Source organism: Schistocerca piceifrons, chromosome 1 (assembly GCF_021461385.2).
Source record: "Schistocerca piceifrons isolate TAMUIC-IGC-003096 chromosome 1, iqSchPice1.1, whole genome shotgun sequence".
NCBI classification, from domain to species: Eukaryota; Metazoa; Arthropoda; class Insecta; order Orthoptera; family Acrididae; genus Schistocerca; species Schistocerca piceifrons.
This window is the reverse complement of record NC_060138.1, coordinates 1,068,844,738-1,068,916,826: the sequence shown is the minus strand read 5'-3', so window position 1 is coordinate 1,068,916,826 and position 72,089 is coordinate 1,068,844,738. Positions and strand designations below refer to the sequence as shown.

The window sequence follows — 72,089 nt, the reverse complement described above, 5'->3', positions numbered from 1 at the left end:
TCGCGTCTTCTGCTGTGCACCCCACTTGGCCAAACAGTCGAACGCGTCCAGTCGAGGGGAACGAAATAGAGAGAGAGAGAGAGAGGGAGGGAGGGGGTGCGGTTCATTCCGCCGCTAGCTTACGTCACTTCAGGCGAATCACCGTGCGGTTCCGTACCAGTCGAGTGCTGTCGAATTTTAATTCACACTATCTGATCAAAAGTATCCGCACATCCCTATGTAATACGGAATTGACCACCAGATGTCACGAGAGGCGGATCAATCAGTTTAAAAGGAGGTGGGGAGTTGGTATTGTCAGCAAACAAGCTGTAACACCAGAATATGTTGATCAAGATCGCTCAGTGATGTCGAGCGTGCACCAGTCATTGGATGTTACCTGAATTACAAATCAATCATGAACTTCACAACCCTTCTAAAGCTGCCCAAATCGACGGTTAGTCATGTGATTGTGAAGTGGAAACGTGTAGGGAAAGCCCAACCAAACCAACATCAAGCACACCTCACAGGGATCGTCGAGCATTGTGGAGGGTGGTTGTAAATAAATAAATAAAAAAATAAAAAAGACAAGAAATCAGCGGAAGGAGTCATTCGTGAGTTGCGAAGTGCCACCAGCAGTCCAGTTAGGACAATGACTGTGCGTATAGAATTAAATAAGATGTAATTCAGTGGTAGCTCCTCATAAGCCACGTGTTTGTATAGTCAACGCCACTGGGCAGTGAATGATTGGAAACGAGTGACTTGGAGTGACAAATACGATGTGGCAAGTACCAGTACGAAAGAGGTGGTTTTGGGTTATCTTGGTGTTTCCCATCGTTAAGGTACGGTCTCTTTAATACGGTAAGAAAACGCTAAACGCGGAAGGATCTGAACACATTTTACAGTACTGTGTACTGCTTACAGTGCCAACGGCCTTGCCGCAGTGGTAACACGGTTCCCATCAGATCACCAAAGTTAAACCCTGTCGGGCTGGGCTAGCACTTGGATGGGTGACCATCCGGTCTGCCTAGCGCTGTTGGCAAGCGGGGTCCACTCAGCCCTTGTGAGGCAAACCGAGGAGCTACTTGATTGAGAAGTAGCGGCTCCGGTCTCGGAAACTGACATACGGCCGGGAGAGCGGTGTGCTGACCAGACGCCCCTCCATATTTGCATCCAGTGACGCCTGTGGGCTGATGATGACATTGCGGCCGGTCGGTACCGTTGGGCCTTCATGGCCTGTTCGGGAGGAGTTTTTAGTTTTTTGGTACTGCTTACAGTACAGGTACAGTTCCCAGACTACCGTTGTTTTAATCAATATGATACTGCACCTCCTCACTAAGCAGCATTGGCGAGACAATGGTTTGTGAATAATAACGTTCCTGGAATGGACTCGCCTGCCCAGAGTCCCGATCTCAACCGATTGGAACACCTTTGGGATGAGTTAGGAAGTCGATTTGGCTCCAGACCCCGGCGTCCAACATCACTGCTCTCTCTGGTTTCTGCTCTAGAGGAAGAATGGGCTTCCATTCCTTTAGACATCCAAACAGGTAAATGGAAGTGTCCCCAGCGCAGTTGAAGTCGTCATAAAGGCAAAGAGTTGACACATCTCTTACTAATTTCCACTAACAGGTGGCTCGTTATTTTGATCAGATAGTATATGTTTCCTCATTAACAGGCTGAATTTGCGCTGCTGTGACATAATAATCTAATGTTGTAGAGCAGCCTAGATTTGCCCTCAAATCGACGGCACACAAAACTTGCCGATAATTGTAATTTGACACAGAAGGCAGAGCTGAATGGGAGGATACTGTTTTTAAAAAAGGCGTTGGAAGATGAACGTCACAAAAAATGAAACGAAGGTAACGAAATGCAGTCGAATTAAATCCAGCAATTCTGAGGCAACTAGAGCAGGTAAAATAGTAGATGTATTTTGGTATTTGGGAAGTAAAATCACTTATAATAAGAGTAGAGGTGATAAAGCTAGTGCAACAGCAAGGAAAGCGTTGGAGATAAATTTGGTAACGTCTGCTCGAATTTTAATTATTAGGAAGTCTTTTCTGTAGGTTTCTGTTTACAATATGGCCTTATACTGAAGCGAAACGTGGACGATATTCGGTTAAGACAAGGAGAGAACAGAAGTTTTTTGAAATATGATGCTAGAGATGACCCCATTAACCAGGTTCAAATGAATGCAGCTAGCAATAACTGTACTAAGATGAAGAGGCTTGCACAGGACAGAGTAGCTCGTTCAAACCAATCTTTAGACTGAAGACTATCATCACAACAACAGTATTAGTCCAACTCTATATATTTGTGAGGTTCGTTTTTGTAATCACCAGGTTATCGAGTGGTCTTCGGATGCCGGAGTTTTTCGTTTTTAGCCATCAATGATTGCTTTACTAAAATTCTATTCCTCACCTGTTGTCACTTGGTCGTGATCTTTTCATGTGAACGTATCCACACATCCTCTACAAGGATAAACCAAGCAAAGACGAAAAGCATAAAAGCATAGTAGTAGCATAGAATACAATATCTTTTGTAACATTGAAAATCCGGATCATTACAATACTGGAATAAGTGAGAGAATCTCCTCTCTAGAAAGTAAGATTGCTTAGCATGGTAGAGTGAAGGAAGGTAGCATTCTCCAATGAGAGATTCCTGCTGGTGTCAGTTATAAATATGTCTTGGTATGTATTCACGTCTGGAGCAATGCATGGGGATGGAACGTGGGCGAACGGGAATCCGAATAATAAATTAGAAACATTTGTAATATGGTACTATGGAGGAATGTTACAAACGAAGTGGGTCGATGAAGTATGAAACGAACTATAATAACAAAAAATAGGTGGGAAAGGTGTCTATTGAAGACGCTTAGTGAAAGCAGGACAGATTAACGGGGAATCTGCAACGTCGTCCATAGAGAGTTAACTTTGTGCTGGAAGGCCATCAGAGGAAATAAATAGTGGGGAGCAGACAAGGCTAGAATATGATAAACAGATTATAGAGGATGTTATGAGTAGCGTTTACGTATTAGTCGGCCACAAGCCAACCATTGATCATTTTACTCTCGATTGCTTCTTCCATTATCCCATCTCTGCACCAGTGTTCAGTTTCAAATCCTTTCACATATTCTTAAGCTTTCAGCTTAATCTTTCATGAAGACTTTTTGGTTATTTGTTTTAGGGTAGTTCAACTACTGGAAGAAACGTTTCTTCTGCAATTTTTTGCTTCATTGTATTCCAGATTCGCTTTGTAGATTCAGCTCACAGTGATACGGTGAGAGTCAGAGAACAGTATGTGTCTCACGCTTTTAAAACTGCATCTGCTTTAAAAACAGACTTTGGTTTATTATAACGCAGAGTTTTTAAAACCTGTTGTCCTGTGAAGCTCTGTTCAAAATTGAATTTGTTCTGAATGAGCCATTCAGTTACATCCTTTTTGCGTGTTGCAGTAGTGGAGACTATTTGTCTGAGCAGCATGATACGGTGCGTTATCAAGAAGGACTATACTAGCATCTGAGATATTGGGAATCAACCTCTCATTTCTCTTCTAAAAATCTGTAATAATTATCCCAATTTATATCATCGTGATAATCTACGTATCGAATTACGTATCGTAATTGTGGTCCCCCTACGAAACCCATTGCTCCTCCAGCCTGGACAACAACGGCTCTTTGGGTTGCACTGCTATTTGTCTCTATACCCATAACTTCTTCACGCTACGGTACTGTATAATGAGCAACCATCCACGTTTCGTCCTTGGATACAACTGATTCACTTGGCTCCTTTTTATTATTTCTGATTGCTCTCAAGTATTGCACATCCTTTCCAACAATACTGGAAAGTCCTGTTTGAATGGTTCTCTTGTTTTTACTTTATTTTTTAAAGAAATCCCATCTCTCTCAAAATTTTAATTTTCCGGAAAATCCCCTCCTCCACTGAAAATTTATATTTCATCGAATAAGTGCTTTATTGAAGTCACCTAGAGAAACTATGTTTTTATAATGCCTTTGTTTTCTAGAAGTTTTCAGTTTTACATCGATTTATTTCTCTTTATTAAAGTCTTTCACAACTATTTTACTATTCTTTCTTCCTTACCGTTTTTGCCGGTCACAAGATTGTTTCCTGCTATATCTCCCTCTGTTTTCCACCCTCAGGGGTGTTCATGGTTATGGCCAACACCGAACTGCACTGTTGACGATATTTCACGAGAACACACCGAACAACTTGATAGTTTATACACAGCTGGCCTGAAAGCACTGAAAGTGCGATGCTTTTTTCTTAGTCATCACTGTACTTGTTTATTGTAATGTCATCTCGTGTTTCCAATAACGGCAACGGGAGGCCAAGTGCAATAATATCGTGGTTGGGTAGTAGAGACGAAAAGATTAGAACAAGATGGGAGGATGTGAAAGATAGTATCAACCCAGTTGAATGGCTAACGATAGGAGGAGAAAAAACGTCTTCTGGCCCCAAGACACTTGTCATTGTACAGAAATGAATGCTGCAACTAAGAAACCCGAAGAAGAAGCGGCTGGTTGTGTTCATAATGTAGTGGCTTAGAACGTTATTAAAAAATAAAGACACACGTAAAAATGAAATGAAATGAAATGTTAGAAATAACAGGCGAGGAAAGAAGTCTATGACAGGTCTGTAGATTTATCTGATAGTGGATGTGTGGAATAATGGTATTCAGGCCACTGTAGTAAGTAGTCGGTTCTTTTAAACTGATGACTATTAGGACGAGAACACCAGAGTGCAAATGTCCCTGTCTCCCTCTGCCTCTTCTTTCAGTATGTCAGAATTTCCTTTGGTGGTAGTCGTCGTCGTCGTGATCTCTATATATTATCAATAGACACTCGTAAAGTTAGAATATCGTAAAACTTCGTAAGTTAAAATTTTAGTGATGATGTTAATTTTGGACTCTGAAGAGTGTATTGAGACCAATTCGATTTGGCTTGCGGTTATTAATTAGTGATACTTCAGACAAAGGATATTAATTATACTTTGCGATGCCTGTTACTACTGAGCATCAAAGTTCATTAATGTATCACACCCAGATAATTTTTCTAATGAAATTTTTAGGAAATTGTACACAATCAATTGCGCAAACATCGCCACTAACAGCACTGAGTTTCTCATGACCAGAGACAACTACCACACGAACACTATTATTTATGTTGGCTTCTTGGCTCTGAGCACTATGGGACTTAACATCTATGGTCATCAGTCCCCTAGAACTTAGAACTACTTAAACCTAACTAACCTAAGGACATCACACAACACCCAGCCATCACGAGGCAGAGAAAATCCCTGACCCCGCCGGGAATCGAACCCGGGAACCCGGGCGTGGGAAGCGAGAACGCTACCGCACGACCACGAGATGCGGGCTATTATTTATGTTACTCCTAATTTTTGGTACCTGTATTTAATTAGTAACATGAGTTTATGTAGTCTCAGACGGAAGCGAAGACCCTGTTGAGGTATAATTTGACCATATTTCTTCGGTAAATAGGTTGTTCCGTAATAAAACTGCTCATAAATAAGTGAGTGCGTGTTTTCCTTGGGCTTTGGTGAGTGAATACTAATGTTGGCTGTAATTAGTTGGGAAAAGAACTCATTGGCTGGAACGGACCGAGTTATATCTCGCCCTTTAGGCTACTGTATGTACAACACTTTTACCATTTCCCTGGTGGAAAAGCCGAAAATAAGGGTGTAAGTGTTGTAGATTTATATTCATGCCATGTATTCCAACCACTGGCACGAAAGAGAATGTCCTGTAACTTTCCGCCGGCCGCGGTAGTGTAGCGGTTAGGGCGCTCAGTCCGGAACCGCGCGACTGCTACGGTCGCAGGTTCGAATCCTGCCTCGGGCATGGATGTGTGTGATGTCCTTAGGTTAGTTAGGTTTAAGTAGTTCTAAGTTCTAGGGGACTGATGACCACAGATGTTAAGTCCCATAGTGCTCAGAGCCATTTGAACCATTTGTAACTTTCTTCAAATGTTCAAATGTGTATGAATTCCTAAGGTCATCGGTCCTTAGACTTACACACTACTTAAAGTAAGTTATGCTAAGAACAACACACACACCCCCATGCCCGAGGGAGGACTCAAACCTCCCGCAGGGGGGTGGGGGGGTGGGGAGTGGGGGGGAGGGACGCAGTCCGTGACAGGACGCCTCAAAACACGCGGCCACTCCGCGCGGCTTGTAACTTTCTTAATGACTAACAGGGTAAAAGTTCAAAGTTGAACATTTGCAGATAATTTTCAGTATTAAATTTGTGTAAATGAAAATATATGGTTCCTGAGACCTTTTCAAGTCTCAAACATCTGTGGTGTATATATGCAGACTGTAGCAAAATATCTGCACCAAGGCAAGAATTCGAACCTGGTTCTGCCGTTCACTAGGCAGATACGCTAACCATCACGTCACCTTGGAGCAGTGGCTTTGCACACCTGCACATATCACGCCAGCACGCGTACCCCCTCAGTCCAAAATCCCGTTCACTCCTCAGCTCGTTTGGTATTCCTCATAAACTCGAACAGCATTGCAGAGCCTCTTCAACTGTAGGTTTGAGTACCTCAGCATCGAACAAAATGGGCCATACTGTCTGAAACTCGGGCATAGGTGCTTTAATCAAATGAAACTATTTGGTTCCCTAGACGTTTTCTAGTCCCAGTGCTGCTCGAGTTTAGGGAGAATACCAAGTGGGCTGATGTGTGAATGGGAATTTGGATCGAGGAGGCAAGTGTGCTAACATAGACACTGCAGTTGTGCGGAGACATTTACCAGAGAGGCGTAGCAGTTACGTCGGCCTAGTGAACAGTAGACCTGGCTCCGAATCCCGGCCTTGGTAAAAAATTTCCCTTCGTCTCTTCAGTCTGCATATATACATACTAAATTTGTGTAACCGATCGGGGTTTTATTTTATTTTTATTTTTTTTTTTTGTCTCTCTCTTCGGCGTTGCTTTCACACTTCAGCTTCAATTCTCCCTGGCAATCCAAACTTACCATGCGAAACAAGAACTCTACGTTCACAGTGCTGTAAATGAGAGCTATCAGTCAGATTCTGCATGTAACTGTCTACTGTCCGAAGAACTGAATGTTAACGACTGGAAGGGGGAAAGTTAGGGTTTACCGTCCCGTCGATGGAGAGGTTATTACCGACAAAGTAAAACTTGCTTTGGGGAAGCATGGGGAAGGAAACGGACTGTGTCTTTTCAGTTGAACTGTCCCAGCATTTCCCTCAAGTACTTTAGTGAAATTATGGAAAACGTCTCGAATAACACTCCAGTGTCCTACCAATCCGCCATCCCGATCGGTAAGAACTGGAAGAGAACTAGCATTTTTCTTCACTTAGCATATGGGTGCTTCGCGGCAATAAAACAAAATCCGGCAAGAAGCTGTTTTGCTTGAAGTGGTTTTAAAAAATGCACTTGTTTCTTGGGGAGATCTCAAAACTTAGTGTCGCCTTTCACCTACAGTGGAGAGTGATCGCGTCAGTTAAACAAGGAAAGTTGGGCTAGATGTACCGTTTTGAAACCTATACCTTTTCTGTAATGAATACCTTACTATAATAACAGGGGAAGTTGGGAAAGTAATATTAGTACCAGTTAGTCCCAAGTTCCATTGGATGATGGGCTACAAAACGCAAGCGTATGTGTAACCGATGTGGAACGCTAAATTATTCATACAGTCCATTAACGTAATTAAAACACTGCTATAAAAAAGAAGAAAGAAACCATTAGAGAAATTAATGTAAATATGTGGGAGTTCGTATATTTATTTCACGTTGCCTATGTATTACAGCAATGAGGTCGCAGGGAAGGACGTAACTACTGCCTGTGCTATCGGTATATAGAAGCTCAGCGAAGATTCTTTGATGAAGTTCCGCACTGTCTACTGGTAAACAGGTTGACTGACTGGATCGACGAAGTACAAAACAAAACTCTGTGCTTGTTCATTTCAGGGAGACATAGTCAGAAAAGAAAGTAGTGTCGAATGTACATCGGAAATGCGATGGAACTGCTTCAGTACAGGAGAAAGAGCAAATTTTCTTGTCTTGTTAGATGATACCGTTGTATACATGAAGGAAAAAATGAACTCTGTGCTTGTTCACTGCAGGGAGGCATAGTAAGAAAGAAAGCAGTGCCCAATGTACATCAGAAATGAGAAAGGACTAATATTCTTGACTTACTAAACGTACATGAAGGTTGAAGGTTGCATTGTTAGAACGTAGTTGAGAGACGCCAGATAATGTGGTGGTTGACGCTCATCACAACCAAATGCAGTGTAATCCACTTAAACTAACGTTTATTCTGGTCACTAGAATTATTTATCGCACTCAGTGGAAGCAACTAGCCACAGTGTATTTCAAGGGTGAAGAGTTACTCGTCCATGAATATTACTCGTTTGTAGTATATCCCAGTTTGAATAACAGAGAGAGAGAGAGAGCGAGAGAGAGAGAGAGAGAGAGTGAGAGAGCGAAAGAGAGAGAGAGAGAGAGAGAGAGAGAAGGGGGAAAAGGGTGTTTATTTTCTAGCAGAACTAAAGAATTCAGAAGAAAAGTTAACAGCATAAAAACATTTCGAGAGAAACCACTAAAAGGAAGATCCATGCATAGCGTTTCCGAGGAGAAGACAAAGAAGGGAAAGAGTGAAGAGCTTCTAGGAATAGGGGGACAGAAAGGCCAAGTAGCCTTAGGTTCTACGCTGCCAATAGTTGGCCAGATTCGGAAGAAGAGAAAGAAACAGCATTTACAAAAATGGTTCAAATGGCTCTGAGCACTATGGGACTTAACATCTGTGGTCATCAGTCCCCTAGAACTTAGAACTACTTAAACCTAACTAACCTAAGGACATCACACACATCTATGCCCGAGGCAGGATTCGAACCTGCGACCGTAGCGGTCACGCGGTTCCAGATGCATCAGTACAAGCAGTTATTGTCATCAGGTGTACTGACACGTGTATTGACGTGGATTGAACAACGGAGTCTACTCCCCACAAAGTTTCACTCTTAAGTACAGCAAAAACTGGGTAGATTTCCAGTAAAATCATTCCTACCTTCTCCATGTAGTCGTTAGTTGAAAAAGAGACATTTGAGTTTTATTTTGATGGAAGAAATAGCATCGGACTTTGCAGTTTTTGATAAGCGTCACCCCCGAATGAACCATTGAAGACAAGTATCGACCAAGCAGGTAACCGTAAATCAGTGTCAACAGCGGCGCTTGTAGCGCAGTAGGCCACGGAAATGCGCAGCGCTGTGCGATGCGGCGCGGCCAAGCTGGACTGAGTGTGTGTGTGTGTGTGTGTGTGTGTGTGTGTGTGCGTGTGCGCGTGCGCGCGAACAGAGCACAGTCCGCTGATGGCGGGCCAGAGGGGGGATTTGCTGCGAAAAGAAAAAAATCCCCTGGATTTTAAGCCTTAATCCGGCCAGAGCTTTGCTATATGCGGGCCCCACTCCCCCGCCTGGAAATCCTAAGCCGATCCCCCTCTAATCCTGCCGCCCCTACCCGCTCACCCCTCCCCCTCTCCCCCCCCCCACATTTCACCCATCGGATTTCCTCTGGCACACTAATCCTCAGTTTCCCCTAATTCCCTTCGCTCAGCTTAATCCTGCTTTAGATCCGCGCGCCAGATTATATCATCTGGACAGAAAACATTGGGCTCGCCGCGCCGGTCGCTTCACCTGGCTGTGCGCAACGCTAGCCGTCGATCGCGAGAATTTCGCGAGGCCTGCCATCTGCGATTCTGCGCGCCAAGTAGATTACAGATTACCTGTCAGATCGGCCGGCGGCTCATACATTTTGTATCACACTTCCGCGCTGTCCGCCACTGTGTTAAACCCCCGTGTTTTTCCTTTTTTTTCCGCACCGAACTTCTGCCGAACTGTTCGTGGTAGCGCTGTTGGACACGCAAAGTTATATAGATTTGCCGGCCGCCCTGGACTCATATTCGCTCTCCTTAATCGTTCCTCGTGTCAGTGGAAAAGCAATACTTTGTTTTCACCGTTTACGACATAGTTGCACAATCGTATTTATTGACAAATATCAGTCTCGGATCTCCCTTCGGTACTAGGATTTTGTTCTGTAGCTTAATGTCACGTCTATAAATGCTTCGTACTAGTGAAAAACCCATGCTACACTATGGCTACAATTCTACGTCAGATTGTACGTCTCTCTTTAACTACCGCTGCCTGGAGGTTCTGCAACCTCTGCTACAGAACTATGCATAGTAAAGTACTGCGACGTTCAAACCAAGATTCTGGAAGACGACTTCTTCTCTTTTACTTTTATAGGTGCAACCCTTCGTTAAGTTGTCCACCTCGTCGTTGTGCTGGTTAATTCAGGTGCCTTGTGTTTTATCTGTTAGTAACTCCATCTCTCAGATTAAACAATTTCAAAATGGTTCAAATCGATCTGAGCACTATGCGACTTAACTTCTGAGGTCATCAGTCGCCTAGAACTTAGAACTAATTAAATCTAACTAAGGACATCACACACATCCATGCCCGAGGCAGGATTCGAACCTGCGACCGTAGCGGTCGCTCGGTTCCAGATGTAGCGCCTAGAACCGCACGGCCACTCCGGGCGGCAAACAATTTCAGCTAACAACGAAAAGCGAAAGTATCATTCTTACTGTTTCGTACAGCGTCATAGCAAGTTCTTGGAGTGCTGGATGAAGATTTTTCTCAGAGGTACTGGCTCATCTCGTTTTAACTGATAGTTTTATACCCCTTTAATACGACTTCCTTGAATTCTAAATTATAGCTGCTAATAAATTTTACCTTCGCACACTATGTCTGTGTCTGTCCTAAACGTATTCCAACTATTTATTTACTTAATTTTACTCGCCATTTGTCCATTTATTCTACCGAGCACTGGAAAATTGCATAATAACTTTAACACAGTTTGATGCATCATCCGTAATATTTCCACAACGGATGCAACGTTAATTTGATTTGAAGAGTACTGCTGCCGACAACCGTTCAGTAAACATGGCCGGCCGGTGTGGCCGTGCGGTTCTAGGCGCTTCAGTCTGGAACCGCGTGACCGGTACGGTCGCAGGTTCGAATCCTGCCTCGGGCATGGATGTGTGTGATGTCCTTAGGTTAGTTAGGTTTAAGTAATTCTTATTTCTAGGGGACTGATGACCACAGATGTTAAGTCCCATAGTACTCAGAGCAATTTGAACCAATTTTGAAGTAAACATGCTGACACACATTTACGATAACTAGACACGCAGTACACTAACTGAATGTTGACTTTCCCCGGCTTATATTATTGATGAGAAGCTCTCTGGAATCCAGCCGGGTGGCTGAGTTTGCCTCTATGACGCTTTCTATCACTATCTCAAAAACAGGCTATGTGAATATCTGTTCATCTGTTAAGATACGGCGACATTTGGAAGCGGTTTGTACGCAACTTCTTCATACTCACCATCTTCATCGCCAAAAGATGTGACACTCTTCAAAACGTCGTGGTATCTTAACGCCCTCTCCTGGCTAGATATCCGCTATAAAAATTGTCTTCCGTTTCTAAATTTATAGGATGCATATCGAAATGCACTCTATCGGACTGTACTTCTCATAGCATAGTTTGTTACGTTTTCCTCTCGCTCCATTCCAGTATAGAGAGTACGAGGCGTTACTCTCTTAATTTCTGCTTCACGGTCTCAAAAGGAATAGTAAATTGAGGAAGAAGAAACTTCGTAAATTTTATTTTGAAATTTTCTAAAGAGTATTTCGTCAGCTATTAGATACCCACAGTCAAACGTTTGCCAGTTTATTTCGCATTTTCAAGAGAATCAGGCATATCTGTAATCATTCGCGCTGGCCTTTCCCTTTATCAAATAAATTTCTTCTGTTAATTCAACTTGAGCAGTATTCAGGTGCAGGCATCACAAATGCTTATAAAACTGTAGTTTTCCAGAATCCTAACAATAAACGGATACTTGTGATTTTCTTTAACTACAAATGAGCCTGTGAGATTGTTTCACACCGTATCAGCAATCTGCTATGTTCCAAGTATTTTATGATAAGTGAGTCACTAATGTATCTTGCAAGAAAAATTTACCTTACGACGCAGTGTGGCAGATTTCATTGCTTACCGTAACTCCGCAGGTAATGCTAGGTAGGACAAAGAAACCTTTCAGATTTTAGTTCGAGTTTCCTGTCAGTTACGTGTCGTTAAACACATCAGAAAAAAAATTAACGAACAATCGACCAGCTCCATTTCTTTCACATTGCATGCTATACAGGCGGCATGTTTTTGTCGTGAAATTAGAGAAGCCAATTATTTGAAAATGAAAGCCCTTGAATTATTCTTGCACGATCGCTGTGGTTATCAATAAAGAAAATAAATTATGTAATCCTTCCAGAGTTTTCTGGTCTGGTTGCAGGTATTTCTGCGAAATAATTTTAGTTTATGAAAGATACGTCTGTTAATGTTTAAGAAGTTTCATGCTAGAGTCTCCTGTTGGGAAAACTTTTGTTCTTTTATCCATAGCAGGAAACAATTATTAGGAAGTAGAAGGCAAGTAACTATGGCGTCACGTAGTTGCAGTACACGTAATATACGAATGATAGACCAACGTAGAGAATGGCAATTCTGGCTTCATTATAGTTCTCAGTGGCCACCATCTTTTTCATCCCCGGTGCTGTCAAACCAAGACTGGAGATTACTTGCACCAAACGAATAAAGCTCTCCAGTGGTACCGATGTTAGAGCCACTGCTTCTGCTTTTAGGGATTTCGCTGAAACGTCTTACATCATGCATGGCTTAGGGCTACTTTATTTTGACAGGGACTTAGGTAAATTTGGTATAAAATTGAACTTCATGTGGTAACTCTGTTGTTTATAGTCAAGACCACTCGACGTATTACTTTATGTTCCACTGATTTAATAATGGGGATTTCCTCACATCCTTGTTGAATGTAATCCGTCTACTTGTAGCTTACTATATTAACAGTGCTATTATCTTTGTTAAAGGCGACATCGGAACTGAGTCGTATTATACCAACGGCAATCGCATGAAAAGTTGACTGATTACACAGGCTGTGTAACTGTGTAATCTGCAAGTAGAACGCAATCTGGAGAAACGGTTTGTGGAAGATGTTTTTAGACAAAAATGGTTCCAATGGTTCTAAGCACTATGGGACTTAACATCTGAGGTCATCAGTCCCCTAGGCTTAGAACTACTTAAACCTAACTAACCTAAGGACATCACACACATCCATGCCCGAGGCAGGACTCGAACCTGCGACCGTAGCGGTCACGTGGCTCCAGACTGAAGGGCCTAGAACGGCTCGGCCACATCGGCCAGCGTTTTCAGACATTTAAATTTTTTTGATGACAAAAAGCAACATCCAAAAATCAGACAATGAACGGAGATATCAAGCACTCATCAAAGTGAAGAATTTAGCGTTTAATGTAAAGAAGAAATAAAAGAAAATACTGGCAGGTGAAATTTATTGGAATAAGGTACTAAGCTTCAAAGATCACCGTGGCAGTTTTATTTACGAACACCTCGAAGTGATCATTTCATTTTTACTAGCTGTTCCATCTTCGAATACTGAGGTAGAAAGATTGTTCAGTGTTCTCAAAATTGTGAAAATAGACAAAAGAGATAGACTTCACAACTCTATCCTTAACGGGTAACTTTTCACAAAAATGGGAATTCTAGGGAAAAAAATTCTCAGTTGTGCCATGTAAGTGCAGTGAAAATATGTAAAAGTACTGCTTCAGCTTCTGATCCCGTTCCTGTGGTATGTTATACGTATTTCATGTTATTAAAGACGTGAGGTAATATGTTGTTCTTTACTTTAACTATATACCCTAACTATAGAGAATTTTAAGATTTTTCAGGGTATTTTATGGATGATCCCGAAATAATCTAGGATAAAACAAAAATCGTACGTGGGAACTTTGGTTGGAACTATGAGAGTTTCGCGTTAATCACATTGGTGGAAAGGAATTGCCTAAAATTTGTTTCCGAATTCAACCTGTTCCATATTTGTAAGACAGCTACGTACAGATTTCGTTACTTTCCCTGTAGCACCAGATGCAGTCATCTACGACGTTAAACAATCATTCATGTAATATAAAAATGGAAGTGTTTCATAAAAGGCATACGGAATATATTATACAATGGTAGCCCATGTCTGCAGTTTTGGTAGTTCCTAAGTAGTACGGGTTCCGCGGTTAATACTTTCAAAACTGCTTCCAAAATAAGTTAGTGTTGTCTCATGGGCAGGCAACCTCGAAATGGCAAATTAGTTTCACTGACATTGATTAGTTCCCAGTTGTTGAACGGTCAGTCAATTAAAGAGCATAATGTATACAGTTATTTTCAGTTTCGTCTGTCGGATGAGCGTGACATTATTGTCAGCAATAGAATGCACGCTGTTTTGCGTTTCCGTGGACAGAAATCGAATGGAATTACATTAAATCCAGATAATCCTAAAAACGTATGAAATTTCTGCAAATAAAGCTGTTTCCATGGCGGCGGCGCGCTTTGTTCCGCTTCAAAGGGAACAGGGGCGCAGTGCAGCTGGTAAATAATAAATTGCTATAAACGTAATTCCTTCACCAGAGCATCCTATAAATGAGAGAAGCGCACTTGTAAGTTAGTCTGAACCTGTACGTTTTCAGTGCGGACGAAGTGTGTTTAGGAAAATGGTTGGAAAAAAAGTAAAGAAAATGTTGTTTAAAATTGCTTAAAACTGTAACCTTCTAATAATTACCGTAGCAGTTATGATCGCTCGCAGTGCATCAAATGAGCGTTGAAGCAATTTTTACATCATCTAAGTAGGTCCATCTCCGCAAATGCATTCTGCAGTCAAGACCCCTTCCATAGAGCTTGCATATTTTTCAGCTGCATGCTCCCATATTCATATCTCTCTCAAAACTGTGCACAAAATTACCAAGTCGATCTATAAATAGAAAATTGAGAGCTGGCATCTTGCTGGTTTAGAGATCTTCTCCATCGCGACCATCGTTTTCCACAAACTTACGGGTGGAAATTAACACCAAACTTCTTTCACGCTTCTCATTTCGCTAATTGGACCATGATAAACATTCACATATAATCCAGACAACTGGAGGCCAGTACTTCAGTCTGACATTGAGAAGCGTTGCATCTCTATTACTTTTACCATTACCAGTATATTTTTTCTCGTGCTCTGTCTCTCTTCTAAGCTAAATACAGAGTTGATTTTTCACTACAGCAGACATTCAAGTAAGTACTGGTTCCTTCGTGTGAAATACCGTATTTGGAGGTGATGTTGAACTTTCACGTATAAAGAATCGAGAGCCGTTATTAGAGAATGACCACATAACTTTAAAGAAAGAAAACTGCAAATAGTCACTTTTCGAAATGTTTGTTTATTTCCTTATATTACTTTTCGGATCTGTTGACTCATCTTCAGATGCGATACACTGAAGTTATTTATTTCCGCAGTGTGATGCTGGGCACTGACTTCGTGAAAACAAGATACATAAAAAGAAATTGTAATGTGTCGCCGTGAGTAATGGTTATATGGCAGGTTTTATCGAGAAACAAATTTTCTTTCTTGCTCGTCGTATAACTGTCATGTATGACGATACATTAAAGACTATTTTATCTATCTTCTTGTCACTGAGCTAGTACCCAGAATTGCTCCACAGAAATGAAGGTTGAACTTTAGTATGCTCCATCTGAAGAAGAGCCTTAAAATGCTCGAAAACCAGTTAATGAATATAAACAAATATTTTGAAAAATTCCTGTCTGCAGTTACGACATTACAGGTTAAAATACAGTAGTTTACAAATGGCTCTGAGCACTATGCGACTTAACTTTTGAGGTCATCAGTCGCCTAGAACTTAGAGCTAATTAAACCTAACTAACGTAAGGACATCACACACATCCATGCCCGAGGCAGGATTCGAACCTGCGACCGTAGCGGTCGCTCGGCTCCAGACTGTAGCGCGTAGAACCGCACGGTCATTCCAGCCGGCACAGTAGTTTACATTTATACTTGCTACAAGCTAATTTCATCGTAACGCATACAAACTAACGCATTAATATTGTGTAATAGGTTGTTTGATAGCCAGAACAACACATTCATTTTAAGTTTTTATTGGCATGAATAGAGCACAAGTGGTAATTTATTGTAGATCCTGAGTGGATTCATTTTCTGAGAATTTCCTATGTGACCTGTACCGTGGTGAATCCTAATCACCTTTATCTCTGATGTTACGTTGGCAAACTTCCACCGTGACAAATTGAGAAGTATTGATTGTAATACAGAGTAATGAAAAACAGTTGTACAATGTGCAATTATAAGTCATATGAGTCAGGTGGAAAGATTACGGTACTGCTCTGCACAACAAATCTTACAGATTCTGCGAACATATTTTTCTAAGAGTATTGTAGTTCAAACAACTGATAGGGTTCGATGGATTTGATTCTAAATAACTTTTCTGCTACCAGTCGGGATTTTCTTTTATTCATATTTTACACGATGCGGTTCGAGAAATGATTCCCATTTTCAAGTGTGCATTTCTTTGTACTATGCCATTTTTATGTAATGATGTGTGAGATTCTGCTTTGTTTTGTTGACTTTACTGCAATACATAAAGAACCTGCAATCGATTTTTACATGTAGTTAGTGGCAAAATTTGGAAGGACTTGTAACTACAGTTTTCTAATGGTCCATTTGTCCAGAGTCTCACACATGTTAAACATCACTCACAACTTTCAGTGCACAGCACACACAGAGAATAGCTTACATAAACGAATAGATACAAAACTGTTTTTAGACGTAGTTGATAGAGATAATGTTACATGTTGTCCACAGATATGCTTTTGTACAGAAGATTTTTATGTTAAAAATATGTATTATAATTTGCTTACATATATTTTACAATGATGCTTATTTCTATGTGCTACTACTTTCATTTAAGTATATTGTCGAGGCATCTGAAGAAATTCACCGATTCACTTTCAAGTTTTTAGTTTAGCATTTTGTGTTCATATTTTCTGTAGAGTGTATGTATCTACAGTTCTTCTAACAAACCCAATTGATGCCTTTTATTTAGTTTGTGGAGTACTTTGACATTTTGCTCTGCTTTTCCAAATGGGTGTCCTGTAGTATGTATGCGTGTAGCTATTGCACACATCATCAGCAGGAGCTACACACATATGTGATACAGGTTTTAGGGCGGCACGTACACAGCATCCTACTTTTCGCTCTTCCAGACTCAGTGAAGGTAAAATTAGAAATTATTCCACGCTCCATTCTGAATGAAACGGAGGAGATTTCATTACACTCCCAGAAAAGTATATGTAGCACCTCCAAGGAAAAGTAGTTCATAGAGAAGTGAGATGATAGCTAGTTCATCGTTGTAGGGGTATATCATAACAATTTCAGAACAAATGAAACACACACATCACAGTAAAGGGTGCCCAAATAGTCGCCCCAGTACACAGTGTAATCCCCTCTGGTGGCAACGCAGGCGTTTATTCTCGCAAGCGAACCACCACAGAGGTGCCGAATGGCATCCTGCGATAGACTGTCCCACCCATCTTGCACCGTTTGTTGCAGTTCAACAATGGCTCTTGCAGGCCCTGGAGAACGATTAAGTTCGCACTTCATCATGTCCTGTGTTCACTTAGGAAGAGATCTGGTGATCTTGCTGGCCAGGGCAGTTGACGTACACGGCGAAGAGCGCGATGAGCTGCAGCAGCCATTTGTCAAAGTGCACTGTCGTGCTGAAAAAAAGCATGTCCCTTTCCCGTCGAAGAAATGGCAGTATTACGGGGCCAAAAACCGATGCAACGTAGCAGACACGCAACATGTGCCCGGATTTCGTCCTTCGAGGTTGTGCAGTCAGCCACAGCTGCTCGCAGAATGCATCCATGTAGACGCGTCTAGACATCGAGTACCTGGCCTATAGGTGTGAGAATGTTCCACAGACTACTGTTAAAAGTAGCGACACATAACCGATAGATAGTGCTCAACATGTGCAGCAATCCGTCGATACACCTCCATCAAGCTTCCGGCAGGCGCAAAACGCGACCCCTTTCGAACAGCTCGTCGGTGGAGCATGGTTGTAGCGTAGAATGAGTGTTGCAAACACTGTTCACCGCTAAACTCAGTACAGTTACTGCCAGTAGGGTCAAAACAGATGGTGCACAGACAGGCCTCATGACTGCCATATGATCGCCAATGACCGAATTACTAACACTACAGCTCCTCAGATTGCAATGGTTCAAATGGCTCTGAGAACTATGGGACTTAACATCTGAGGTCATCAGTCCGCTAGAACTTAGAACTACTTAAACCAAACTAACCTAAGGACATCACACACACCCATGCCCGAGGCAGGATTCGAACCTGCGACCGTAGCTGTCCAGTCCAGGCTGTAGCGCCTAGAACCGCTCGGTCATTCCGGCCGGCTCAGGTTGCAATAAGCGCATGCTTGTTACAACCTGGTGCCGCTGAACACCACCCTTGAGGATTTTTTTTTTTTGGGGGGGGGGGGGACTGATGACCACAGATGTTAAGTTCCATAGTGCTCAGAGCCATATTATTTTTTTTCTGGCAGCTTATGTGGTGCCATGTCCTTTACAGTTCCTCCCATAATACACAGTGTATAAAAAGGAATCATCAGATTTTACAGGTCTATATTTCTGAAACTAATAAACATAATGAATTTTGCTTTTTGATGAACGGGAAACTCAAAACGTTTTTTTGGTACCTTTTCATCGGTGTTCAGAATGCCCCCCCCCCCCCCCCCCCCCATGAGATGCACGGCATATATCAATGCGGTATTCAAATTGTTCTCACACTGCAGCGAGCATGTCTTGAGTTACAGCTTCCACAGCTGCTGTTATACCATGTCTCAGTTAATTCATTGTTGATGGTAACGGAGGCACATAAAAAAGAGTCTTTTATAAATCCCCACAAGAAATAATCAGATACAGTCAGGTCCGGTGACCTCGGAGGCCAGTACTTCAAGGCTGAATCATTTGGTCCAGTGCGACCGATCCTCCATTCATCCTTTGATTTAATAATTCCCACACTTCAGACGTCAGTGTGGTGGTGGCCCATCCTGTTGGTAAATGAATTCGTTCGAATCAGTCTCCAGCTGTGGGAAAAGAAAGTTCTCAAGCATATCGAGATATGTGCTTCCTGCAACGGTGTTCTCGTCAGATAAAAATGGATCATACACCTTATCTCAAATAATATAATAGCATGATTCTTTTTGATGTGCCGTCTAAAACTCAAGAGTTTGCTCTTTCCAACAGTACGTTGCTCACGCAAATATCTCAAATAACATAATAGCTACAATTTTTTTTTAATAGGATGATTCTTTTTGATATACTCCGTATAACTGCAGACGGTACTACCACATGTACGCCACTTTTTACATGCAAACACAATGTGATAAATGACATCTTCTGCAGGACTGGTGTAGTCGCAGTATGGGAATAGATCTCTTCCAGTGCAGTGGAGGTGTGCAGGGTCTTTTTTTGAGTCATCAGTCTTCTGACTGGTTGTATGTGACCCTCCACGAACTCCTCTGTTGTCCCAACCTATTCCTCTCCGAGGAGCACTTGCACCCTATGTTCTCAATTATTTGTTTGGTGTATTGCAGTCTCGATCTTCCCCTGCACCTTTTACCCCCAACAGCACCGTCTAGTACCGTGAAAGTTATTCGCTGTTGTTCTATCATCCTGTCCCTCCTTCTAGTCAGTTTTTTCCGTATGTTCCATAATTCACCAATACTGCGGAGAATCTCATTTCTTAACAGTCCATCTAATTTTCAACTTCTTTCTACAGCACCAATTCTCAAACGCTTCGATTTTCTTCTGTTCCAGTTTTCCCACAGTTAGTGATTCACTTCCACACATTGCTGTGCTGCAAAGGTTACTTTCTGAAAAACTCCCTCCTCAGAAAAGGCCCATGTTTGATACTAGCAGATTTCTCTTGGCAAGGAATGCCTGCTTTGCCTGTGCTAATTTGCTTGTTTTATGTGCTTCTTGCTTCGTCCGTTATGTGTCTCTTTTGTATCGAAGGCAGCAGAATTCTTTACTTTGTGTGTTTCATGGTATTGAATTTTGATAATTTTACCGCTAATCTCATTTCTGCAATTCCTCATTATTTTCGTCTTTCTTCGATTTACTCTCAATCCATGTTCTGTGCTCATTACGCTGTTCATCCCATGCAACACATACTGTAATTCTTCTTCAACTAGACTGAGGATAGCAATGTTAACATTGGTATCTCTGCACCGTGAATTTTAGTCCCATTGTTGTTCCTTTCTGTTAATTCCGACATTACTTCTTGGATGTATAGAAATATCACCGTCTTACACCCTTTACAATCCCTGCACTTCGTTCTTGGTCTTCTGTTCTTACTGTATCCTCTTCGTTCTTGTTTACACTGAGATTGTCCTTCTTTCCCCGTCCTTTTTTTTCCTCAGAATTTCGAACGTCTTGCGCCATCTTACACTGTCGAATCATTTTTTTTTTTTTTCACGTCGATAAATCCTACGAACGTGTCTTGATTTTTCTTAATTCTTGCTTTCACTATTATATCGCAATATTCTTGGTTGAAACTCGTGCTGCAGATACAAGCGGTCGTTGTGAACCATAGTCTGCTCGCGATAACTAGCCGAATTCATGCGTATGATCTATCTTTGGCTATCTTAAAGGAGTTCCAGTCCCCTTACGTCTTTTAAAGCCGTTCTGAGTGTCCAAACAATGCAGTTCAGAGGTTGAAAGACCAGGCTTTAGAGACGGGCCCGCGAAAGAGTGCGTCCAAATTAACGGTGCACTAGGCTGAACGGAAGGAACGAGGAACAACTTCTACGGAACGGTCGTTCATCGTTCCAATCAGGTCTCGTTAGGTCAGGATCATTCTTTTTCGGATGGTCACTAGCTCCACGTTCGAGTTGTACCGTTCTTCGTTCAATGCCGATTTTTAGTCGTTTTAGTTCGTTGAGATCGTCCCTTCTCGTTTAGGTTGAACAGTTCTCGGAATCTCGCTTTTCAGTTTTTTGCGTACGCCGGCTAGCGTCTAAGGCGAGCAATTTTACTTTGTTATAATCAATATATATAAAGAAGAGTGTCTGTTTGGTTTTTTATCCGTTTATTTGTGTGTTTCTAATTCATAAAAATCCACAATTTTATCTTGATGAAATATTACATACTTTACATTGAAGACAAGGAGAAGATCGCTGTCTACGTAGGGTTTCGTAGTCTGACTTGAAACATATAGAAGAAACGTTTTTACCAAACACCTCGAATATTTCTTCATTCAGACGAAACACTAAAGAAAATTAATGACAAATTAAATGTCTAACAAATGAAAATATCTTGGTAAAATGAATGTAATTCCCATAGCGGGAATAAATTACAGCGAGAATTCAGTTGAAACGCAATGATTCAGATACGCCCTTCGATTTAAAGAAACTGGAGTTTCCCACGTGTCTTGCATTCGCTATGAGTGTTAACAAGGCAGATGGCTTGGTGTGGCAGATATTAAAGATGCCAAGAAACGTCAGGCACTGCAGCTAGTCGCATATTAAAAAAAAACGTGAAGTTCCTATAGATGGAATGCTAGCACGTGTTTTTGAAAACAAAATGCTCATGATTTAAACTTCGGCTTTCACCAATAACATTCAGTGTTTAAACAGTTGTAAATAAAATGAAATTTTAAAATGAAGTTGAATCAGTTCCCTGTACCATTTTCACTGCTCACATTCAGTTTCTGAGACAGAGATGTTATTATTTGATGGGATTAAAAGTAAATCGCACTACTTGGCGTCAGATTACAATATTAGTTTCGTTCGCTCAAGTCACCAACGGGATCTTTGGTTCGAATTTAGAAAATTTCTGATCCTACTTCCGTTTGACTAATACACGAAATTTTCCATTTTTTTAAATTCCTTCTTTTTATTACCTACATATAAATGATTTTCGTTAGAAGGGGGCATGTGTCGCGAGAGAATGTTTTAATTACAAACATTTTATGAATTATCATTATTAAAAGTTTTTGGTGTAAATTTTATCAAATATTTTAGAACGTGGCGTGGCGTGAGTGTACGCAGTTGGAAGTGGTGGGCGAGGGGAGGGGGGGGGGGGGGGGAGCTTGCGCCTGACACCTTCCGTCCATAGAAACTATTGATCTTCACATACCGAATTCTCAAATCATGCTCCGCCGAATAGCCACGTGTATCAGTGAGATTTTCACTCTGCAGTGGAGTGTGCGCTGATATGAAACTTCTTGGCGGATTAAGACTGTGTGCTGGAGCGAGACTCGAACTCGGTAATTTAGCTATTCGTGGGCAAGTGCTCTGCCGACTGAGCTATTCAAATACAACTCGCGACCCGTCCTCACAGCTTTATTTCCGCGAGCACCTCGCCTCCAACCTTCCAAACTTACACAGAAGCTCTCCTTAGGTTCCGCATTCGAATCTCGGTCTGGCGTTCAGCAGGAAGTTTCATATCAGCGCACACTCGGCTGCAGAGTGAAAATCTCTTTGTGAAAACATCCCCCAGGCTGTGGCAAAGCTATGTCTCCGCAACATTCTCTCTTCCAAGTGAGTTTTCGTGAAGTCTGGAAGGCACGACGGGTCGTGAGGCGTGCTTGGGTGGCTTAGGCGGTAGAACACTTGCTTGCGAAAGGCAAAGGTCCTGAGGTTTGAGTCTCGCTCCGGCACACAGTTCTAATCTGGTCAGGAAGTTTCAAGTGTATTAATTCCATCCACCCCCGCTCCCCAACCCCATCCCACTTCCACTCTCCAACCACCCCCTCCCCCAACACCAACCCCATCCCTATTCAGATGCTGGGACTGTTCTTGTTATCGGGTACAGTATTGCTAGTCTGCCATTTTTTTAATACCCTTAAGGCATAACACGACTAGATGAAAAAAGGAACAGTGAGGGGGTCCCTAAAAGGACTCGTAAAAAAATACGATAATTCCCAAAGATGAAAAAGTACGCCGATCTCTAGTGGGGCAAATGGGGAAAACAATCTTTGTGGCTTCCTCAAGAAGAAGTTGATTTGTTCATTAGGAATAGTTCCGGACTGTGCCTTAATCCACAGAAGAGGCTACTGCCTACTTGTTGAAACACTACAAGCAAAGGAACGTCCGGGGAAAGCGGCAAACAAATGCCGACGCCCGGTGTGGGGTGGCTCTCGGGCGCGGAGCAGCTGCTGCTGTATGTGGAGAGGACGAACAGACGAGAGCAGCGCAGCGTGGGCCGGGCCAGAGAACGCCGCGGGCCCCGTAAGCGATTCGAATTGGCGATTAGTTAGGAGGGCAGGGCGGCCGCAATTGGGCGCCGCTTTTGTTCTATTGAGGCGGCGGCGATGAGAGGCCGTGTCTGCAGCGGATAAGCCGGCCCCGCCAGCTGCGGCACAGCTCAAGCAGCGCGGCCCCGCTCACTACACCGCACACCATACTACACGACACTCGGTTCCACCGCTGCTCTCCTTGCCACGTACGTGATACCGCTTTAAGACGTCCGCTCACGGGACGTGAAAACGCACGTGACGAGGAGTTGGTGACGTCACGGAGCGGAACCTCAAGAACCACTACTCTGGGGAGCGTGAAATAAAGAATCTGCCACGACAGATGTTTGCCTCTTGTAGAGAAACGTGACCATTGAGATGCGACATCGTTCTACGTTACAAACAATATGGGATCCGCCGTATTGTAAGGCGTTAAAAATAGTATTTGGTGGGCTTTCTTTCATAAGACGTACGTGGTATGAAAGTTAGTGGTTCCAAAGCACCAGCAAATTGAGGATCTCTCGAAGACATGACGTTTTGGCTACGATTAGGTATAATAAAATGGCAGGAAACTACATAACGATAGGTAACAGCTTCATGTAGTTGATGTTTTTAGCGTTATACTGAGGTGACAAAAGTCACGGGTACCTCATAACGGCCGGGGTGGCCGAGCGGTTCTAGGCGCTATAGTCTGGAACCGCGCGACCGCTACGGTGGCAGGTTCGGATCCTGCCTCGATCATGGATGTGTGTGATGTCCTTAGGTTAGTTAGGGTTAAGTGGTTCTAAGTTCTAGGGGGCTGATGACCTCAGAAGTTAAGTCCCATAGTGCTCAGAGCCATTTGAACCATTTGAACCTCATAACATCGTGTCGGGCCTTCTTTTGTCGGGCGTTGTACAACAGCTTGCCGTGGCATGGACTCAACAAGTCGTTGGAAGTCTGCTGCAGAAATATCGAGTCATACTGCCTCTAAAGAAGTCCACAATTGCAGGATTGCAACATTTTGTGCACGAACTGACCTCTCGATTACCCATGTATGTGTGATGGTAGACACGCCGGGCGATCTGGGTGCCCAACTCATTCGCTCGAACTGTCCAGAATGTTCTTTAAGCCAATCGCGAACAGTTGGTAGCCCAGTGATATGGCGCCTTGACATCCGTAAAAATTCCATCTTTCCTTGGAAACAGGAAGTCTATGAATGGCTGCAGTAGTCGAACATAACCTTTTCCTGTGAATAACGGTTCAGTTGAACCATAGGACCCAGTGAATCCCATGTAAACACAGCCCACACCATTATGGAACCACCATAGGCATGCCTCATTCAAAACTTGGGTCCATGGCTTCATGGGTATCCGCCACACTCGAACCCAACGATCAGCTCTTACCGACTGAAATCGGGATTCGTCCGACCAGGCCCGGTTTTCCAGTCTAGTACCTAACCGAAATGGTCACGATCCCAGGAGAGGCGCCGCAGGCGTTGCCGTGCAACAGCAAAGGTATTCGTGTCGGTCGTCTCCTACCGTAGCCCACTAACGCCAAATTTCGCCGTTCTGTCCTAACTGATACGTTGGTCGTACATCCCACATGAATTTCAGCTGTTATTTGACGCAGTGTTGCTTGTGTGTTAGTACTGACAACTGTAACCTTTCGTGCAGCTCTCAGTCGTTAAGAGAAAGTTGTCGGCCACTTCGTTGCCTGTGGTGAGAGGTAATGCCTGGAATTTTTATTCTCTGCACATTATTGATACTGTGGGTTTCTGAATGCTGAAATCCCTAACGATTTCCGGAATGGAATGTTCCATGCGTCTAGCTCCGACTACCATTCCGCGTTCAAAGTCTGTTAATTCCGATCGTGTGCCGTGCCGCGGGTATTAGCCGAGCGGTCTAAGGCGCTGCAGTCATGGACTGTGCGGCTGGTACCGGCGGAGGTTCGAGTCCTCCCTCGGGCATGGGTGTGTGTGTTTGTCCTTAGGACAATTTAGGTTAAGTAGTGTGTCAGCTTAGGGACTGATGACCTTAGCAGTTAAGTCCCATAAGATTTCACACACATTTGAACATTTAAACAATTGCCATCGTGCGACCATAATCACAGCGGAATCCTGTTCACATGACTCACGTAGTACAAACGACAGTTCTGTCAATGCACTGCCCCTTTATACCTCGCGTACGCGATTCTAGCGCCATCTGCATATGTGCATATCACTAACCCATGAGTTTTGTCACCTCAGTGTATAATTGTGTGTTACGAAAGTATACCACCCCAGTGCTACGGCATAATGATGATCTATAAAAATATCATCTTTTCGGTACTATTTACATATTAAGTGTCAACTAATGACATTTTTAAAAACAGCTTTTACAAAGTGTACGTCATTTACTGAATCTTGTTTGCAATGTCGAAGTTGTAGTGAAGCGATAGCGTCAAGAGCTCCGCAGCTGTGAAGGGGTAGGTAATAGGTTAGGTCCACCTTCTTTTAATTTGTTTTCACCGTCTGTTTTATGTTATTTATTTTAAATAATGTTCAAAAATGGTTCAAATGGCTCTGAGCACTATTAGACTTAACTTCTGAGGTCATGAGTCCCCTAGAACTTAGAACTACTTAAACCTAACTAACCTAAGGACATCACACACGTCCATGCCCGAGGCAGGATTCGACCCTACGACCGTAGCAGTGACAATTAAGACTTGAATAAGCAGCGTGAGGTTTGACCTAAAATGTCCACAGGAACACTATACTTACAAAATTGACACAAAACAGATAAATTATTATAAAGACGGTCATTACAGATGGAACTTTCCAAGTGACTGGATTTGTAACTGGATTCAGGACTTGTTTGCAGCCGTAACTCAACGTTTAGCTCTCAACCTGTTAAGGGAACAAAATCAATAGATTTAAAGATAATTTCAGGAGTACCCCAAGAGTGTGTCGTGGCACCGTTATTGTTCACGAAATGATCCAGTGAGTAACATCGGAACCTCAATGAGACTTTTCGCAGTTGATTTGGTTATCTATAAGAACGCAGCAACGCCAGGTAATTGTGTTGCACTGCAGAGGATGTATGACTGGTGAAAGGGTCTGGCATTTGACTATGGACATAAAGGTAACGTAGCGCGTATAAATAAATGAGGGAGTCCACTACTGTACAATTACACTGCTTGCGACAGATCAATGGAGACAGAATCTGCCACGCAATACCTAAGAACACCTACTCGAAGCGGCCTGAAGTAGTACGACCACTGACCGACGTATAGGAAAATTCCCACCTCTGGTCTTGTCAAAATATGAGCCAGTATTCAGTGATTGGTACCCGTAGATTTCTGCTTGACACAGCGACCCCTTCGAAAATTTATCTAACAGTATGTAAGTGATGATGGAAGGGATCGCTGTGTCAAGTACAAATCTACGGATACCAGTCATCGAATGCTGGCTCCCATTTTGACTGGACCAGAGGTGGTAATCTTTGTACATGGCGGTCAGAGGGTCTGAAGATGGCGTAATATACAGGGTGATTCAAAAAGAATACCACAACTTTAAAAATGTGTATTTAATGAAAGAAACATAATATAACCTTCTGTTATACATCATTACAAAGAGTATTTAAAAAGGTTTTTTTTCACTCAAAAACAAGTTCAGAGATGTTCAATATGGCCCCCTCCAGACACCCGATACTCCAACTCGCTCCACACTCTCTGTAGCATATCAGGCGTAGCAGTTTGGATAGCTGCTGTTATTTCTCGTTTCAAATCAGCAATGGTGGCTGGGAGAGGTGGCCGAAACACCATATCCTTAACATACCCCCATAAGAAAAAATCGCAGGGGGTAAGATCAGGGCTTCTTGGAGGCCAGTGATGAAGTGCTCTGTCACGGGCTGCCTGGCGGCCGATCCATCGCCTCGGGTAGTTGACGTTCAGGTAGTTACGGACAGATAAGTGCCAATGTGGTGGCGCTCCATCCTGCTGAAATATGAATTGTTGTGCTTCTTGTTCGAGCTGAGGGAACAGCCAATTCTCTAACATCTCCAGATACTGTAGTCCAGTTACAGTAGCACCTTCGAAGAAAAAGGGACCAAAAACTTTATTGGCTGAAATGGCACAGAAAACGTTCATCTTAGGTGAGTCACGTTCATACTGAGTTGTTTCCCGCGGATTCTCAGTGCCCCATATACAGACATTGTGACGGTTGACTTTCCCGTTAGTGTGGAAAGTTGCTTCATCACCAAACACAATCTTTGAAACGAAAGATTCATCTATTTCCATTTGAGCAAGGATAAAATCTCAGAAATCGATTCTTTTAATCTTATCAGCTGCAGACAGTGCTTGAACCAATTTCAGACGATAAGGTTTCATAACTAACCTTTTTCGTAGGACTCTCCATACAGTTGATTGTGGAATTTGCAGCTCTCTGCTAGCTCTGCGAGTCGATTTTCCTGGGCTGCGAACAAATGCTTGCTGGATGCGTGCTACATTTTCATCACTCGTTCTCGGCCGTCCAGAACTTTTCCCTTTGCACAAACACCCATTCTCTGTAAACTGTTTATACCAACGTTTAATACACCACCTATCAGGAGGTTGAACACCATACTTCGTTCGAAATGCACGCTGAACAACTGTCGTCGATTCACTTCTGCTGTACTCAATAACACAAAAAGCTTTCTGTTGAGCGGTCGCCATCTTAGCATCAACTGACGCTGACGCCTGGTCAACAGTGCCTCAAGCGAACAAATGTACAACTAAATGAAACTTTATAGCTCCCTTAATTCGCCGACAGATAGTGCTTAGCTCTGCCTTTTGTCGTTGCAGAGTTTTAAATTCCTAAAGTTGTGGTATTCTTTTTGAATCACCCTGTATTGTTGAAATTGATTACTTAATAAAACAGCAATTGGGAATTTAGGCGGCTGAAAGGTGTTTTGATTCAACATTCTGTAGAGTAGTCTTGTTGGCAGCTGTCTCTCGCCGGCCGCGGTGGTCTAGCGGTTCTAGGCGCTCAGTCCGGAACCGCGCGACTGCTACGGTCGCAGGTTCGAATCCTGCCTCGGGCATGAATGTGTGTGATGTCCTTAGGTTAGTTAGGTTTAAGTAGTTCTAAGTTCTAGGGGACTGATGACCACAAATGTTAAGTCCCATAGTGCTCAGAGCCCTTTGAACCATTTTTTAGCTGTCTCTCGCGCCGAGATGGTTGTTTCGATCCCATATCCCCTCTTCTCCCCACCCCTCTTCTCCCTTCCCCTCCTCCCCCTCCCTTCACAATTATACTACGTGAGCCGGCCGGTGGCTTACAGCTGGGGCGTGAGCGCGAGCCAGCTGATCCTAGCAGATCGCTGAACGGACCTGGGGTACGCGACGTAACCTGCGGCACCAGAGGCTGTGTGATAGCCGGGTCAGGATCGCCCGTTTAAGCTGGACCTGCTCCAGCACCTCCGCAATCCAGGGCACTCTTGAGTTTCGCTTTAAAGCGGGGCTGCGGCTGCTGCAGCGACGGAGCTGCCTCCCCCGCCTTGGAGGCGAGATAAAGAATGGCGGCGGCGCGCAGCAACAGGTGGAGCCGCCCCCGGAGCCACCCCACGGCTTCCGCCCCCCACAAAGATCGTAACGCGGTTACACGGCAAAACAGTAAAACTCCGCGCCGGCTGGGAAGTGTTCACGGCTCACAAGTACATCCTGTGGAACAGCTGTGTTCTTTAGTTTCGCGCAAAAGGGAGGAAACAGTATGTATGAACTGGGTAGGACACGCTTATTCTCTCGTGTAAAGGTCAGGCGGCTGTACTTTTTTCGAGCTGATGCCACAACGCTAATTAATTTTTCCTTTAATCTTTAAGTTAGAGCCGGCCGGGGTGGCCGAGCGGTTCTAGGCGCTACAGTCTGGAACAGCGAGACCGCTATGGTCGCAGGTTCGAATCCTGCCTCGGGCATGGATTTGTGTGATGTTCTTAGGTTAGTTAGGTTTAAGTAGTTCTAAGTTCTAGGGGACTGATGACCTCAGAAGTTAAGTCCCATAGTGCTCAGAGCCATTTGAACCATTTAAATTAGAATGAACTCACAGCTTGCCGGAGGAAGTCGATTACAGCATTGCTCAGACACGTGGACTGCATCTGCACGGTTAAAACAGATGTAGGATGTTGTTAGATATCTCGTACAAACATGGAAGTGACAATGCCAGGTTCACCCCTTACTACATAACGTCACTAGTCGAGCCGCTTATTGATTCAAATGTTCAAACGTGTGTGAAATCTTATGACACTTAACAGCTAAGGTCATCAGTCCCTAAGCTTACACACTATTTAACCTAAATTATCCTAAGGACAAACACACACACCCATGCCCGAGGGAGGACTCGAACCTCCGCCGGGATCAGCCGCACAGTCCATGACTGCAAGTTGGTTCAAATGGCTCTGAGCACTATGGGACTCAACTGCTGAGGTCATTAGTCCCCTAGAACTTAGAACTAGTTAAACCTAACTAACCTAAGGACATCACAAACATCCATGCTCGAGGCAGGATTCGAACCTGCGACCGTAGCGGTCTTGCGGTTCCAGACTGCAGCGCCTTTAACCGCACGGCCACTTCGGCCGGCTGACTGCAAGTGCCCTAGACTGCTCGGCTAATCCCGCGCGCTTATTGATTTCTAGCTGTGCTGGCTGCAGAGTAAATAATTGAGTCACATCTCCTCACTGTGACAGAAAAACTCTGATCAATGAGAGAGCAGTGTTTAAGACAAAAGAACCCGACTTAGCAACAGAGAACTGAAGTGCCCGCCCACCAATCCTGCTTGAAAATATCCATGATGTTCGTAAATCACCTCAGAAACACTACGACTACAATTGCAATATTCTCACTGTCACAGGTGTGTACTAGTCTTTAAACAGCTGTTTATAATTTTGCGATTTAATTAGTATGCCGTGGTAATAATGCTACATTTCATAGCGTATGTTAACTGTTTCCTGTGATATCAACTTTCCGGGCTTGTGGAGAAGTTATGTATCAGTTTGAGATGGTAAATCGCGGTCCAGACCCCTGAGTCGGAAGTCGTGACACAAAACGCGTTTTGGGATAACTTTGCTAGTGCAACACGAAACTTCTCAACGTGCTCTCTTGTCTATAAAATAGATGCAATAAAATTTTAGAAAAGTTAATGGTACCGGGCAGCACATTTAGAAATCACACTGCTGGTATGATTTCTAAATGGCTTCTTGTTTTTAATTGTACGTGTACCAGACCTTAAAGCTGATAGCTTGCGTAATGCGAACTGTAGGTGACAAAATTCAGCTGTGACAATGCGTAGAGAAATCTAGTTGTGAGAATACTAAGAAAATAATGCCCTGTATGAAACTTATTGTTATCACAGATTCCGACTATGAAATTTGAAGAAAAACTGTTTAGTTTGCAACTTACGTCGGGCCCTGAGAAATTTAATTAAAGAAAGAATCTGTTTTCTCCACTATTTGGATTATATGGGTCGCAGTGGGAAACGCCGTGCAATCTGCTCTCGTAGCTATAGCACATAAGATAAAATTTGCTCAACTTCCCACTTTTTAACAAAGCATTAAAGATACTCTTATCAGATAATTAAGTTTATTTAACAGTGGCATTTTTGAAACATGTGAAATACAACGCTCAAATCTTGTATTATCAGACGTTCTAAAATTATAACTTCTGAGTAGAAGTAATGTTCTAGTAAGAATGCCTTTCGGATTTTAGAAAAACTTGCAAAATTTGCAACTGCAGGTAGAGCAACCTCCCTTTTGGTAAAGTTAAAGAAATCAAAAATCGTTCAAATTACTCTACGCACTGTGGGACTTAACATCTGAGGTCATCAGCCCCCTAGACGTAGAACAACTTAAACCTAACTAAGCTAAGGACATCACACACATCCATGCCCGAGGCAGAATTCGAAGCTGCGACCGTAGCAGCAGCGCGGATCTGGACTGAAGCGCCTAGAACCACTCGGCCACAATGACCAGCTTAAAGAAATCATCTATTTACTGCACTTTTACTGTTAAGGTTTCTATACTTCATGTAAGTGTGTGCGTGCCAGCATAGTCATACACAGTATTTGTAAAGAAATTACGTATCTCATAATCAGGAAAGTTTTTTGTGTGAAAAAACACATAAATAAATAAATAAAGTCTGTAAATGCATCTGATTTCTTACTAATCACCGTTACGAATAACTTAAGTTGAAACGATCACTTAAATAATGTTGTGGGTGAAGCAAACCAAAGACTACGGTTTATTGGCAGAACACTGAAAAAAATGCAACAGGTCTACTAAGGAGACTGCCTACACTACCCTCTTCTGGAGTATTGCTGTACGGTGTGGGATCCGCATCAGGATCGATGGAGGCAGCTTGTTTTGTACTATCGTGAAATAGGGGAGAGAGTGCCACGGTTATGATACGTGGATTGTGGTGGGAATCATTAAAACAAGGGCGTTTTCCGTTGCAGCAGGATCTTCTCACGAAATTTCAGTCACCACTTTCTCCTCAGTGTGAAGATATTTTTTGGCGCCCGCCTATGCTGGGAGGAATGACCATCATCAATAATATTAGTGAAACCAGAGCTTGCACAGGAAGATTTAAGTGTTCGTTTTTCCCGCGCCCTGTTCGATATTCGAATGTAGAGAAATAGCTTGAAGGTGGTCCGACGAACAATCTGCCATGCACTCAGTTGTCAATTGCAGAGTAATAATGTAGATGCAGATGTGCTTTCTAATGTGACAGCTGATTCAGAAATATTTCTGTTGGTGATGACACTAGTTTGGTAGTAAAGGATGTTGAGTGCAGTATAGGCAATGTATCGAATTCTGCAGTTCAAGACGTGAGTTCATTAATTTTAGGAAATTGATGCTAAACCACGTTAGGAATCAGTTTTTTTACATTTTCTAGGACATAATTCAACTAAAACTGGCATTTTGATTACACAGAATGGACATGCTATTAGGATGTCTGAACATTTCAAATTATGAGTGTTCAGGTAGATAGTAAACACCGGCCGGGGTGGCCGAGCGGTTCTAGGCGCTACAGTCTGGAACCGCGCAACCGCTACGGTCGCAAGTTAGAATCTTGCCTCGGGCATGGATGTGTGTGATGTCCTTAGGTTAGTTGGGTTTAAGTAGTTCTAAGTTTTAGGGGACTGATGACCTTAGAAGTTAAGTCCCATAGTGCTCAGAGCCATTTGAAGATAGTAAACGGTCGTTGACAACCCATGATCAGAATCTTGTTCAAAAACTGAATGCCTCTCTATTTACCGTTAGAACAGCGTCAGAGACAAGGAAGGTTCCAAAACGATTTTCATTCGTTTCTGCCACGGCATTATATTCTGTACTAACTCTTCCCATTCAGAAACGGTATTATCGGCTCAGAAACGGGCAGCTGAAGCAATATTTAAGTTCGCATATCTCTTGTGACCCCTGTTCGGAAGTTTAGGAATTCTGACTTTGGGTCCTCAATATTTATTTTCTTTAATGTCATTTGATGTTATCAATAGAAGTTATTCCCAAGCGTTAGCAGATTCCACACACTTAATACTAAGCAGAAATCCAATTTGCATACAAATCACATCTCCGTGACTCTTGTGCAGAAAGGCGTGCAGTGTTCTGCTGCATCCATTTTCAGTAGGTTACCACAGAGACGGAAAAATCTTAGCAGTAACCTTCGTACTTCAAGGCGAAACTAAAGGATTTCCTCATGGATCATTCCTGATCTGTAGACGAGTTCCTGGAAAAATTAACCCTAGAACAGTAAAGGGGGAAAAATTACATTGCCACTAAACCATCTTAAACATTATTACTAAAATTTTTACTTAAAGTAGTTATAATTTCGGGCTACGCCTTAGTTTATTACAATTATTAGATCTCCGATGGTATGTTACATACCAAATTAAGTACAAAATATCCTGTTTTATACCCTAATGCAATCGTAAATTTTACGAAGGTTTAGTACACTGGCGGGCAGGTTGGACAGCAATTGTTGTTTGCTGACGACGCTGTTGTCTGCGAGAAGGCGTCGAAGGTGAGTGTCCAAAGGATGATATAAAAAAAAAATACTTGGTGTTATGCCTTACGGCAGGTATTGTCATGGGGCAAGCCTCGTCAGAGAGGTCCACCGTATGAGCGTCTAGGGAAGTGATTCCACTGGTGGTTTCCCGTTGCCTTCAACTGACGATAATGAGGGCAACACAACACCCAGTCCCTGAACGGAGAAAATCTCCGACCCAGCCGGGAATCGAACCCGGGCCCCCTGGCGTGACAGACCGCCAAGCTGACCACTTTTTTCTTCTTTTTTTTTCCTTTCGTTCGTTGTTGATAGTTGTGTTTGGTCGTTGCGGACGTAGCATGACATCCGATCAAGTTCGTCTGTTAATCCTTCCACTCAGTTTTTTATTACAGAGGCCAACCAGCTCTCTGACCGAACACGCTGAGCTACAGTGCCGGCTAACCGCTCAGCTATCGGGGCGGAAAAGATAATATAAAATGACATTGAAAAAATTTCTAGCTGGTGTGATGAATGGCAGCTGACTCTAAATGCAGAAAACGTAAATTAATCAGATGAGTAGGAAAGACAAACACGTAATTTTCAGATACAGCATTCGTAGCGTCCTACTTGAAGCAGTCACTTCGTTTAACTGCCTGGGCGTAACGTTGCAAAGCGATAGGAAATTGAACGAGCCTGTGAGGATTGTGGTAGGAGAGACTTCCGTTTATTAGGAGGATTTTGGGGAAGTGTGGTTCATCGGTGAAGGTTCAAATGGTTCAAATGGCTCTGAGCACTATGGGACTTAACTTCTGAGGTCATCAGTCCCCTAGAACTTAGAACTACTTAAACCTAACTAACCTAAGAACATCACACAAATCCATGCCAGAGGCAGGATTCGAAACTGCGACCGTAGCAGTCGCTCGGTTCCAGACTGCAGCGCCTAGAACCGCACGACCACTTCGGCCGGCGGAGTTTTGCTATTTGGGGAGCAAAATAACTGATGATGGTCGAAGTAGAAAGGATATAAAATGTAGACTGGCAATGCCAGGGAAATCGTTTCTGAAGAAGAGAAATTTGTTAACATCGAGTATAGATTTAAGTGTCAGGAAGTCGTTTCTGAAAGTATTTGTATGTAGTGTTGCCATGTATGGAAGTGAAACGTGGACGATAAATTGTTTAGAGAAGAAGAGAATAGAAGCTTTCGAAATGTGGTGCTACAGAAGAGTGCTGAAGATTAGATTGGTACATCACATAACTAATGAGGAGGAATTGAATAGAATTGGGGAGAAGAGGAGCTTGTGGCACAACTTGACTAGAAGAAGGGATCGGTTGGTAGGACATGTTCTGAGACATCGAGGGATCACCAAATTAGTATTGGAGGGCTGCGTGGAGGGTAAAAATCGTAGAGGGAGACCGAGAGATGAATACACTAAGCAGATCCAGAAGGATGTAGGCTGCAGTAGGTACTGGGAGATGAAGAGGCTTGCACAGGATAGAGTGGCATGGAGAGCTGCATCAAACCAGTCTCAGGACTGAAGACCACAACAAGAGCAACACGCAGTTTATCATCTGCGCCGGATTCGTCTCTATTTTATTTAATTTATGTTAATTACATGTACTGGCTCGTTCAATGAGATGGAGTGTTTCTCCTCTATTTGGTCCTACAGAACTAGACTAGTGAAATAAAAATAGAAATAAAAATAAGCAAATAAAAAGAAACGCGACTGAGACCTAGCCCACGCGCTTTCTCGCGTTCCGCGTGAGGCAGAGCGGTGTCGTCGCGTCCGCGCTTCTGCCGGTCGGGCCGTTGGCACTTGCCGCAGCGGCAGCAGCGGCTGCGCGGATGTTTTCGCTCGGGCCGTACCTGTCGCCGCGGGCGCCCGCCGCAGCGACCAGCGCCTCGCGGTGCCCGCGCAGCCCTACCCTGCTAATCCTCTGGCGGCGCGCCCGCTGCCCGCTGCCCACCGCCGTTTGTTTGGGCGGCGCCGCCCCGGGCCTCGCGGGCGACAGGTTTTGCGCCGGCTAGTAGCGGCCGCCCGACAACGCAGTTTCATCAATCATGAAGAGATAATCTGCTTTATGCTCCCAAATCCGCTTCAATCCGGATGCGCACTCGCCGCAAAAACAGCGGACCGGCGCGGCCCCGGGCTGGAGCGCGGTCGGCGCGGCGGCGGCGGTGGCGGCGGCGGCGGCGGCAGCGGCAGCTCGATGGATGGACGCGGGGATTTGGCAGCCCGTCGACGCGCTGGTCATTAGCGCCGGCGCGGCAGTCCAGCATCCGGCGAGCCCGCCGTGCCGGCCGGCGGCGGAAATCCCGGCGGCAAGTCTGTGGCGATTGGAGGTGATTCGTCGGGAAACATTAATCACGTTCGTAGATTCTGCAGCGCCAGGAACCACATGGCAGCTGCTGTCCGATTTGAAAAACTAGACGAAAGGGAGCTGTCCGATATTATTTCTTTCTGCAAAATGTTTTGTGCGAGCTCTTTCCCGTCGGCTATAATACGTGTTGGAAACCCCTACTGTGCGAGCGGTTTACATATTCGTCTCTTATTCCTCTGTTAAAGTTGGTAAATATTATTGCCACCCTGGGCTTAACCTTTGCACAGTCTATGACACATATTTACCTCCGCTTTTATGATGCTCGCCGGCCGAAGTGGCCGTGCGGTTAAAGGCGCTGCAGTCTGGTACCGCAAGACCGCTACGGTCGCAGGTTCGAATCCTGCCTCGGGCATGGATGTTTGTGATGTCCTTAGGTTAGTTAGGTTTAACTAGTTCTAAGTTCTAGGGGACTAATGACCTCAGCAGTTGAGTCCCATAGTGCTCAGAGCCAATTGAACCATTTTTTTTTTATGATGCTCGCTCCAGTTTTAGTCAGTTGCAAAACTTTTCAGTATAACAGAGGCTCAGTAATTAACACACTGGAATCGCGTTCTGGAGAACGGCGGTTCATTTCCCTAGCGTGCTATCCGTATGTTGCTATTTCGTTTTTTGCCCTACACCGCTTAAAGGAGATACCGGGATATCTCCTTTAAAAAGGACGTGGCAGGTTTCCTTCTTCAACACGACATTGTGGTCCGTGTCTAAAGCATTCCATCGACGGACATTTAAACCCTAAGCTTCCTTTCATTCACCATTAGGAGCACAATTCAGTCACAGTTTCGCCAACGATTATTACTGGCCTGCCATTTGCAGTGTTCGATTCCCTTACCGACCATCCAGATAAACGCTAGCCCTGGTGTTCCTAAATGACTTTTTCTCACTTGGCAGTACACTTGTTTCTTATCTTTATTCACGTGAGATAAGTCTCGTAACTGTATTGACTTAGGTACCCAAGATATTTGACCGTATACAAACATTATTTCCACGGATAATTCTCTATCTCCCTCCCTCTCTCTGTCGCTCTCTCTCCACCTATCTATGTATCTCTCTCCCCCTCGCTCCCTCCCTCCCTCCCTCCCTCTCGCTTTCCCTCTCACCCCTCTCTCTCTCTCTCTCTCCCTCCCTCTCCACCTCCTCTTCTCTCTCTCTCTCTCTCTCTCTCTCTCTCTCTCTCTCTCTCTCTCACACACACACACACACACACACACACACACAACTTTGGTATAACCCCAAAGAAACTTTTTTTTTCCTTACTCTTAACGAACTTCAGTATAATTGGTGGATGTAGCCCACGTTAAACTTTAGATCACCAATATAATTGGCTTTGTTAGTCAGTTAGAAAACAGGAACGAAGCTAGGGTGTACCACCTCCAACAGGAGGTTATCCTGCATAGCACTGCGATGGGCAAGCCAATCTTAGAGTTGAGAACAGTTTTTCTTTCAGCAGTAAGATGCCGGCCGGAGTAGCCGAAGGTTCTAGGCGCTACAATCTGGAACCGCGCGACCGCTACGGTCGCAGGTTCGAATCCTGCCTCGGGCATGGATGTGCGCGATGTCCTTAGGTTAGTTAGGTTTAAGTAGTTCTGAGTTCTAGGGGGCTGATGACCTCAGAAGTTAAGTGCCATAGTGATCAGACGCAATTGAACCATTTTTGAGCAGTAAGATAACCTGCTCCAGCAAATAAAGACACTGAGGCTGCTGAAAGGCTCTCACCATACTGTGAAACTTACGAAATTTATTCAACAAAACAAATGCAGTCTATCTCAGCAGCCAGTATTAGTTGTCACTAGCTTTACACTAACGATACATACTAATGGAAACCAGCTCATGTATGCCATGTTAGGCAGATGCCTCCGACGAGCACCTGTTTGGGAATAAAGATTATCGGCGTCAGAACTCACGTAAATACAGTGAGGGTCAAAAAAATATACATATATAGAACACATAAATTGATTAAACTGTAAGGTTTACATGTATGAAGGTTGGACACAAACTTACGAGTCTCTCAAGTTCAGATTATAGATGTTCAGTACGTGCTGTATCAGCGACACGAACAATATCACATCATCACTCGAGTTCCTCAGATTCTCCGTTAAACGTGTGCATCGTCACTGATGTTATGGTAGTGCGGAGCCGGCTCCTCAGTTCTTTTAGGTTCTGTGGCAATGTGGGTGCATAAACATTGTCTTAAATGAAATCCCAAAGGATGAAGTCACAGAGCTTTAAAGTCACAGAGCTTCAAATCCGTTGACGGTGAGGGCCAGCTGAGAAGCAGTAAGTCGCCGGCTGTTTGACGACCAATCCATCGACTCGGTAGAGTTCCACTGAGACTCCAATGAGGAGTTGCCCCGTCTGAATGAAAAATATTGTCCTCGTTCAGTCTCTGATACAACTAGGTTTGAAACAGCAATAACTACTGATCGTTAATCGCGTTTCCATCAAAGAAGAGTGGACAATAAACAGATGTCGAACATGTTTATTATGTGCATGTGGGTTCCGTAGGCCCCAAATTCCAACTTTGTGTTTCACACCAAGGTGGAAAGTCGCTTCATCACTGAACTCGATGCATTGTGCGAAAGTTTTATCATTGGCAATAGCATTCTGAAGCTCGTCAGCAAACGCCACACGTTTGCGTTTGTCGTCAAGACGTAGATCCTGTAACAGCTGTAATTTGTACGGCTTAATAATCAACCGACGTGTCAAAACACGCCAAATTATTGTTGTAGCCAGCTGTAACTCTCGACTGGCCTGACGAGTTGAATTTGTATTACTGCGTTGGAAAGCATTTTGAATTCGTGGGACAGTTTCGTCGGAATCATGCCGGAGAGAAGGACTTTCTCTTTTTACATATACAACCAGAGCCTACAAATCGTCAATACCATCTGCGAATGTTCGATCCATTCGGAGGATCAATTTGGCACCTCAACCTGGATCATCTTTGCGCTGTAAACACGGAATTCCACTCCGAAAACTCGAGAACACAAAATTATTTCAGCGGAGTAGCCATTTTGCAACGTGTGATGATAACCAAGCAAACAGAAGACTAACGACATCTAGGGACAATGAATGTTAACTAGACAACGTATTCGTTCCGCCAACAACCGAGTTGTGGCGCAGTGATCGATAGTTTTGACAGTATAATAAAACATAATACGTATATTCTTTTTGAAGCACCATGTAATTCTGTGGGTATAGTGCAGCGGTCGGCAAGCTGCGCCCCGAATCAAGTGTTGGTGCGGCTGGTGGTTCTCACTCGGTTTTTTATGATACTGCTTACTTCTAGGAATGAAGAGTAGACACCAGCTGCGGACCTAACAGAAGTGAGAGGCGAAATATTTTAGTGTTTGTCTTCCAGTGCTGACAACTCACGAGTGTGCGCAAGTGAAACCGATCAGCTGCAGTTATATAAATGTCAAACCGATGTAACACGGATTCGTGAATTCACAATAGAGACACGGTCAGCTTCAAATACTGCACATGTTTTAGCAAGTATATTGACGCTCTTGTAATACAGTGCAACGAGTAAAATAAAAATGATATTCAAAGTATTTAGTAAACAGCTACGATCGTATGTCGTATTGCAGTTACTGTTACTAATTAATATAACATACTTACTTATGTAGGATATCAATTAATAGTACGAACAGCAGGAGAAGGTGTGATAAAGTGACCAGGACGGGAAAAGTGGCATTTACATACGTTTTGCATCGAACAGTGCTGCAGCCTGCCGAGAAGTGGTAAGACAAGTTCTAATTGTTTCCTCAGTTGTGTGAAGAGTAATAATTTTTTACAATATCAATGTTTAAAGAACCTCTTTTGCCTACAAATGTAGTTTAAGCTCATAGTTCCTTCTGCGGATTGCTAAGGCCGATTGGGCGTCCGATCAGGAAAAGTGGCCCAGGTGTTCACAATAATAATAGTACTTCCAAAAAACATGCATAATACAACCTATATCCCTTAGTGACAATTTAGAATGAATTATATTATATTATTTAAAATTGCGTCTGTTCTGTTGTATGTGACCTAATACAAAAGTGCGACTGAAAACTGTCTGCTGCACCGCTTGATATTCTTTCACGTATTGGGGCGTGAAGACGACTAGAAAATGTGCCCAGAAATCAGTAAAACAAACATGGGGTCTGCTGCGACGTCACTGGTCACACAGTGCCCGCTTAGGTACGGAAAATTGATCGCTATGTAAGCCCTCAGAAAAATACACATAGTTCCAATATATTACTTTATTTTTCAGTTAAAAATATTTGGTGTGATACCTTATAATATGTAGATTCAAAATGTGTTGAGTGGTAAGCTTCTGTCAATAACTATGATTCCGTGAAAACTGAATTTCCCTTTGAGTGCCACCCCCTCCCCTATCCCCCCCCCCTTGCCACCACCCACTATCCTTCATTACTTCCAATGCGGCCGATGTGTCGCTCTACATCTCAATGCAAACTGAAGCAAAATAGTTTGACGAGTACAAGCAAAGTGTCCTCCATCTGTAGTACTTCGAACGACGTCATACACAACAGTGGGGCTACTGGTAATTGCTTCGCATGTAAAATGACGCTCAAATATTAAAACGTAGCCTTTGCCACAAACTCACTTCATAACCAATGAAAATATTTGTCGAGTCGAAACCACTATCGCCACAAATACATATATACACGCAAATTTGACTGCGATAAACGTTATTACCAGTGCAAACGCCTTCTCCTCCACTTCGAGTGCGCATTCAGACCCGTCGGCGCGTTCTTTGGTCGTCAAACGGTGACAGTGGCGCCCGGCGCTTCCGGCAGTCCTTCACTATGTGGCGGAGGACTTCTTAAATACACAGGCCCGCCGAGGAATCATAATGACCGCCGGGAGAGAGAAGGATGGCTTCGCGTCGTGAGAATACTGATTAATGGTTTACTGCGCGCCGGGGGACAGAGCCTGCTTTTTTAAAGAGCCGACAGAGGCAGCCTTTGTCATCGCAGCCCCTTAAACATCGTATGCGTGCCTCGTGGAGACTGACAGCCTATCTCGTAACTTCACCACCCAGTCCTATATTGTAGCTGCATTGAAATCTGGAATTCCGAACTTTTGGAGCTAGCAATATCTGACCCGGCTGGGATTCGCAAGTTCCAACGAACATCAGTATAGACTGCGTCAGAAGGAATGTCCATACCTAGTAAACGAGGGTTTTGCCCTGCAGTGAGCGCGGTACTGGAGTGTTTGTTGCTGATGGTAGGCATCTGTCTGGCGCAGTCCGCACTTCCGCCGCACGGGTACTCAAAACAAGTACCAGGAAGCGAGCCGACCAGTACGTTGACCGGACGTTCGCTGAAAAAGACGCGCCCAGTCGATCAGCATTTGCATCGCCGCGTCTCAACAACTGCATTTGCGCAACTCGCTGCTGACAGCGCAGCCAGTAATTTATTTTCGTAGCCGGTATCCATTTGAAACATCCCCTTAGAAAAAATTTATGAATTACTGTGCTGGTAAACTTCTACGTTATTTGATACAGAGACAGCTGAGTAAAACTGAACGTACTCAGACATTTCTCTCTTTACTTATTCTGATCATCAATACAGTGACACACAATATTTTTAGCGCAACGCAATCTGACTTTCAATAATCCCTACAAAAGAATGGTCCTGACTAACAATAAACTATACCTTTCATGAATCACTTACCTCACAAAAATCTACGTTACTCGAACTACTGCAATACAGCGAGCGCCAATACTGCCAGCTACATAAAAGATTCTACTACGGAAGGCACTAACTACTGATAGTCATAGTTAGCAAATGAAAGATTTTGATAGAGAACAAACAATGTATTTACTTTAATAATGTTCAAAATATATCAGTTCATGACATCCAGTCTTACAAATTTCGTTTTTCTGGCGTACACACGTCCAGATCGTCCGCTCTCAAAACTCTGCCATCTCTCTCCCCACGTCCACCACTGCTGGCGGTTCACCTCCAACTGCACAACGCTACGCGCTCTTCACCTCCAACTGCCCAACACGACAATAGTGAACATTCCAACAATGCCAACCAGCCACAGACTGCACACAGCACAGTCAGTGATTTTCATACAGAGCGCTACGTGGTGTTACCAACATAAAAACCGAAACAGCCCACATAGACATTTGAAATCAAATGAACGGATGTGCTGATTCAAACATCATCGCACACTATCATTACTATACCGTATTTGATTTACAGGCATCGACTTATGGATCGGGTCACCACTTACTTCTACGGACAACACACTGCATAACTGTTCCGAGGACAGAGTGAATGGTTTCGAACTAACAGAGAGAGTCATAGCATCAGCTCGAAAAAATTCCTTCTGTCAGTTAGGTACAAAACCTCCGTCACCAGTCTCTGTGTTAATTTGTATATTATACGGCTCAGGGTTGTTGACTGGAGATAGCGCCACTGTGTCATCGTGATTAGTTCATTTCGGCTCGATGTTTCAGTAACTCAGAGCTCTACATCCCTTATAGTTTCCTTTACGGAATTTCCATACTTTCAATTTCTTCAGTTCATAAAGAACTCACAAAATTATGTTCACCACTGTGGTTCTCACATTTCATGTTGATAGTATTAATATTGTCTGATACAAATGGATTTTTCCGTCGTTGATTGGCAAAATAAAGAATTTGGAAGTTCTGTAAATTTTTTTGTGTGCAGCGGGGGATTACATACTTGTGTTTTAGCGCGGCACAGGGCGTGTATGAAATCAATATTGCCTAATTTTTAATATCTTTAATTTTAACCTACAATCATCTTGCTCGTAGAATCACATAGAGTAGGTTTCCACAGTTTATTTTCGACTTGTACAATTTATACATTTATACACAACTGGTAATGATCATTGGGTCTACATTGGTCAGTAGTGTTGGTCATAGATTATTATTGCAAAGTAGCAGATTCCAACCGGGCTCTTGTCTCACAATGCTATAAACAAGCATCTGACGTAGCCACGTGATCAGTGGGAAGCAGTCATTTCTGTTCTCCGCTGGGCGGTTGAAATAATTGGCTATATAAAGGGTCCATGACTCAATTAGTGAGATAGTCCGCAGATCACTGTCAAAGGAGAAGCATCTTTAATCTACATTTGAAGACATTGCTGCTATCTGGCAGACAGTGTTTTACAGAGTGCGTTGTCGAACAGTTGTATAGCCGCATATTTCACCCCTTTTTGTGCCAAATTTACCATTCATTAAACGGTAATACCGATCATTTTTCTTTCTAGTTTGTACTACTGTACGTCTCTGTGCTCTCAAACTCATGTAGAGCAATTACAAAAAAAATCATAAGTGAAAATATGTATTGTGAAGCTGTGGTCACTATTCCTAGCTGTCTAAAGCGGTGCCTCCACGCATTTCTATCTACATTGCCGTTTGGATAACCTTAATTAGCTGAAAATTGACAGGTAAATTATATTTATACATAGGTAAGCCTGAGTTAAATAGTAGAAAAATATAACATTGATAAAGAAATCCTGGCACTTTACAAAAAAAATAGGATGCTCATAGGGAAAGATGTTACAAGGAAAAAGTAGCATGTGTGTGACAGAGCGGTAGATCACTATAGTATCTTTAGTGTTCACTTGTGTGATGACAATAGCTATTCTCACGTTGTTGGTAGCCAATGAGTTTGCTATGCGTAAATCTGCAATGTGCATCTGCTAAATAATACCGTACTGACAAGGTGAATGCGCTATTCGTAATTAACTTCACGGCAGGGTTGCGATGTGAGCAGATTGAAAATAAGTTAGGCAGTTCCTGAATGAGGCGTATTTGCCAACTATTTCAACGAAAGTGCAACGAAAGTGTTCAGTCACTAAAAAGGTATTAGTGGCATTTAATAACAACTGTAGATGCTTTTGTTAATTTTGTTATGTTAGGGCAACAACTGACAGTGTATCTGAGATGAAAGTACAATAATGAATATTTTTCCAGTACGTACATAGTGACATCATCAATTTATTGTGTGAATTTGTGTAATTTATAAATTCTACATTTTGCTATTAGTATCATGGTGTTTCCGGGCGGGAAGGAGCGCCGGTCCCCGGCACGAATCCGCCCGGCGGACTTGTGTCTAGGTGGATGGTTTTTAGGCGTTTTTCCATCTGCCTCGGCGAATGCGGGCTGATTCCCCTTATTCCGCCTCAGTTACACTATGTCGGCTATTGCTGCGCAAACAAGTTCTCCACGCACGCGTACATCACCATTACTCTACCACGCAAACATAGGGTTTACACTCGTCTGGTGTGCGACATTCCCTGCGGGGTCCACCGGGGGCCGACCCGCACAATAACCCGTCGCCAGCGCTTTCCGCCCATTTATGTTCAGTAGCGTGCGTTACGTTTATTTTTGTTTAGGGACAGCTGCTAATCACTGCACCAAGCGTGGATTGTCGGCAGGTCTTATTGGATTTGGCTACAATTTCCAAGCGTTGCGATTACTCTTCCATACGCAAAATGCCTGATGGATTGTGAACAGTAATGAGATGTTTGCTAAGAAATGTTCATGTATAGAGGAGATGAGTATCATAGAGCCGCACGGGATTAGCCGAGCGGTCTTAGGCGCTGCAGTCATGGACTGTGCGGCTGGTCCCGGCGGAGGTTCGAGTCCTCCCTCGGGCATGGGTGTGTGTGTTTGTACTTAGGATAATTTAGGTTAAGTAGTGTGTAAGCTTAGGGACTGATGACCTTAGCAGTTAAGTACCATAAGATTTCACACACATTTTTTTGAGTATCGTAGAACTGACGTCACGAAAAACAATTTCAAATGACAACAAAAGATCCGTAATCAATAATTCAGGAGACTACAACTGAAGATGGTCTGCGTAATCAGACAGCAGCTGCCGTCGACACAGCGAGCTTCTAATGGTCTTAGGAGCGGCAGAAAGGAAATGCGATCCACTATTGCCGGGACGGGAGCGGAATACGAAATGGCCGCGTTATATTTTGTGGTGGCCATTGTCTTTGTCACTGCGGAGCTGCGGCGTGACGCCATGCATGTCCTTAACGGGCCACGGCCGCAGCTGCGCCAAACCATAGCGCCCACATTCCGAGGCGTCGGGGCGCTTTTCCGGAAACGCACTGGGAAAAAGAGAGCGGCCCCGAGGCGATCGGTTAGCGAAAAAAGCAACGGCGGCCAGGCAGAGAGGTGGAGGAGGATGGCGGAGGTGGTGGTGGTGGTTCGCCGAGATCGGAGTCTGAGGAAGGGTGGGGCGCCGAAACGCCACTCTGATTGGCCGCCGCCGCGACACCGGCCCGTAATTACTTCCAGCGCAGCGCGGAGCATTGTATGGAGATTTCCGGTGGCGCTGGCTACCGGACCGCGCCGGATAAAAACCCCGTTCCGTATGATCCCAAAGACAGCGAGGAATGTATTTACTTATAATGGGAGCCACTAATGGGTCGGATCTAGCTTCTTAATTAACTTTCGAAGAAAGGGTTATACTCGGAAATTGGAAGGGCCTTGAGTCGAAGAGGAGGAGGACGAGGAGGAGAAGAAAAAAACATTAAACGAGATTAACCTGAGGAGCGGTTAAAATTCCGACTCTAATACTTGTAATTAGTGGGAATATTATTTTCTTTTGGCTCAGGAAGTGACGGCGCTGCATGTTAACTCGGGCAGCATTTTTATTGGCCATTGTGCGCGCAGGACGGAGCCCGGTGAGAGCATGCCTGCGCGTTCCCCGGGGACCAGGGGGACGCGTGGCGTGGCCGGGCCCGGTCTGTCTGGAGGAGGCGACAGGAGAGGGGGCGGCGCCTCCGTGAGTGTCGCCGGCGCACCCTCCCAACCGCAACTACTGTGCGTTGTTCCAGTGCGTTACCACACACGAGGTAGAACCGAATTCGCAACCCGATAATGGCGTAACATCGCAGTTCTTAAAATCTGGAATCGAAGCTCCAGTCGTCTGGAAAGAGACAATTTTTATAACGCCATATTTAGCAATTATACACGGTGGTCCATTCATAGTGAGCGGGCAAAATATCTCACGAAATAAGCATCAAACGAAAAACCTACAAAGAACGAAACTCGTCTTGCTTGAAGGGGGAATGCAGATGGCGCTACGGTTGGCCCGCTAGATGGCGCTGCCATAGCTCAAACGGATATCAACTGCGTTTTTTAAAAATAGGAACCCCCATTTTTATTACATATTCGTGTAGTACGTAAGGAAAAATGAATGTTTTAGTTGGACCACTTTCTTCGCTTTGTGATAGATGGCGCTGTAATAGTCACAAACGTGTAAGTACGTGGTATCACGTAAAATTCCGCCAGTGTGGACGGTATTTTCTTCGTGATACAGTACGCGTGTTAAAATGGACCGTTTACCAATTGCGGAAAAGGTCGATATCGTGTTGATGTATGGCTACTGTGATCAAAATGCCAAACGGGCGTGTGCTACGTATGCTGCTCGGTATCCTGGACGGCATCATCCAAGTGTCCGAACCGTTCGCCGAATAGTTACGTTGCTTAAGGAAACAGGAAGTGTTCAGCCACATGTGAAATGTCAACCGCGACCTGCAACAAATGATCATGCCCAAGAAGGTGTTTTAGCTGCTGTCGCGGCTAATCCGCACATCAATAGCAGACAAATTGCGGGAGAATCGGGAATCTCAAAAACGTCTGTGTTGCGAATGCTACATCAACATCGGTTGCACCCGTACCATATTTATATCCGCCAGGAATTCCATGGCGACAACTCTGAACGTCGTGTACAGTTCTGCCACTGGGCACAAGAGAAATTACGGGGTGATGATAGATTTTTTGCACGCGTTCTATTTAGCGACGAAGCGTCATTCACCAAGAGGGGTAACGTAAACCGGCGTAATATGCACTATTGGGCAACGGAAAATCCACGATGGCTGCTACAAATGGACTTCAGCGACCTTGGCGGGTTAATGTATGGTGCGGCATTATGGGAGGAAGGATAATTGGCCCCCATTCTATCGATGGCAATCTAAATGGTGCAATGTATGCTGATTTCATACGTAATGTTCTACCGATGTTACAACAAGATGTTTCACTGCATGACAGAATGGCGATGTACTTCCAACATGATGGATGTCCGGCACATAGCTCGCGTGCGGTTGAACCGGTATTGAATAGCATATTTCATGACAGGTGGATTGGTCGTCGAAGCACCATACCATGGCCCGCACGTTCACCGGATGTGATGCCCCCTGATTTCTTTCTGTGGGGCAAGTTGAAAGATATTTACTATCGTGATTCACCGACAACGCCTGACAACATGCGTCAGCGCATTGTCAATGCATATGCGAACATTACGGAAGGCGAACTACTCGCTGTTGAGAGGAATGTCGTTACACGTATTGCCAAATGCATTGAGGTTGACGAACATCATTTTGAGCATTTATTGTATTAATGTGGTATTTACAGGTAATCACGCTGTAACAGCATGCGTTCTCAGAAATGATAAGTTCACAGAGGTACATGTATCACATTGGAACAACCGAAATAAAATGTTCAAACGTACCTAAGTTCTGTATTTTAATTTAAAAACCTACCTATTACCAACTGTTCGTCTAAAATTGTGAGCCATATGTTTGTGACTATTACAGCGACATCTATCACAAAGCGAAAAAGTGGTCCAACTAAAACATTCATATTTATTTATGCACTACACGAATATGTAATAAAAAATGGGGGTTCCTATTTCAAAAAACGCAGTTGATATCTGTTTGACCCATGGCAGCTGCATCTAGTGGGCCAACAATAGCGCCATCTGGTTTCCCCCTTCAAGCTAGACAAGTTTCGTTCTTTATAGTTTTTTCGTTTGACGCATATTTCGTGAGATATTTGGCCCGGTCACAATCAATGGACCACCCTGTATACAACCACTTGCTCACAGAAAGACTGGAAAATTGCTCAAGTCACACAAATACCCAAAAAGGGAAGTAGGAGTGTACCACTGAGTTACAGGCCTATATCACTAACGTCGATTTGCAGTAGGGTTTTGGAACATATACTGTATTCGAACATTATGAAGTACATCAAAGAAAACTATTTATTGACACATAGTCAGCATGGATTCAGAAAATATCGTTCTTGTGAAACACAACTAGCTCTTTATACTCATGAAGTAATTAGTGCTATCGACAGAGGATGGCAAATTGATTCCATATTTTTAGATTTCCAGAAGGCTTTCGACACCGTTCTTCACAAGCGTCTTCTAACCAAACTGCGTGCCTACGGAGTATAGCCTCAGTTGTGCGACTGGATTCATGATTTCCTGTCAGAAAGGTCACAGTTCGTAGTAATAGACGGAAAGTCATCGAGTAAAACAGAAGTAATATCCGGCGTTCCCTAAGGAAGTGTTATAGGCCCTCTATTGTTCCTGATCTATATTAACGACATAGGAGACAATCTGAGTAGCCGCCTTAGATTGTTTGCAGATGATACTGTCATTTACCGTCTTGTAAAGTCATCAGATGATCAAAACGACTTGCAAAATGATTTAGATAAGATATCTATATGGTGCGAAAAGTGGCATTTGACCCTGAATAAAAAAAAAGTGTGAAGTAATTAACATGAGTACTAAAAAAAATCAGCTAAATTTCGATTACGCTGTAAGTCACATAAATCTGAAGGCTGTAAATTCAACTAAATACTTAGGGATTGGAATTACAAATAACCTAAATCGGAACGATCACATAGATAATATTGTGGGTAGAGCAAACCAAAGACTTCGATTCATTGGCAGAACACATAGAACGTGCAACAGATATACTAAAGAGACTGCTTACGCCACGATTGTCCGCCCTATTCTGGGGTATTGCTGTGCGGTATGGGATCCGCATCGGGTGGGACTGACGGATGACATCGAGAAAGTACAAAGAAGGGCAGCACGTTTTGTATTGTCGCGAAATAGGGGAGAGAGTGTCACAGACATGATACGTGGGTTGGAGTGGAAATCATTAAAACAAAGGCGTTTTTCGTTACGAGGGGATCTTCTCATGAAATTTCAACCACCAGTTTTCTCCTCCGATTACGAAAACATTCTGTTAGCACCCACCTACACACGATAAAATACGAGAAATCAGAGCTCGCACGGAAAAATTTATGTGCTCGTTTTTCCCTGTGCCGTTCGAGAGTGGAACGGTAGAGAGACAGCTTGATGGTGGTTCATTGAACCCTCTGCCAGACACTTTATTGTGAATAGCAGAGTAATCACGTAGATGTAGATGTAACAAGTCGTAACATCTCCTGGCAGTGTTACTTCATAACTGTCGTTCCCAACTTTGCTGCACACAGCGTTACATTAATCTTCAGTAACTTTCCTCTATATCTACATTTATACTCCTCAGACAACCTTAAGATATGTAGGCAGAGTACTTTGTGAACAACTGTCACTCCTCCACCCCACCCCCTCCTCACCCTTTTTCCTGAAAAAGTCTCTAATGGTCCGCGGTAAGGGTTATTGGTAAGCCTCCGTGAGAGTTCGAATCTCCAGTTTCACAGTCTTTTCGTGATCTGTACGAAGGACGAAGCAGTACACTCTCCTAGGGACATAGGCTCGAAGGAGTCTTACAGTAAACCAAACGTCATGTACAACACCTCTCCTCTGATGTCTGCCATTGGAGTTGGAAGAGCACCTCCGTTACGCGTTCGTGCTTGCTAATCGAACCTGTAACGAAACACACTGCTCTTCTTTGGATCATCTCTGTTTCCTCTTTCAGTCGTTCCTGGTACTGGACCCAGACTGCATAGCTGACTAGCACATGTTTAGAGGATCTGCCTGATGTCAGTGATTATTCGGCAATCGTGTAATAATGGTTTTTCACCTGTTTACGTACAGTACTCTACACTGATTCATTCTGGACGTCAAATGCCAGATCCTACGCAAACACGATGGGGTAGCGTTCGTCTTTATTATGACGTTAATGCCGTCCTGACTCATGTACTTTTACCTCTCTTTTATTTCTCATCTCTGGCATCAGTATTGCTTTCTATGCCTGCGTTTTACACCGTATCACAATTGCATCAAATTTCTGGCTGATATCACCAACTCCAAATCGGTTCTCTCTTGAGTGAGGGACTGATGATGCTGTTGTTTAGTCCCTTAACCCTCAAAGCAGCCAATGCTACACCAAGTATCGATCTTTTGCAGGTGTTGCTGCGTTTCGCTGCAATTCCTTAGCGTTGCGGCGTCTCTGTATGTAACACCATCATCAGCTAGCAGTGTCATGGAGCTTCCGACGTTATCCACAATGCCATTTATAGATATTTTGAACACGAATTTTCTTACAACATTCCCTTGCCGTATTCCCGACGTTACCTTACCGTCTGAAAATTTCTCCCCCTTAATAATGACGTCCTGTATTCTGTTTGCTAGGAACAAGAGAAGACATCTAGGTACTTAAAATATGTGGATAAATAAACAAGAAAAAAGAAAAAGATGACGCTTCGGAGAAAATGGAGTTTTTTTGAAAAAATTCAAGAAGTTCTTCATTTTTCCGACCGAACAGTGCCATTTTTGAGAGTGCTTGTGATCTAAGAAATAGCTCTTGCCAAAAATGTCAGGTAACATTCAAGTGGCGTACACTTGTGACTGCGCAGTCTGCATTGAATCCGTCGAGTTCAACTTCCTACGTACCAGAAGAGAGATTTATGGTTGCTATGGAGGACGTTCTCCAACTCACTTTTGTTATCAGCAAACACCTTAAGCTATCTAACTATACACGACTAACTTTTTTATACCTTTTGCCCTGTGCACCATTCGGCCTTAGACATAAGGAGAATGAGTTTTGTAAAATGCAAACCAGATACAGTTCATCCAAAGCATCTATCAAACTTATAATGAACAGGGGAAAACTGGTATTTCAGTTTTAATGATGCATGTGAGTGCAGATCGTGACATACCTTTTGACATCATTTTGGTATACGTTGATCCTCAAAATGCTACAAGAGGAGATTATAATTCATACGATGTTGGAACCGTGAAACCTTCTCTTAGCTACATACAGTGTCACATCAGGACTAGTTAAATTATTCTATATGCCTTTAAGATTACGAAAAAACCATCAGAAACCACGCAGCAACTGACTAACACCAAGCTAAAAGAAAAACACTGTTGCGGAAGTTGAGTAGTCATGTGTTCGTCCTGTATTAGGCAATACCTCCAGTTTCTCAGAGCATGCGAGAAAGTGGGAGTCATACTAAGGGGTCGATTTCTATAGACGATAGTAACGGCTGGCGGAAGGAGCTGACAAGGTGTACATCTGTTGAACGGATGATGGATGTTTGTTACGGTATGGAAGCTCGTACAGTATCAACGATTCACAGAAGATGGTGGCAATCAAATTCTGAAACAGCAGTGAAGAGACGTGCATCGTTTTCTGAGGAGAGTCGCTGCCAGAAGTCAATGTACTGCTCAAATAAATCCGTGTGTTTTATGCCCTTTAGGCATTATAGAAACGCCCCTCCCCTCCATTCTCGGAATAGCCATTGCTTCCTTTTATCGGGTCATAAACATCGTTCGCCGTAGCTAGCGTAAAGCGCCTTTCACGGCGTGAAGCGGATATGACTGGCTCTTGTATAAGCCGTTTTGTCTCGCGCACGTATCGAGTTTCGCGCTTTTTTCGTCGTGTGTTGTCTAACAGCGGGAGTCTAACCGCGCTGGACACCGAAAACAAAAACAAATCGGATGCAGTGGACTAGCGGAGGGGATCTTCGCAGTGGTAAGTGCAGTGAGGATATCATACTGATGGCCTACTATCTTTCGTTCACACATGAGGCGAGTATACATCAGATAGTCGTCAGGGCACTTTCGTGAAAAAAAAAGTCTTTTGTAGATGTTTTTAGAATGGAAGTTGTGTCCATGACGTACGTACTTCTCATTTTTAATTCATGTGGGGTATGCTTAATGTAATTTGATGCTCCAAAAAGTATCATACATAAACATCTTCAACTTATGATCAGTAATCTTCGTCTATAACAAGAATCCCTCCCCATCTAGTGACCCTTAGAATACAAAGATAATCATTCTCGGATGTCTAATCCGATATCCTGTCAATGTTACCGACTTAAGATTAGGTTTTTCCGTACAAGTCTTTCTTCGTCTATTCTTTTTAATGAAAATACATTTTCTGTTTTATCTATCTACTCTTTTCGCAATCTTGTGAAGCCCCGCATTTCAGAAGCTCTCATTTTTTGCTCCCGTTTTCCGACGGCCTACTTTTGATTTCTGCAAATGGACGACACAGTTTCAGACTCCTCCCGTAGTTATACGTTACTATATACTGTAAGAACTCCTTGATTTCAAAAGCTTTATTCACTTTCTTTTTTTATTCAGATGTCGCCTTTGATCCACTTAACTTGTGCGATCTTCTTTCCTGGGTTGCATATTTCTTTTACTGCTTACATTTAGTTCCTCCAACCAACGTATTAAGCAAGTTGGTTGTCTCCTTTCTGATATTTATCTTCACTTTTTCGTTTTTTTGGTAATCCTAAACCCAAGGTACAGATCTTACATTTTGATAAATATGGCTCATAGATTAATACGCTGAATGTCTCAAATTTTTTGTGTATTTCTGGCATTATGCCAAATGTGAGCGCCGTATGCCTGGTAGTACTTACTGGTCAGAACTGCAACGTCCAGAGTTTTATCCTGGACACCAAGTGCTAGTTGCAAACGTAAATAAATTTGAGTTATTTACTGTTAATACAAACATTACAATGACGAGTGCGAACACTGTAAATTGAGGAAAACCATCTCATCGATGTTTTTCTGTATTTAAATTCATTTTTGAATCAGATGACTGAATAACAATTGTTCGCCGTACGTCACTTACATGTTGTTAGAATTTCTCTTCGTTTCGGAGATATTTTGACATCATTGTGCATTACAAATTGTATTGCACTAATAGCTTCAAATTTTTAATTGTGTTCTGATAACGTAGCAATAGAAACAGCTCATCGATCTTTCGAAAATATCTGTTACCACATACTTCCCTTATTCTTGACAGTACGCTTCACTTAAAAAAACGCAACGCTGTTCTGGCGATCACGGAGCTGGAATAAAAGTTCATACGACATTCTCAAACACCAGAGATGTGGCGAGAAGGTTGTTCGAGGTGTAGCTTGTGGTACTTGCTGTATGGTGTTAGAGAGCGCCAAATCATTGGTCGTCGAACCTTACAGAGATATGGTCCCACCTAGACAGTGTGTTCCAACAAATGTGTAGGTGGGGGTCACAACTGCGGGGATTTCATTGTAGGCCTCACAAAGTGCTTTTGACACTTCTGGATAGTCACTGCAAAGTAAATAGTTCCGCCAATGTATGCCATAAAGTTATTTCTTCTTTGACTAAGAAGTGTCAAAGGTCAAAAAAAAGTTATCTAAATGCAATTCAACTAATCAGATATAAGGCAAAGAGAACGATCTCCTTTTTGCAAGTAGAACAAGTGTGGGTGGTGTCTCAACGTCTCCATTCGCCTCAAGTCCCTTGGCCCCTCTTTGTTTCCTAAGGCCACATAAGAGATAGATGGGCAGCACACTCCTTCGAAAGAAGAGGCAGTTCCACATTACGTCAGTGCGTTACCTGATACTGCCTAAATGGTTCAAATGGCTCTGAGCACTATGGGACTTAACTTCTGAGGTCATCAGTCCCCTAGAACTTATAACTACTTAAACCTTAGTAACTCAAGGACATCACACACATCCATGCCCGAGGCAGGATTCGAACCTGCGACCGTAGCGGTCGCACGGTTCCAGACTGTAGCGCGTAGAACCGCTCTGCCACCCCGGGAGGCTGATACTGCCTAAGAAACGCGGACATAACACCAATTGCAGGCGGTTAAAAACAGAAGTGTGTAAATTTAGTATGTAATCGGCTATACATAATGGCTGAATGAATACAATTAGGAAAGCTTTTTCATGGCTCTAGCATTTATTAATATTATTAGCACGTACCGCTTGTTATGAAATGTCTCTCGGAGTACATTCCTAGATCTCATTTTAGAGAGATAATGTGTGAATAATACAACAGGTTCCACCTTTTGAGCAGTCTTGATATGCTGGGAGACGCATACCTTCTGTTGTAATAGCCCTCTTAAAATGACTATTGATCACCCTGGGTGGACAAGAGAGCCGACACAATCGTTTTGTCATGCACAGGGCAGATACCGAGCGGCATTGTAATGAACGCGGGGAGGAAGCAGCAGCCATCATTCTTGCTCACGGCTACGTGGAGAAGCGCGGACGGGCCCGGGAACACGAAAGGGGAATATTACTTATTCCTGATCGAGGAGGCCTCGTATTTCTGTTTTCCTGGCGGACTCTCCGGAGCCACGCGCTGCGTGCGAGGGACGCCTAACCTCCTGGCGCGCAGCCGTGTCTTCTGATAACAAAGGCTGCGGGCGCCGTCGTGCATACGCACCGCACGGCGAGCCTCACGCGTTGACTAAGCGTGCCAGCGAGTTTGGAGGAAAACGCTCCAGGCACCACGCCGGTGTCCATTTGTGGCAGCAACTGCCGCCATCGGCAATTGAAAAAAGAACTTGGTTGTTCTTCCATTTTTACCCAAATCATGTACGAGAAGTGGGGATGGGAACAACCGACTGGATAAAACCGATACCGATATTTAAATTCTAATAACCTGTATTATTCAGTATTTGTTTGGTCTCAGCTATAACACTTTTCTTATTTTTTTTTATTAATATTGTAGTAAAGAAACTGAAATATCGATTATTCATAGTAGCAGTGCTAAAAATTTTTCGTTTTTGGATAAATCTTTCTTCAAAAAGGAGTAATTTTAACAAGTTTGTTTGTGTGGCCATCCTCCGCACCAAGCATATAAATACTTGTTTTGTAAATAAAACTGCCTATTCCTGCAGCTAGTTACTTTATTTATCCCATACGCGTTTCGCATTCTCCTGTTCTAAGGCATCATCAGTGGGATCTATAACGATACAGTTTTGTTAGTTTTAGATTAGCAAACAGTTCATTTCGCGATTTTTTTAAAAAGAAAAGTAATTACTTACGATCTGCTGATTTGCGTTTTCTCACATCTGGTCTGGAGGTCGCACTACCACTTTTATCACTGCCGTATAATCACGTCTTTACGTTCTCGCCTTCCACACACTGTTCACCATGTTTCTCACTCTTTTTTGTGGTGAGTGAAAAAGAACAATAGTCTACCACAAAAAAAGAGTGAGAAACATGGTGAACAGTGTGTGGAAGGCGAGAACACAAAGATGTGATTATAGGGCAGTGATAAAAGTGTTAGTGCGACCTCCACACCTGATGTTAGAAAACGCAGATCAGCAAATCGTAAGTAATTACTTTTTTAAAAAAATCATGAAGTGAAGTGTTTAATAATCTAAAATTACCAAAACTGTACCTTTATAAATTCCACTGATGATGCCTTAGAACAGGGGAAGGCGAAACGCGTATGGGATAAATAAAGTAACTAGCAGCAGGAAAAGGCAGTTTTGTTTACAAAACAAGGAGTAATTTTAATTTGTAAAATTTGAATTGTGTTCAGATATTACGTTATTATGAAAAATAAGAAAAGCAATCAGTCGTACCTTAATAACGATGCCGACAGAACGAGCAACGAACACACGGCATAATGCTGGAAATATTTTTGACGAAGTGACGTACCAATGAAGTGCAACGCCTCATTTGCTTTAAAATTTTAAAGGTTTGTCAGCCGTTTCTATGAAATAATAAAAGAGGAAGAAAATTATGGTAACTGTAGTAAATTAAAAACATGTAATTTATAGTACACAATAAAAATAGAAAGTAGCAGATCTGTTGCCTGTGTCTCCATAATATGCCTTTATCTACTTGTAGCCCTTGAAAACGGATAAATTAACACTAAGAACAATGTTCTTCAACCACATTTTTCACCCTTTAGCACTGACTGTTCGCAATGCCCAAGTTGAATTATGATCCCACATTACAACACGATTTTTGAGCAGAGTTTCAAATAATTAGGATAGGTAAGAGAATATTGCTGATTTTTTTGTAGTTTTCAACCAGTTATTACTTTCGAGAAAAGCAGAGAACGATGGATGGACTCCGTTTTCTTTTATTTGCATATTTAATTTATTATTTTGATTCGATGTATCTTGAAACTGAGAGAGTCAATTTTTTTCGATCTCTACGTTTAGTACAGGAAATAATAGGAATAACAAATCAAAAATTGGTTATTTTGGAACCCGGTTATTTAGAGCGGTTTTAAGTCGGGTTAAACTCACAGGGAAGAAGTAAAATCGAAAATCGGTTTTCATCGATAACCACCAACCAGAACGATTAGTAGTCGTAACGTTTTAATCGTCTCAGCAAAAAAGACAACGCATCAACGTTTGTTTGTTTGTGGGTGCACGTCTTTAGTCCTAGTACTCATTGATATGCCCATGCTACGTTACCATATACCACTTCCAGTGGTACTATAAAAATTACGTAACTTTACTTTTTTTTTAGGCGCGATAATTAAAACTCGTAATTGCTTCTATATTCGCTGAAAGATGTTTCTCCACTGCTCTGGTATCGACAGTCTGTTAGAACTGATATTATTTCCTTTATCACTGGTTAAAAGATGCATTCAAAAATTTTACTTCAGTTTCGGGTGATACTGCTCGTCCGATCCAAACCTTGCTGGGCAGTGTACGAGATGAATGGCAGTTAGTGATAGGTTATTTGAGGGGATAACGGATATGCAGTGGGGGAACGCTGTCGTTGTTAGATGCCTCACTCTGCAGAACATAAGGCGCTATGTTGCCTCGTTGCAGCCAGTTGTTTGAGGTCTGAAGTCAGTCGTAGGGACACAGTTCCAACGCCGGCACACTCTTCCCCCCCCCCCCCCCCCCCCCGGTGTGCCTTGGTCGTTAGCGTGGTCCTAATCACACAGGGTGCACGGTGGACCAGCTCTGGTCCCTCTTCCAGCTGCAGCATTGGCTTTGCGGTCGCTGATGACTCCGCAACACAAAGCACAGTCTGTATTTGCTTCATTGATTCAGTGAAAACTACTCTCTATTTAAGATATTTAAGACTTACAACAAATGACTCTGAACCAATCAGTCACCGATGAGTAGTTTAATTATTTCTGCAGTACAAGAGTCTTACTTATCATCAGGTATAGTTAGCCGTAGTGACAGTTTGTCTACCAAGACTTAAATTCGAATAAAGGTATCTTCCAGTACACAACTCCGTTGTCTAATGATGATATTACGATGCACTCACTGCAGAAGAAAGCAAGTGTAGTCAATTTGAAAAATAGATTTTAACAAAATGTTTTGAGATATTTGTGATTGTTGTAGTTAATTAACCGCGAAACCACCAGATCCAGTACTAGTTCGTAGTCTTGTGCTCAGAAAACTTAAAGGATGTGATTAAAGTCAGGGTGAAAGAATATCGTCAGGGATAAGATTCGCTGACTTCTTGATGCAATAATTTACCAAGAACCGTATGTATTGTAGAAATTTATTTTATTTTATGAACTTCTATGTGCTACCAGTTTCGGCATTATATTGATGCCATCTTCAGGCTCCACTCGTCATAGTCGTAAAATCGCTATACACGGCTATGACGAGTGGGGCCTGAAGATGGCATCAATATAATGCCGAAACTGGTAGCACATAGAAGTTCATAAAATAAAATAAATTTCTGCAGTACATACGGCTGTTGGTGAATTATTGCATCAAGAAGTTCATGCCAGCCGTCGTTCCACGATCCTTAATGGATCAACGAAGAAGATTCGCTGACGTCACTGTTATTCTCAGTGAAAATGAAGAATAATTACAGGACCAGTTGTATGCAATTAACAGTGTAATGAGTCCAGAATATGAACTGACTGTAAACTGAAAAAAGGGGAAAGTGATGAGTAGCCCACGAAGAAAGTTAAGGAATTCTGCTACCTTGAAAACAAAATAACGAAAGACGGGCGAAGCAAGTAGGACATAAAGGACAGACTATCACAGGCAAAGAAAGCAATCCTGATCAAAAGAAGTCCACTAGTATCAATCATAGGCCTTAATTTGAGGTACAAATTTCTGAGCATGTGCGTTTAGAGTGCAGCATTGTATGGCAATGATTTATAAACGGTGGAAAAACCGGCAAAGAACAGAATCGAAACGCGTGTAGTGCTATAGAGAAAGTCTAAAAGAAAGAGGACTGATAAGGTAAGTAACGCGGAGGTTCCCCGCAGAATCGGCGAAGAAAGGAACTTACAGAAGACATTGAGAAGAGACAGGATAATAGGACATGTGTTACGACACCAGAGAAAAGCTTTGATGATACTAGATGGAACGTAGATAGTAAAAACTCTACAGGAAGACAGATATTGTAGTATATACAACAAATCACTGAGGATGTTCGCTGCACGTCCTACTCTCAGGTGAAGACAAACATCAAGATACAGCAGAGGAATTCGTCGCGGGCTCTATCAAACCAGTCAGAAGATTAATGACTCAAAAAAAAGTTTAACTCTGGATTACGTCAAAAAAAGTATAACCAAATGAAATTCTTTTAGTTTTAGAGTTTCAGTACAGTCTATTCTTTATGAATTGTGTTTTCCAACAGAGCCTGATCTAAAGACGCAGCCATCAGCACAGTGTACGATCTCACTGACATGTTACACAGCGTGCAGCGCTTCAGAGATGTTATTGAAATACATTGAAACTTGATTTTTTTGTTCGGCCTGAGTTCTATATCGTTGTTACTGTGCTAAAGAGAAGGAAGAAAGGGGGATCAGGGTTCAACGTCCCGTCGTCGATCTTGGATTAAAGGAGGACAGCCAAGAAAATGAGGCGTGTCTTTCTCAAAGGCTCCATTCCACCTGTTGTCAAGAAGCTCGTGTATCTATTTGCACACGTGCTGTCTCTCCCTCTCTCACCGATACGTTTTGCTGCTGTATTTCTATTTACTAAGTGTCTTGCAGTTAAATCAAATTTTTGATGTAACTGAAATTTTTACCTGTGCCGTAACTGTTTCCGATAGTGGAATAACTTATCATCAACTGCTGCGCAAAATCACAGCTCTCTAGCGTCTTGGACTCCATATATTAGATTGCTACTGCACGTGTGTAACGATTATTACGCGCCAAAGGAATGGGCCAAAGCGATCAAGCGTCTGCTGATGATTGAGGGAATCATTCGTTTATTCAGATGGATAGTGTAATTTTGGTTTAATCTCCTAGTATCGCCTTTAACTGATACACCATTTCAAATGGTTCAAATGGCTCTGAGCACTATGGGACTTAACATCTGAGGTCATCAGTCCCCTACTCCGGCCGAAGTGGCCGTGCGGTTAAAGGCGCTGCAGTCTGGAACCGCAAGACCGCTACGGTCGCAGGTTCGAATCCTGCCTCGGGCATGGATGTCCTTAGGTTAGTTAGGTTTAACTAGTTCTAAGTTCTAGGGGACTAATGACCTCAGCAGTTGAGTCCCATAGTGCTCAGAGCCATTTGAACCATCATCAGTCCCCTAGAACTTAGAACTACTTAAACCTAACTAACCTAAGGACATCACACACATCCATGCCCGAAGCAGGATTCGAACCCGCGACTGTAGCAGTCGCGCGGTTCCGGACTGAAGCGCCTGGAACCGCACGGCCACCGCGGCCGGCGAGACACCATTTCACTTCGCAAAAGTACGTTAGTTCATTTCCCGTGGATGTAGTAATGTCAATTCGTCTTTCTGTGGTTTGCTTATAGATTTCGCTTGTAACAAAAAAAAAAAAAAAAAAAAAAAAAAAAAAAAGGCTCTGAGCACTATGGGACTTAACAGCTGAGGTCATCAGTCACCTAGAACTTAGAACTACTTAAACTCAACTAACCTAAAGACATCACACATATCACTGCCCGAGGCAGCATTCGAACCTGCGACCGTAGCGGTCTCGTGCTTCCGGACTGAAGCGCCTAGAACCGCTCGACCCCTCCGGCCGGCTCGCTTGTAACATTCTCCTGTGCCCAAAGAGGATCTGTATGTCGCGTTTCTATAAATGGGAAATTCCCTATTGAAGGATGAAATTTTTCTTCTTTCCTTTTTTAGTAATTGTAGTAGTTCACGTTTACAGAAAATTAGAGAGCAAGAAAGACTCCGTTAACTGACTTACGATCAAACACAACGGAGAAGTTGTGTGGCAGACGTTTCTGCAGGTCTGTGTGGACTTTCACAAAAGCTTCGACATTATTTAGGAATGTGCATAGCGACGTCACGAGTGAAAGTGGCTTTGTCACTGAACGGTATTCTTAGAACTGCCTGGCAGGTAGACAAAATAATTCCAGCCGTCCTCGATTCGTCTTCTTCAGTAGCAACCTGCGCTTACCTGAGGCGCCTGGCAGCATGTGTATGGATTTCGTGACGCATCCATACCCGCTTCTGGTGACCGTTGTCACTGACAAGGATATGTTACTCAGCACCGTCGTCCAAAGCTGAAAGTGCCGTACGATGGTGCTGTCGCCGTATTGTGAAAAGAATGCGCTGTGATGCTTCAGCCGTTTCGTAAATCGTATTTGCCAGAATAGATCTTTCATGTATATGAGTATTGAAAAGATGTCCTACATTCCTACAGAAGATAGTAGCACTGCTCGAACTAGAAAAAAAAGTCCTACAAACATTCGTCCGAAAACAAATACTTCAGATATGATCTGTTCCGTGCTATACTAGCCACCTGCCGTTTGGCACAAAATGAAGTGTTCAGTGTGATTAGCAATTCAGTTCTCCTGAAAGAATTAGTGGCTCGTGCGACCACAGGTGACTCTCCCCAGAAATTGCGTCATTTGCATCGCGCACACGTTCCTGCAAGGTGTATTGTACATATATTCGATGGCTGTGGAGTACTCCAATGCCTCTAAGTGTTCCCATGGCCATAAATCAAAGGAATTGAGGTCAGGCGTATTAATTACTGTCATACGAGGCGTAGAAAATAGCGTGGTGCCCCATCGTTTTTAAAAGATATCCGCTGTCTATGTGGTGGGTAATGATTTCCACTAATGTGGATATCAGTTTTTCAGAATTTGATGTAAAACGGTACTTGTTAATTTGTCTAGTAAAGATTCTGTCACCCAAGATTCCAGCCCACACAGTGATATTTAAATTTGTACTTTACTTCCTTGATCACTCGAGGATTTGCGTTTGCTCACACGTCCGTACTGTGTGTCCCACTCTGCGCGAATCCCGCCTCGTCCGAAAATGGAAAGCCAAGTATGAAGTCCAGATCCTCAACTCTCTGTCTTACAAACCACTGGCAGAATCGTAATATGGTATGATGGCCTTGTACCCTGATGGCTTGCACATGTTTTAAGTGATGTGGTCAGAGTAACTGCTCGTACAGAACTGACCACGCAAGAGAGTGGTTTATGCCTTCAACAGCTCCATTTCTTCGTGCACGTCTTCCAGGACCAATTATTCGTCGCAATACTCGCTTCTCTTTATCCGTCGTGTGAACTACGCGAATTCCGTCGCAATCACTTTTCCTCGTTGCGAACTATCTCGTATCTGCAAGACACTTGCGCACCCTGCTGAACTTCTTTCCCCAGATTAAATGAGTTATTGAGAATGTTGTTCTGGGTACAAGACTCGCGCCTATCGACTGATGCCGTTGGCTAAACAACAGTACCAGTGAGTACTGATCGTTACCTACAAAGGCAAAGTAGCACACAGCTGAACGAGTATTTGTTTCCGGACGTAAGTGTACAGGACTTGTTTTCTAGTTCAAAGGGATAATATTTCTTGGGAGTATTCAGGACTTACTACATATGTCTGCATATCTATAATGCCACACAGCTCAAGAGTAATCACTGAATTATTGTTATTGCATTGTTTAGATAATTAATTAGCTTTGTACAGTGCTTGGTGTATAAAAATTTTCAACAAGCATTTCTTTGGGGCACATGATTGTAGTAACCATAGTAAAAAACAGAAATTGACATCCAGGACAATTACACCTTGCATTTCGCACTACATCACACACCAAAAGTCGAAGTACAATGAAAGATTTGTCACGCCAGAGTTATGGTTCAAATGGCTCGAAGCACTATGAAACTTAATATCGAGTATCGAGGTCATCAGTCCTCTAGACTTAGAACTACTTAAACCTAACCAACCTAAGGACATCACACACATCCACGCCAGAGGCAGGATTCGAACATGCGACTGTAGCAGCAGCGCGGTTCCGGGGCCTAGAACCACTCGGCCAGTCAGAGTTATGGTTATCTCAAACACTGCCATTACAGATGTCGCAGACAGCCAGTCTTATTGTTATTATTTGAATTTGGCCTTCTCAGGACCACATGAAACAGCTGATTAATGACATCATATTCTCTTCTTCTTAGGATTCTGTACCTCAACCGGTAAAAAAGCAGCCCCGTATAGCATCGCTTTTTTGCCCGTCTGTCTGTCCGACTGTTAAGAAGCCTTCTTCTCAGGGGCATTTGACGTATCAAGTTCAATTTTATGTTGCACACTAAGATCTACGGTCGCTTGGTGGCGTAAAAAATGTAAGCTGCTAAGTCATTGCAATCAAAAGAGACGGCCGTTCATTCACATGTTTTGATACTCGCAAATTCACCCATCAAAACCTATAGGGTACTTGCCGTTGACCTAAAATCATGAAATTTGGCAAGAAGCAGGGTTTCACAGTACAAATAAAGGAAAAATTCCGAAAATTGTTAATCTGGAATTACATGAAACGAAAAGATATTTATTTTGTCATCTTTTATCTGATTTCAAACTTGAAATTAAAAGGTTTGCTTAAATATGGAAAAGGTTGTGTCCAGCGACCGCATTCATTTCAAGTAGTAGATGGTACAGCAATCAGTCGCAAATGTTGTTGTTGTTGTTGTTGTTGTTGTTGTTGTTGTTGTGGTCTTCAGTCCTGAGACTGGTTTGATGCAGCTCTCCATGCTACTCTATCCTGCGCAAGCTTCTTCATCTCCCAATACCTACTGCAACCTACATCCTTCTGAATCTGCTTGGTGTATTCATCTCTTGGTCTCCCTCTACGATTTTTACCCTCCACGCTGCCCTCCAATACTAAATTGGTGATCCCTTGATGCCTCAGAACATGTCCTACCAGCCGATCCCTTCTTCTAGTCAAGTTGTGCCATAAACTTCTCTTCTCCCCAATCCTATTCAACACCTCCTCATTAGTTATGTGATCTACCCATCTAATCTTCACCATTCTTTTGTAGCACCACATTTCGAAAGCTTCTATTGTCTTCTTGTCTAAACTATTTATCGTCCATGTTTCACTTCCATACATGGCTACACTCCATACAAATACTTTCAGGAACGACTTCCTGACACTTAAATCTATGCTCGATGTTAACAAATTTCTCTTCTTCAGAAACGCTTTCCTTGCCATTGCCAGTCTACATTTTATATCCTCTCTACTTCGACCATCATCAGTTATTTTGCTCCCCAAATAGCAAAACTCCTTTACTTTAAGTGTCTCATTTCCTAATCTAATACCCTCAACATCACCCGAATTAATTCGACTACATTCCATTATCCTCGTTTTGCTTTTGTTGATGTTCATCTTATATCCTCCCTTCAAGACGCTATCCATTCCGTTCAACTGCTCTTCCAAGTCCTTTGCTGTCTCTGTCAGAATTACAATGTCATCGACGAACCTCCAAGTTTTTATTTCTTCTCCATGGATTTTAATACAATGATGTTTGTTGCATATCTAGACGACTGTCACTGTGTAGCCATCTTCAGTGCAGTAAATGTAAGTTAAAACATTAAAGGCACATGTATATGCACGTAGTCACAACTGGACTGCTCATGTCAGAGGTGAGTGGTCGATTTTCATGTTACTTTAGAATCACTGATAAATAGCATTAGTTCTCGGAATGACGAAACACGTTGCAGGGAACTTTCAATTGGAAATCATATTTTTACTACTTCATAACAAGAGGAAGCCGATCATGATGCAGGTTTTGAGACGAAACCGCAGTTTACTCGGAGGTGGGTGGAGACGTTTGTGCGTGCCACTCCGCCGGCAGGCAGTGCGTGTGGTTGCGGGCGCGCGAGCGCACACGCGGTATTCCTCGATTCCCACGGCGTGGCGGAGGCATGCGGGCGCCCCCCGCCGTCGCTGGAGGACCCTCGAGTCTGCGAGTGGCCACCGCAGCTGCTGGCCGCTCAACTGCTGTCCGTTACGGGATCAGCTGCGGTGCAGGTCACAATGACTTTTGGCGGAAATTACGTACGAGGGGCGTCCAATAAGCAGTGCAACATACGTTCTTTCTCGGCCAATTTTGGTTAAAAAATTGTAATTTGTTTGCGACACTCTTAAACACTCCTGCGTCATCTCATTTATTTCCGGTAACTTCCAGTAGATAGCAACGCTGTAACTAAACTTCACAATTGGCTGAGCAACTAGGTTGCAGCCGGCCACTGTGGCCGAGCGGTTCTAGGCGCTTCAGTCCGGGACCGCGCTGCTGCTACGGTCGCAGGTTCGAATCCTGCCTCGGGCATGGATGTGTATGATGTCCTTAGATTAGATAGGTTTAATTAGTTCTAAGTCTAGAGGACTGATGACCTCAGATGTTAAGTTCAAATGGCTCTGAGCACTATGGGAATTAACATCTGAGGTCATCAGTCCCCTAGAACTTAGAACTACTTAAACCTACCTAACCTAAGGACATCACACACATCCATGCCCGAGGCAGGATTCTAACCTGCGACCGCAGCGGTCGCGCGGTTCCAAACTGTAGCGCCTAGAACCGCTCGGCCACTCCGGCAGGCAGATGTTAAGTCCCAAAATGCTTAGAGCCATCTGAACCATTTGATTTGAACTAGGTTGCGTTCCAACAGAGAGCGGTTATCGTATATATTTTGGTGGAAAACCACAAATGTTGACAGGCGCTTACACAATGTCTAAGAACCCCGGGCAGGCGATAAAAGCACCTTTTACTTCGCTGAGCGAATTGTGTGCCGTCACAGAACAAACAGAGCGGAATGTGTCCGAACTTCCACGCACAGGCTGGCAGCACACAACTGTGCCGCCTGCAATATTGCAACGTGCGGACACTCTTATTCGAGGTGATTGACGAATAACAGTCCAGCATTCTCGAATTCACATCTCAGTTGGTAGCTATGATATAGTTATACACCATTTGGCGTATTCAATGGCTTATGTCAGGTGGGTTCCTCGAAGCCCAACTGAGGGGCTAAGAAAGCAAAGAAGGAACATATGTACCGAATTGCTTACTCGTCATGACGCTAATGGTGTCTGTTTCCTGTCAAATACTGTCACAGGCGATGAAATAGGACTTCCGTCGTTTTGGCCCACTGCGCTGGAAGCACTGCAGCAATGATGGGGAAGTTAATGATGCAGAAAGAACTTGCCTGAGACGCAGACCAGTAGAGCTCAACTACGACGGAATAGGAACGCTTGCATTAAGATGGTAAGGCCATAGACTGTTATGAAGAGTACGTTGAAATATTTGCATTCATAGCCAAAAAACTGGGGAACAGTTTGGTGTATTTAACTCGTGAAGCAGGCCATCCTCCCTTGAGAAAGAAATGTTGCATTACTTGTCGGACGGCCATTGTACTTAGCAGGAGCCAAATAGTCACGACAACTGTGGAAACATCGCTAAGCTCTGCGTACTGGTAGGTCGGCGAACCAAACCCGTCCATATAAACGGGGCCACAAAGATATCGACACAAACTTTGATTTTTTCGTAAAACATTAGGAAAATGCAGTCAGTCTACAAAGGATATCGCTTGCAAATTACTCGTGCGATCCATCTTACAATATTGCTGTAGTGGGGGAGATATTGCTAAGGTGCGTGTGACCGCTACCCAACAATCCTAAAAGGGGATACTGAATGTATACACAAAGGGCAGCACAGATGGTCACAAGTTTGTTCGAACCGCGAGAGAGTGACACAGAAATTTTGGAAGAGCTGAACTAGTACATTCTTGAAGAGAGACGGAGATTATGCCGAGAAAGTCTTCCAAGGAAGTTTCAAGAACTGGCTTTAAATGATGATTCTAGGAATGGACTACAACCCCTTACTTACAACTCTCATAATGGTTTTGAGAATAAGATCATGTTACTTACAACGTGCACAGAGGCATTTACACAATAATTCTTCCCGCGTTCCATATGTGAAAAGCACAGGAAAATATCCTAATAACTGGTACAGTGGGACGTTCTCTTTCTCATGTGCTTCACAGTGATTTGCGGGGTATAGATTTACTCCGAGGTGACAAAAAAGTCATGGGACAGCGATATTACTTGTACAGACGGCGGTAGCATCGCGTACACAAGGTGTAAGAGAACACTGCATAGGCGAAGCTGTCATGCTACTCAAGTGATTCATTTGAAAATGTTTCCGACGTGATTATGGACGCACAACGAGAATTAAAAGATTGTGAACGCGGAATGGTAGTAGGAGGAAGATGCAAGGGGCATTCCATTTCGGAAATCTTTATGGAATTCAGTAGCCAGCCGCTGTGGAGGAACGGTTCTAGGCGCTGCAGTCCGGAAGCACGAGACCGCTACGGTCGCAGGTTCGAATCCTGCCTCGGGCATGGATGTGGGGTTGGGGTGATTTGAGGGAAGAGACCAAACTGCGAGGTCATCGGTCTCATCGGTTTAGGAAACGACGGGGAAGGAAGTCGGCCGTGCCCTTTCAAAGGAACCATTCCGGCATTTGCCTGGAGCGATTTAGGGAAATCACGGAAAACCTAAATCAGGATGGCCGGACGCGGGATTGAACCGTCGTCCTCCCGAATGCGAGTCCAGTGTGCTAACCACTGCGCCACCTCGGTCGGTGGCATGGATGTGTGTGATGTCCTTAGGTTAGTTAGTTTTAAGCAGTTCTAGGTTCTAGGGGACTGATCACGTCAGATGTTAAGTCCCATAGTGCTCAGAGCCATTTTTGAACTCAGTATTCCGGGATCAAAAGCGTCAACAATGTGCAGAGAATGCCTAATTTCAAGTATCAAAAAGCAATGGCGGACGGCGTTCGCTCAACAACGGAGAGCAGCGACATTTGTGTAGAGTTGTCGGTGCTAACAGACAAGCTGCACTGCGTGAAATAACCGCAGAAATCAATGTGGTGTGAACGATGAGCTCTGAACACTATGGGACTAAACTTCTGAGGTCATCGGTCCCCTAGAACTTAGAACTACTTAAACCTAACTAACCTAATGACATCACACACATCCATGCCCGAGGCAGGATTCGAGCCTGCGAAAGTAGCGGTTGCGCGGTTCCATATGTAGCGCCTAGAACCGCTCGGCCACCGTAGCCGGCCAAGTTGGTGGTGGCTCCATAATGATATTGGCTGTGTTTACATTGAATGGACTTCGTCCTTTGGCCGAACTGAACCGATATTTGACTGAAAATTGTTATGTTCGGCTACCTGGAAATCATTTGCAGTCATTCGTAGACTTCATGTTCCCAAACAACTATGGAATTTTTAAGGGTGACAGTGCTCCATGTTACTGGGCCACAGTGATCGAATTGGTCTGAAGAAGGTTCTGGGAAGTTCGAGGGAATAATCTGGCCACCCGGATCGCCTTACATGAATCCCATCGAACGTTTACGGGACGAAATGGAGGGGTCAAATCGTGCACGCAACACTTCCGCTGTTAGAGACGGCTGTAGAGGCACAGCATAGCTCAGTATTTCTGCAGGGGACTTCTAATGACTTGTTGAGTCGATGCTGCGTGGAGCTGCTGCCAAAGGAGGTCCAAAACGATATTAGCAGGTATCCCCGGACTTCTGTCACTTCACTGTAGATGTAGCGTGACACTGGAAGTTGACGTCTAAGTCTGTGTTGTTAAGGGACGGCCTGTTACTGCAGTCCTCGCCAACACTTAACAGTCTGCGTCACCAAACTGTTCTGCGGTAGAGACTCGTCTCGACACGGCTGAAGACGAGCGAGCGCTGCTAACTGAATGCACCGTGTTGGAGAACTGAAGACAGCGTAGTAGTGGCTCTGAAACGCAGTGTGAGCGGCCCAGCGGTGGCCGCGGCTGCCGAACACAGGGCGAGACAGATGACACGGCAGCTGGCGGCTAGGCTATAAATAAGCGCTAATCCGCGCCGTCCGGCCAGGAGCGCGCGGCGCGCCTCCACTGTGCGAGGGGCCGGCGGCGGGCAGAGCGGGCAGTGCCGCCGGATTAGTACGGGGCGCGCCGCTAGACGCGGCCATCAGGTGGGGCTCTGCAACCAGCAGCTGCCGCCCGCAAGTAGGGCACAGGAGCAGCCGGCAGGTTTCGAATCTTCACAGTGCAGGTCCGGATCCAACGGGGGAGGGGAGAAGAGGGGCACATAGCATCCAGCACACGCTGGTCTATCGATAATCACGATTTTGAAACGCATCCCTGCTGATTTTTGAACACATTCTACACTACTGGCCATCAAAATTGCTACACCACGAAGATGTCGTGCTACAGACGCGAAATTTAACCGACAGGAAGCAGATGCTGTGATATGCAAATGATTAGCTTTTAAGAGCATTCACACAAGGTTGGTGCCTACAACGTGCTGACATGAGGAAAGTTTCCAACCGATTTCTCATACACAAACAGCAGTTGACCAGCGTTGCCTGGTGAAACGTTGTTGTGATGCCTCGTGTAAGGAGCAGAAATGCATACCATCACGTTTTCGACTTTGATAAAGGTCGGATTGTAGCCTACCGCGATTGCGGTTTATCGTATCGCGACATTGCTGCTCGCTTTGGTCGAGATCCAATGACTGTTAGCAGAATATGGAATCGGTGGGTTCAGGAGGTAATACTGAACGCCGTGCTGGATCCCAACGGCCTCGTATTACTAGCAGTCGAGATGACAGGCATCTTATCCGCATGGCTGTAACGGATCGTGCAGCCACGTCTCGATCCCTGAGTCAACAGATGGGGACGTTTGCAAGACAACAACCATCTGCACGAACAGTTCGACGACGTTTGCAGTAGCATGGACTATCAGCTCGGAGACCATGGCTGTGGTTACCCTTGACGCTCCATCACGGACAGGAGCGGCTGCGATGGTGTACTCAACGACGAACCTGGATGCATGAATGGCAAAACGTCATTTTTTCGGATGGATCCAGGTTCTGTTTGCAGCATCGTGACGGTCGCATCCGTGTTTGGCGACATCGCGGGGAACGCACATTGGAAGCGTGTATTCGTCATCGCCATACTGGCGTATCACCCGGCGTGATGGTATGGGGTGCCTTTTGTTACACGTCTCGGTCACCTCTTGTCGCATTGACGGCACTTTGAGCAGTGGACGTTACATTTCAGATATGTTACGACCCGTGGCTCTACCCTTCATTCGATCCCTGCGAAACCCTACATTTCTGCAGTATAATGCACGACCGCATGTTTCCGGTCCTGTACGAGCCTTTGTGGATTCAGAAAATGTTCGACCGCTGCCCTGGCCAGCACATTCTGCAGATCCTTCACCAATTGAAAACGTCTGGTCAATGGTGGCCCAGCAACTGGCTCGTCACAACACGCCACTCACTCCTCTTAATGAACTGTGGTATCGTGTTGAAGCTGCATGGGCAGCTGTACCTGTACACGCCATCGAAGCTCTGTTTGACTCAATGCCCAGGCGTATCAAGGCCGTTATTTCGGCCAGAGATGGTTGTTTTGGGTACTGATTTCGCAGGATATATGCACCCAAACTGCGTGAAAATGTAATCACATGTCAGTTCTAGTACAATATGTTTGTCCAATGAATACCCATTTATCATCTGCATTTCATCTTGGTGTAGCAATTTAAATGGCCGGTAGTGTAACTTGATTTCTGAACGAAACATAAGTTGATTTTTGAATGCGTGCGTAGTCTCTGCCAGATGAACCCCCGTCGCATCTAGAAATAAACTTTCCCGCAGAGAAAAGGGGATGGAACTGTACGTGCTGAGCGGAATAAACCAGTATGGTTGAATCCCAATCGCTGTTTGTTTATGTGGTAGATTGGGTGTGCGAATGATCAGCGTTGTTATAATTATTAGCGAAATCCATAGATTCAGACTAGTAGAGTGGAAATAAACGGCTAACAGGAATTACAGGTAAGAAAGATTACGTAGATTATTGTCTTCTCAGTGTATCCAAGAGAACGAAGTTTTGATAGGAAATTTTTGCCAGATCGTTACACTACTAACTCGTCTGGACACGACTGAACTTAGGTTCAGTTCTCGGAATAGCACGGAAATAGACTTTCATCTATGGCTCTGAGCACTATGGGACTCAACTGCTGAGGTCATTAGTCCCCTAGAACTTAGAACTAGTTAAACCTAACTAACCTAAGGACATCACAAACATCCATGCCCGAGGCAGGATTCGAACCTGCGACCGTACTTTCATCTATCCAGGGAATTTAGAATCTTGATGATTTTTACCTGTTATCGACGTTGGAACCGCCGACTTCCCGAATGTGTGTAACTGTAAATATGTGATTGTATCACACGAAAAAAAGTTTTGTCGTTTGTTATCAAACTGACTGTATGTTTGTTTGTCCATCTGTCTGTTAAGACTCCATTTTGTCGGGAACGTGTGTATGTGTCAATACGAAATTTACGGCACACACTAAGGTCTCTGGCCCCTTGGCGGTGTAATAACTGTAATCTTCTAAGTCAATGCAATCGAAAGATACGGCCATTTACGTCAAATATTTTGACTGTCGTAAACTCTCTCATTAAAACGCAGAGAGCACATCCATTTGGCCAAGAATCATGAAATTTGGCAAGATTCAGGCTTTGGCAGTACAAGTAATGGAAAAATTACGAAAATTGTGAACTTGTAATTATGTCACCCCAAAAGATATTACTTTTCTAGTTTATTGTCCGACTTAAAATTTAATATTCAAGCATTCTCGAAAGTCTTGGCATTATCGGGACCGATGTTTTGCCAGTGTCAACATCGATAATAGGCAAAAATTATCAAGATTCTAAATTAAATTCCCGGGATGGATGAAGTGTCTATGTACGTCATTAAGTTTTGGACGGAACCCTCAGAGCGCGATTGCACTGGCACCTGGCAATATTTTTTTTTTTTTTTTTTTTTTTTGTGTAACGTAGCATCCTACTCGATGTAACTGTCTCTCGCTCGATTAGTTCTGGTGCCCAACGCCAAACACGTTGTCACGGGATGGTGCAGTAGTCGTGAGAGCGTTACGAAGATGCTCAGCAAACTGCAGTGGCTACAAGGGAGGCGTTGCATATCGCCGGCTGGTTCACTGTTAACATTCAGAGAGCAAAACAATACTTAAAATTCACGCAAGCGGTTTTTCGGAGGACGGAGATGGAAGGAGATTAGTGTTTAACGGCCCGTAAAAAACGAGGTCGTTAGAGATGGAGTACAAGCTCGGATTAGGGAAGGAGGGGCAAGGAAATCGACTGTGCCTTTCCAAAGGGACCATCCCGGCATTTGCCTGGAGCGATTTAGGAAAATGACGGAGAACTAAATCAGGATGGCCGGACACGGGTTTGGACCGTCGTCCTCCGGAATGCGAAAAATGTTCAAATGTGTGTGAAATCTGATGGGACTTAACTGCTAAGGTCATCAGTCCCTAAGCTTACACACTACTTAACCTAAATTATCCTAAGGACAAACACACACACACACACACACACACACACACACACACACACACACACACACACACACACCCATGCCCGAGGGAGGACTCGAACCTGCGCCGGGATCATTCGCACAGTCCATGACTGCAGCGCCTGAGACCGCTCGGCTAATCCCACTCCGCCCGGAATGCGAGTCCAGTATGCTAACCACTGCGCCACCTCGTTCGGTGATTTTTCGAACAGATACCGTGTGCATTCTTCAAAGGCATCTTTATTTATATACTAGTGATTGTGAATACACTGCTAGACTAAACTCAGCTGAAGTAGAAGCATATAAGACGCCCCGGTGTACGGTGCGGTGAAAAGTAATTTCTGACACACAGTTTATAGTAGTTCGGGAGAGTATAGACATAGCTGTATACGGGTGGGATTGTAGTAAAGATTTTTGGCTTCCTATATTGAAGCATTGGAACTGAAAGCACAGTACTTAATTCCCAGACCTCGTATTTAGAAGGAACGGGGTTCAAATCCCTGTCAGGTCTTCTTCATGCCGTTGTCGTTATTTTCCCTTTAGGTGATATGCACTAGCGTGGAATGATTCGTTAAGGAGACGACGGCAGATTAACTCGGTGGAACCAGTGCCCCGTTGAACTGCATGCTGATGGGAAGTCAGTGTCCAGGTCTCGTTCCTCGGCGGTAGTAGGGGGTCCTCGCTGAATCTGGCCACAGCGTGGGCGGCAGGCAGGTCAGTTTCCAGCGCGGAGCTGAGAGAGGAGAGGAGCGCTGAGCCGAGGACGGGGTCGAGCGCGGCTCATCTCCAGCAAGTGGATTTGACGGTCGCTAACCGGCTTATAAGTTTACAAGCGCGCCCCGCTCCTGGATTAGGGACTTAATGCGGCGATACAAGCGCGCCTGCACCTTAACCCGTTGCATCGTACCGCCAGC

The 72,089-nt window shown here is 43.7% G+C and overlaps 1 protein-coding gene and 1 pseudogene across 1 annotated transcript; both read left to right on the top strand.

Annotated features, from left to right (window-relative positions):
• Window positions 1-901: 901 nt before the first annotated feature.
• Window positions 902-1,018, top strand: LOC124722204 (annotated as a pseudogene).
• A 22,119-nt stretch (window positions 1,019-23,137) lies between these two features.
• On the top strand, window positions 23,138-67,893 carry LOC124777695 (translation initiation factor IF-2-like). Its single transcript, XM_047253180.1, has 6 exons — window positions 23,138-23,255; window positions 28,714-28,846; window positions 35,053-35,239; window positions 35,358-35,553; window positions 45,279-45,390; window positions 67,674-67,893. Exons 1-6 carry the CDS (start codon window positions 23,138-23,140, stop codon window positions 67,891-67,893), a joined length of 966 nt encoding a protein of 321 aa, XP_047109136.1.
• Window positions 67,894-72,089: the final 4,196 nt, after the last annotated feature.

Excerpts from the sequence above, each read along its gene's own strand:
- LOC124777695 (XM_047253180.1), top strand. The coding sequence starts at position 23,138 with ATGCCGACGCCCGGTGTGGGGTGGCTCTCGGGCGCGGAGCAGCTGCTG. Across the intron at positions 23,256-28,713 it reads CAGAGAACGCCGCGGGCCCC|CGGGGCTGCGGCTGCTGCAG; the intron begins GTAAGCGATTCG and ends TTCGCTTTAAAG. Across the intron at positions 35,554-45,278 it reads GGCGGAAATCCCGGCGGCAA|GACGGAGCCCGGTGAGAGCA; the intron begins GTCTGTGGCGAT and ends TTGTGCGCGCAG.